Source organism: Malania oleifera, chromosome 12, assembly GCF_029873635.1.
Source record: "Malania oleifera isolate guangnan ecotype guangnan chromosome 12, ASM2987363v1, whole genome shotgun sequence".
Classification (NCBI taxonomy): domain Eukaryota; kingdom Viridiplantae; phylum Streptophyta; class Magnoliopsida; order Santalales; family Ximeniaceae; genus Malania; species Malania oleifera.
The window spans coordinates 66,419,319-66,491,407 of NC_080428.1; the positions used below are offsets into that span (position 1 = coordinate 66,419,319).

The 72,089-nt window shown below is 35.3% G+C and overlaps 1 protein-coding gene across 2 annotated transcripts; it reads left to right on the top strand.

Moving 5' to 3' along the window:
• The first annotated feature begins 404 nt into the window (after positions 1–404).
• LOC131145129 (uncharacterized) lies at positions 405–49,648 on the top strand. 2 transcript variants are annotated; one of them, XM_058094222.1, is made up of 14 exons: positions 405–960; positions 20,091–20,645; positions 20,896–22,077; positions 22,281–22,605; positions 23,379–23,634; positions 23,731–23,947; positions 24,095–24,447; positions 24,558–25,088; positions 33,707–34,904; positions 35,441–35,794; positions 35,956–36,193; positions 37,005–39,808; positions 39,919–40,067; positions 49,144–49,648. In XM_058094222.1, exons 1-14 carry the CDS (start codon positions 772–774, stop codon positions 49,463–49,465), a joined length of 8,673 nt encoding a protein of 2,890 aa, XP_057950205.1. In that variant the 5' UTR covers positions 405–771; the 3' UTR covers positions 49,466–49,648. The 2 variants fall into 2 exon arrangements, with proteins under 2 accessions (XP_057950205.1, XP_057950206.1); XM_058094223.1 differs by lacking the exon at positions 20,896–22,077.
• Positions 49,649–72,089: the final 22,441 nt, after the last annotated feature.

Genomic DNA, 72,089 nt, shown 5'->3' on the forward strand with positions numbered 1-72,089 from the left:
TTTGCAGTTTACTCCATCAGTACCTATCAGTAGTGGTGCTGTAGAAGTAGTACTATATTAATGTAACACATCAAAATAAATGGTGAAATTATCTCTATAATGAGAACGGTACAGTAAGGTATCTTCAATGTATTTATTCATTTAGCTACAGGCAAGTTAATCATGACGTATACAGGGGAAAAATGCATTTTTCTTTCCCTCTGCTGGGTAAGAGAGAAAAGAAATAGAGGACGACGACCTCGGGTCAACCAGTGGAAACGGTAGAAGTAGTACTATATTAATGTAACACATCAAAATATATGGCGAAATTAACTCTATAATGAGAACGGTATAGTAAGATATCGTCAATGAATTTATTCATTTAGCTAACAAGCAAGTTAATCATGACGTATACAGGGGAAACATGCATTTTTCTTTCCCTCTGCTGGGTAGGAGAGGAAAGAAATAGAGGACGGCGACCTCGGGTCAACCGGTGGAAACGACGAGAAGACCCTCGTAAAGTTTGGGCGAGCCATGAAAAACCCCTTGCCGCCTTTATTTTGGAAATGACATTTTCTTTGGGTACATATCATATGCTTTTTTCTTGCGAAAAAGGGCATCATTTATTCTTCTTTAGAGAAAGGATAAAGGGAATTGTACTACTTACTGCACAGCAAATCCCAAGGTGTCTTTTACTCTTCTTCCTTGCTAGCTAAGAAACCCCATTTCTCTCTGCGTGGGTCTCTCTCTAGCTTTGCCTTTTTAATACGATGTCATGCATGGGTTTGCGAAATGCGTTTTTGTTTTGGGTATTTTCGGTGGTGCAGTGAAGAGAAAGGCGAGCGGGAGTACATGATGGAAGGGAAGAAGATTGCAGGGAAGATGAAGAGCAAAGATACTCTCAGCGACAAAGATTTAATTGATATAGTGTTTTCTTGGTCGCTTGAAGACATACTCAATGAGGAGCTCTACAAAGACCAGGTTTACTTCTTCCTTCCACCTCTTCCATTATTAGTTTTCCTTTATTTATTAACCCAATGATAAAGATATTTTTTGCCTTTTGAATATCTTGTATTATTTAATAATTAATAGTTGGGAGGACCCAACTGGGTTGGTGCTTAGCTTAACTAGCCAAAGGTAATTATTTGATTAATTTAAGTTTGCCCATAACCCACATTTTTGTTTTTGGGCTGGACTTTTTGATACAAGCCCAAGACCAAATCCGAGCTTCTTCACTTCTTGATGGAGTTCTGCATTTATGGATTGAGGTTGGCCTTGGCAGTCTTGACTTCCCATTGATTGAGAAATTGTTGCTCCTTGGTTATTCTTCCTTTTGATCATTGGCGGAAGAAGCTGAACAAACTTGGGTAAAATCTGAAGATACCTTTGAGTTTTGTTAATATGACGCTGTTCCTGAGTTTTGGACGATAACTGAAAAAAGCTGCCAAAAATATAGTTGATAGGATAAAAGCATTAAGTTGAGAACATTATTTTTGTCAATAAAATTATAGTAATTGTCAAAAACTTGGAAATTCGTGTAAAGACGCACGGATGCAGTGTCATATTTAGAAAATTTATCCTTGGAATTTACAGAATAAAGTTTCATGAAGTAATTTTTTATTGGTATAAGGCTTGGGCGACGCACTCGTAGATACCCGGCTCTCATCCCTTCTCCCTTTTTACTCGTCAAGGTTCTAATCCAAGGCCCAAAATTTAACACAGTTTCCCTTTGGAACAGTGTCATACAAGTAATTATTTAGATTTATCTGCTGATTTTATATTCAATGCATTAGTCTTTGTGTGCTTTAGATTTTTAAGATTTTTGTCTGCTGAGCTTATATTCAATGCATTAATCTTTGCGTCACCATGCTAGTTTACTGAAAGGAGAAAATTTATCTGCTGTATTTTCTATATCAAACCAAAATACTAGGCAAAAGAATGCAGCCTAAGTACAGCACTGTGTGTATCTGGATCTGAGTATACCCCAATATGCAAAATCATAAAACTATCCTAAAGGACTAAGTTAAACAAATGTAAAATTTATATTTACAATAATGCCATTTCAAATGTTCAAAGGTTTGTCTATATATTTTTAATATGCATTTATTTGTTTTTCTTTGAATTAATGGTAGCTTATTGACCCTCATTTTTATTGGTACATTAACTAGTCAACCAGTTTTTTTTTTTGGGTAAAAGAGGGCGGCACCTCCTTTCTTTATTAGAAAATTTTCTCAATTATGGTGGAGAAATACCGTGGTTCCAACAAAACAAGTTACAAACAGATAAAAACAAAACGTAACAAAATGAAACGAAGAAAAAACGACACATTAGACTCTTAAATTAGGAAGACTTATTTTGTCAAGACATATCATGCCTCTAACTAGGCAGGGTAAAGAAGCAAACTTCAGATATCTCATAGTGGTGCCTTCCTCTTCCTGACGAACCAAGAAGTTCTTGACCTTATTTCCTTCTCTGAATTGGTGAGCAATGGTGAAATTAATCATGAAAAGATATAAACATTCTACTAAGATGAACTGCTTTAATCTCTTCTGCGATTGATTCTTTTAAATTTTAGTGCGTTTGCGAGATGTAGATGTTGCATTCTAGGAGGGTAGCTGCTCTCAAGCTTTTGCACCAATATTTGTTCCTGAAGCGCAGAGTGTACCTTTTATGACAATGCATAATCACACATTAGACAATTCAATATATCCCTCTGCTGCAAAAAAAAAAAAAAAAAAAATCCCTTTGCTGCATCCTCTTGCCTGTTCAACTGGTTTTCCACAACCTATGCATTAACTTCTTCAATGATAAAATGATCATATCTATATGAATTTTGGTTTAATTTGATCTCTTGATATAGTGATGATGTAAATATCTCCACTACAAAGCTTCCTTTTCTTTGTGAAGAATCTGAAGATGATGAAATTACATTTAAACTCATGATCTTCTAGTTGAAGATCAAATGTTTGAAATTGTTAAAAATGACTTCATGAGCATATCAATTTTTTTTTTAATATTTTTTTTTATTTGAAAGCTTCTGTTGTGTGCTCTAAGTGCTCATCATGCATAAATTAATTCTATTATTTTTCAAATGCCATTATTATATTTAAGGGCAGATTCCTTTATTTGTATCTACGAGTCAACCTTTTCTTAGAAATGAAGCAACCTTTTCTTGGAAATGTAGCATAGATATTAACAGCTAATGAATCTAGGTCAAAGACACATGGTAGTTCTAAATTTTTTAAGAAATCTTGACATTTGTATATGAATCTATCTTTCAAAATACATAACTAAGTGTCCTTTAGCTGAATTTTTACGATCCAATAGGATTTTATAAGGGAATTATCACGAAATTCCCTAAAAACTTTTGAGAAACAAAATAGAAAAAAACACATGCCAAAGAAAAATGATCACACGCACAAGAGAGCATTTACATGGTTCGGCAATTTGCCTACATCCATAGAGTTGAAGGGATTTCATTATTATTAGGGAAAAATACAAAGTGCGGTAATACAAATTTTCTTCTCTCTTAAAAATTGTGTAGAAAAAAAACCCTAATCACCAAAACAACGGTTTCTATATATATATATATATATATATATATATCCTGCGCACAGGATTCACAATGTGGCCTATTGGCCCAAGCCTCCGCTCCATGGACTAAGCCTCAGTAAAAAATCTCTCGTTAAAAAAACACGCAACATTATTTTGGTTCGGGTCATCATCCGGATCAAACACAACTAGGCTCCACAAAGCCCAACAATTCTCCCACTTGGAGACTAGTTCAAACACCAACATCAACCATAATCCTCCAAAATAATAATCTCTTATCCCTGCAACTCATCCTCTTGTCCTCAAGTTAGAAGGCTAACTGAAGCTGCACACAGCTTCAGCTTCTTTATAATGACACCTTTAGTCAACATGCCTGTCGGGTTCTTAGATCCACAGATTTTCTTAAGTATTACTAGCTTATCTTCAACAAGGTAACGGACAAAGTGGTATTTTGTGTTGGGTCCAACCCACATTAGAAATTAAAAAAAAAAAAAAAAGAGGAAGCCCATGTGGGCTGAAGCCCATTAGGGCAAATTAAAAGCATGCTGCTGTGTGAGGCGCCGCAGCAGACAGAAAAAAAATAAAAAAAATTTTGAGCGCTGCACAGTGTGTGTGAAACAGTGTGTGAGGCATTGTGCAATCTTCATCAACTCGAAGACCGGAAGGCTTTTTGTAATCCGATTTTGCTGAAATTTGGAGAGCATGTTCGGGATTCGTCGACCTTCGATTTGATGGTGGAGATCTGTCTCAGAACTTTGGAGGACTTTGTTGTGCCGGGCACCCCACTTGTACCAAACACCAATACTACAACTATTGCTATTGAATATATAAGAAAATTAAAGTAATGCAGAAACTAATAATAAAGCAATAAAAAGAACAAGACAAGAAATTTACGAGGTTCGGTATAGAATTACCTACGTCCTCGGGCGCCGATGATCAATTCACTACTTCTTGACAAAGTACAACTTTGAGGTGTGTTTTACAAATGAAGAGTTGAGCTCTTTATATAGCTTCAACCTCAAGTCTGAAAAACACTTCTCTCCAATGTGGGACAAATAATATAAAAAATTCAAAACAACCTTTTATACTAATGTGGAAGCATTCTACCAATGTGGGACAAAAACAACAAATCTCCACCTTGACGATAAATTCAACAAATTTTTCAGTCACCAACATTTTCTGGAGTTCCACATCATCGGCGCCTTCCAAAAATATTCTGATTTACAGGATATTGATCAAGTCCAAACAATGTTTGAACTTGATTGTTGTCACAATCTTGGTCAACATATCTGCGGGATTTTCAGTTGTAGCAATCTTCTGAAGAAGTATCTTGCCTCCATCAATAATATCCCGCATAAAATGAAACCGAACGTCTATGTGCTTCGTTCGTACATGGTAGACTTGGTTCTTTGCCAATTGAATAGCACTCTGGCTATCACAAAATACAATCATGTACTTCTGAACAACTCCCAAATTTTCAAGTAAACCCTGCAACCAAATAGTTTCCTTAACAGCCTCTGAAGCTGCCATATACTCTGCTTTTTTTGTAAACAAAGCAATGGTAGACTGTAAGGTAGACCTCCAACTCACTGGACCATTAGCAAATGTAAAAATATATCCAGTAGTTGATCGACGTTTATCCAAATCACCTGCAAAATCCGAATCCACATATCCAACAACACGTTGATCAATAGTATTATTTTTCTCAAATACTATACTAATATCAATTGTATTCATAATATATCTCAAAATCCATTTCACAGCTTGCCAATGTTCTTTACCCGGATCATGCATATACCTGCTCACCATACTAACAGCTTGTGAAATATCAGGTCTAGTACAAACCATTGCATACATCAGACTACCAACAACATTTGCATAAAGAACCTGTGACATATACTTACGTTCCTCATCTGATTTAGGAGATAAAGCAGCACTAAGTTCGAAATGAGGAGCAAGAGGAGTGCTTACTTGTTTTGACTGCTCAGACATGCCAAAACTCCGTACTACCTTCTTCAAATACTGTTTTTGAGACAAACTAACTCTTCCTCTTATTCTGTCTCTGCGAATCTTCATGCCAAGTATCTTCTTTGCTTCACCAAGATCTTTCATCTCAAACTCTTGATTTAATTGACTTTTCAACTTGTTGATTTCTTCTCTATTCTTTGAAGCTATTAACATATCATCAACATACAAGAGTAAATATATAAAAGATCCATTTTGTAGTCTGCGAAAATAAATATAATGATCATGTTTATTTCTGATATACTTTTGACCCATCATAAACTGATGAAATCGTTTGCACCACTGTCTTGGAGACTGTTTTAAACCATATAACGATTTACCCAGTTTACATATCCAACTTTCTTTTCCAGCAACCTGAAATCCATCTGGCTGAGTCATATAGATTTTCTCTTCCAAATCATCATGTAAAAATGCAGTTTTTACATCGAGTTGAACTAGTTCAAGATCAAATTGTGCTACTAAAGCCAACAAAATTCGAATGGAAGAATGTTTAACAACTGGAGAAAATACCTTATTATAATCAATGCCTTCCTTTTGTGCGTAGCCCTTAGCTACCAATCTAGCTTTGAATCGAACATTATTTACATCTGGAAATCCTTCTTTCTTTTCATAAACCCATTTACAACCAATTGCTTTCTTTCCCTTGGGCAGCTGGGCTAGCTCCCAAGTCTGATTTTGATGAAGAGACTGCATTTTTTCATCCATTGCTTTTTTCCACTTGTCTGATTCAGAGTTCCTCATTGCTTCTTTGAAAGTGTAAGGAACATTATCATCTACAACTGGAAGTGCATAGGCCACCATATCAGTATACCGAGAAAGTTTTCGAATTTCTCGTCTTGGCCTTTGAGAAACAATTGATTGTTGTTGTTGTGAAGATTCTCGAATTGAAATCTTCTCTTTTTGTACACTATTCTCCACCGTAACTGGAGAGTTACCTTGTGCAGTCTCATTTCTCACTGGGTTTCCCAAAATTCTCTAAACCTCCACCTGTTGTTGAGTACCACTGGTCTTCTCTTCAACTCGTGACTCCTTGCATATTGTTTTCTTCATCATCGCAAGTTCATCAAAAGTTACATCTCTACTTAAAATCATTTTTTTGGTCTTTAGACACCAAAGACGGTATCCTTTGACTCCTACGCTTATCCCCAAGAATATTGCTTTCTTGGCTCTTGGATCCAACTTAAATTCTTTAACATGATAATAAACCATAGTACCAAATACATGTAAAGAATCATAATCACTAGCAGGCTTTCCAGACCATACCTCATACGGTGTTTTTCCTCCTATTGCAGATGATGGTAGACGATTGATGAGATGACACGCATATCTAACAGCCTCAGCCCAAAACCTTTTGTCTAACCCAGCATTAGACAACATACATCGAACTTTCTCCAGCAAAGTCCGATTCTTGCGCTCTGTCACCCCATTCTGCTGTGGTGTATTTCGAACTGTGAAGTGTCAAGCAATACCTTTATCCTGACATACCTTCTGATCTGAGCCGTTTAATCTTTTTGCCAGTTTGAGTTTCAACTAATTTTTTCCACTTAAGGAAAATATCACACACTTCATTTTTATGCTTCATAGAATACACCCAAACTCTTCTTGAAAAATCATCAACAAAAGTGACAAAATAATGCATACTACCCAACGAAGCCATTTTTGTGGGCCCCCATACATCTGTATGGATGTAGTCTAAAATACATTCAGTCTGGTGGATTGCTGTGCCAAATTTCACTCTAGTTTGTTTTCCCAGAATGCAATGCTCACAAAATTCAAGTTTGCACACCTTTGCACCCTTTAACAAACCTCGCTTAGCCAATTGTTGCAAAGATTTTTCTCCTGCATGTGCTAATCGCATATGCCATAGTCTGGTTGTATCTGAACCTGCATCTTTCTCAGAAACAACAGTTGTTGAGCCAATAACTGTACTACCTTGTAAATAATATAAGTTATTTTTCCTTAATCCTTTCATCACCACCAGTGCACCTGATTTAATCGTTAAGGTTCCATCTTTCAAAGTGATAGTGAACCCTTTAGATTCTTTGGCACCCAATGAAATCAGATTCTTCTTTAGGCTTGGAACATACCTAACATTAGTCAAGGTCTTAATAGTTCCATCTTGACATTTCAACTGTATTGATCCTATTCTAGTTGTTTTACAAGTATTATCATTTCCCATAAAAACAATCCCATTATCTAATTCTTCAAAATTAGAAAACCATTCCCTATTGGGACACATGTGATAGGAACAAGCAGAATCCAAAATCCACACACCAAGATAATGTGACGAAGATGTTCCAACAAGAGAAAAATCTGACTCACTTCCATCATCATTGGCTATATTAGCATTAGAATGTGCTTTTCCCTTATTCTTCGGCTGTAATTTAGGACAATCTTTCTTCCAATGCCCTCTCTCACGACTAAAGGCGCATTCATCTTTAGCAGGTCTCCTACGAGATTTACTCCTCCCATGAGATTTACTCTTCCTTCTAGGCATACGACTCTGAGAACGTCCCCTTATTGTTAGCGCTTTTGCTGTTTTCTTATGGACCCTCTGATCCTTCTTTTTGCATTCAGTACTAATCAATGCAGTACAAACAACATTATAAGTAACTTTATCTTTCCCATACAATAAAGTGGTGGTCAAATGTTCATACTCATCAGGGAGAGAATTCAGTAACAATATGGCTTTATCCTCATTTTTCACCTTTTCATCCAAATTTAACAATTCGGCCAAAATTTATTGAAAGCATTTATGTGGTCATTAATCGAAATACTTGGTTGATACTGGAAGCGAAACAATTTCTTTTTCAAATAGAGCCGATTTTCTAGATTCTTGGTCATAAATGTATCTTCCAATGTCTTCCACAATTTCTTTGCAGATGTCTCCCTCATAACATAATATTTCTGATTTTTGGCGAGACACAAACGAATCGTACCACATGCTTGACGATTGATCTTTCCCCAATCTCTGTCACCCATATCTATTGGTTTATCATCCAAAGCAATATCTAGTTCTTGTTAATACAAGATGTCCATCACCTCACATTGCCACAGACCAAAATTATTGGTACCATCAAATTTCTCCACCTCAAACCGAGCATTAGCTATCGTCTTCGATGATGATGTCGAAGCTGAAGGGGTTGGAGTTTGTGTGGACAGAGTTTCTTCTACTGCTGCACTAGTTTCTGCCATCTTCTATATATTCAATAGCTACCAACAAAGCAAAAGGCCTAGGATGAATAGTACGTACCAACTGTGTCTACTCTGTTTTATCCTATGAAATTCCACTTTGACCAGGCCGACCTCTAAGGAGCGATTGAGTCGCAATGGTCTCTGAGCACTCACTTAAATAAGGTCTTTCTTAGGCATCAAACGTGGAATTAAGGATCCTAACAGAGGAACACCTCCGTATCAACACTATTCAACCTAGCTCTGATACCAATTGTTGTGCCGGGCACCCCACTTGTACCAAACACCAATACTACAACTATTGCTATTGAATATATAAGAAAATTAAAGCAATGCAGAAACTAATAATAAAGCAATAAAAAGAACAAGACAAGAAATTTACGAGGTTTGGTATAGAATTACCTACGTCCTCGGGCACCGATGATCAATCCACTATTTCTTGATAAAGTACAACTTTGAGGTGTGTTTTACAAATGAAGAGTTGAGCTCTTTATATAGCTTCAACCGCAAGTCTGAAAAATATTTCTCTCCAATGTGGGACAAATAATATAAAAAATTCAAAACAACCTTTTATACTAATGTGGAAGCATTCTACCAATGTGGGACAAAAACAACAGCCTTGATTTTGCAATACTGACCGTAGCTATGTTCGGGTGACTTCTTTCCGCTCATTCTTATTTTATCGCGATTTGTGAGCATTTTTGGTTATTGTACTGTTGTGATTTTTGCCTCTATTATAGTCGAAATTTTATTGAGTCTCATGGGCCCCATGGTTTTTACCCTTCACATTGGAGGGGTTTTCGAAGTTAAAAATCCTGGTGTTCATTTTGTGGTGTGTGATTTATTATTGTTGATTGGTTATTTTTGCTCGTCACAGATTTAATTTTTTGGAAAGATTTATTTGCTGTGCTAGTTGTCTTGTTACTTTCCTAACATTTTGTCTTTGTATGCTTCAACTTTGAATGAAAAGCTGAATTTTTAGAAAAAAAAATGGCACTTTGACTGTCATTGTGTAGAATGCCCAACTCCTCCTCACCTAATTCATCTAAGAAGCCATGTAGCCAAATCATCTCTTTTCCAGATTCAGTTGCTGCAACATACTTAGTTTCTGTAGTAGACAAAGTACAATCTTTTGTAGATTTGAAGCCCAAGATATAACTGTGCCACCCAGAGTAAATACATTCTACTATCATTACCACCAGCAAAATCAACATTTACATAACCTTGCAGTTTCAAACTTGCACCTGTGAAGCAAAGAAATGTATTTGATGATTCTTATACCAAGGGTTTGCTTTGCAGCTCCCAAATCCTTTATTACAAATTGTTTTGACAATTGCCTCTTTAGATTATTAATTTTTTCAATGCTAGACCCTGCAATGAGCATATCATCTACATACAACAGCAAAATCATCTAAGAATTATCAAAGAACTTAACATAGCAACAGTGATCAGTTTCACATCTCTTGAACCCAATTCAATTCATAATATTGTCAAATTTCTTGAACCACTGTCTTGGAGCTTGTTTTAGGCCATACAAGCTCTTTCTTAGTTTGCAGATGTTGGGCCTAACAAGGCTTACAAATCTTATTTTGATGATAACAAATCAAGAAAATTTAACATGTATTGGTTAAAGTGATAATGTTTCAGGATTAGATATTCAAAATGCTCACAAGCCTTATCAAAGGAGAAAGTTTACACCTAAAGTCAATCAAATGAAAGCTTTTGGGATATTAAAGCATTGGAGAGCAATGGATATTGTAGATTGGTTTCAAAGAAAGACATGAAGTCAAGATGGACTTCAAGAAATAGAACAAGCATGAAGACTTAGTGCTTAAAGTGTCTATGTTTAAGAAGTCATATGTAAGTACTTTATTCAATATTAATTTAGATATATGAAGCTTTTTAGGATACAATATATGCTTAGATACCAATTTTTAAAAACCCCGGAAAATAATTTTTAAAGTCACATTTGAGTTTTTAAAAAATCAAGGGTTCAAAGTATTGAAAATATTAAAGTGGTGAAAAATTGATTGTCTAGCCGATGGACCAGAAAGCTCAATCGATTGACAATTATTTCATTTAATTTCTGGACAGACAGACAGAATGGATCCAGTCGACTGACCCCATACAGAACAGGCCCAGTCGACTGACTTGCGGAGAATTTTAATTTTAAACAGCAATGGGAAAATTCTAAAAATAAGTTTTTCAAAACTAAACGTTGTAAAAGCTTGGGGGACACTCGAAGTAACGTGGGAAACAAGGAATCACTTTCTAAAACTCTATAAATACTCCCTAAACCCAAGGAATTCAAGATACCAAGCATTACAATCAGCATTCAAGCATTGAAATTCCAAACTCCTCTAAAGCTCTCTCTTGCTCAAACTCTTACTGAAGAATACTACTGATATTCTGCTAATCAAAAGCCTACGGTTCTTAATTTGCTACTGAGTTTCTCAAATTCTTGAAAGAACCTTCGGTGATATTCATTCTTGAGCTTCATATTGTCTATTTGATATTTGATTTGAAGTATATTAGTGGTCTAACTTGTATTAATCAGCTCTGTTGTGAGAGTGTCTTTGTACACTAATACTTGCTCTTATTTTGTTTTTCTTTGACGATTCAAGGATTGTTTGGATCATTGGACCAAGCGTGGGGTATCGCTTGGAGAGGGATCTCTACCCTTAAATAGGGACATGTAAAGGTTTGCTCCGCCTAGAAAGGAGTGCTTTAGTGGAATCCTTAGGTGGTATTGGCCTAAGGCGAGGAAGTAGGTTAGGTATAAGCCGAACCTCGTAAAAATATTGGTCTCACTCTTACTGTTCTCTTTATTTTCAGCATATGTGTATGATAAGTGCAGGTTGCTGAAAATCATAACCAAGATTTAGAAGACTCTGAACTTAAGATAGTATGTTTGATTAAACTTTTGCTGAAACCCAAAAGGGAGTATGTTATTTAATCATTTTCGGAAATCTTAGTTGAGAGAGCAAGCAAAATTCATTCATATATACAGGGCTGCAAAAAAATATCTTGAGTTCTCGCAAAAGATGAAAATTGCCAAAGAGTTGCATATTATATCTTGATTCGGTATTTTGTGGTTGATTGGTTTAGTTGTGGATTGGTTATTTGATTGATTGAATATTGGTTTGTGGATTGATTATTCAATTAAGTTTTTGTTGTCTGATTGCTAAATTAATAAGAGGTTAAGATTCTTAAAAAGAATTAAAAGAAAATTTTAATAATTCAATTCACCCCCTTCTTGGGACTACACCTTAGTTTTCAATTGATATCAGAGTCAGGTTATAACAAACCTTAAAAAGAAGTTATATAAGATCTAGATGGCACACGCAGGAGTAGCTCCTTTTGGAGAGGGTCAATCCTCAACCAGACCACCAATCTTTTGTGGACTCAACTATACTTTTTGGAAATAACAAATGAGAATTTATCTTTAGACCATGGATTGGAAAACTTGGAAGGTTGTCACACATGGTAACTTAATCCGTACAAAACTAGTAGATGGAAAAGCAGTTCCTAAGGAAGAAAAAGAGATGACCAAAATGATCATAAAATACTGCAAGTCAACTCTAGTGCTATAAACGCCCTATATTGTGCACTTGACATTAATGAATTCAATAGAGTTATGGCTTGTAAAACAGCAAAGGAAATTTGGGATAAACTTAAAGTAACCTACGAAGGTACCGTGGATGTTAGATACAATAGAATTGATATGTTGACTAGTGAATACGAAGCCTTTAGGATGAATCCTGATGAAACTATCACAAACATGTACACTAGGTTTACACATCATAAACTCATTAAACGTCTTGGGGAAAACATATTCCACCTATGAGATGATACACAAAATCCTTAGAGGACTTCCACACGTTTGGGAACCAAAAACCATAGACATAACAGAAGGTAGAAATCTCAAGACCACCTCACTAGATGAACTTATAGGTTCACTTCTCACTTATGAAATGACTATGAAAGAAAAGAACACTGTAAATAAAAATAAGAAATTTATAGCTCTTAAAGCTTCTAAAGAAAGCTCAAGTGAACAAGATGATGAAACTAGTGAATTAGATGATGAAGAACTAGCATTTATCACTAAAAGACTTGGAAAATTCTTTAAAAGAAACAAAAATTTCACTAGAAAATTCAGAGGAACAAAAGCTGAAAAAGGTGAAAATAGTAAAGAGGAAAAGAGAATTTTGAAAAGATGGTTGGACAATAAAGAATAACTAACAATAAAGAAGGAATAGGTTACAATGGAATTACAAACAAAAGAAAGAAGAACTTGTTCATGGGATATTTTGTAAAACAAACAAAACACTATGCAAGTACATCCTCTACAAACATACATGAACACACTACTTGTTACTTGTGTAGGAATAAGGGACACATGATGTTTAATTGTCCACTTAAGGAGAAATATGTCAAAGTTAAGAATGAGTGGAAAATAAACACTAAAACTAGACATGATTTAAAAAGAATTAAGAAGGTTTGGATTCCAAAAGTAACACCATAAATTCTTCCTTGTACGTATGCTTTAGGTCTACTCCATCCAAAGAAAAATGTACTTGGACAGTGGGTGTTGAAGACATATGACGGGAGATAAAACAAAGTTCATCACCCTAGCTCAAAGAGATGGAGGATATGTAACTTTCAGTGACAACGCAAAAGGCAAAATTGTCGGAATTGGTAAGATAGGTAAAGAACCTCACTCACCATTGATGATGTATTGTTAGTTGATGGTCTAAAACACAATCTTTTAAGTATAAGTCAACTTAGTGACAAAGGGTTGACATAATCTTTAAGAAAGACAAATGCCTAGTTCAAAATCCTAAGAAACAAGAAATCCTTTTTACAGCCAATAGAATAAACAATGTTTGTTGTATACATCTTGAAAACTTAGTCTCTCAAGAAGTAACATGCTTAGCTGCCATAAATGAAGCTAGTTGTCTTTGGCATAGATGGCTAGGACATGAAAGAATGAACTTATTATCAAACCTATCTAGAAAGAACTTAGTTAAAGGTTTACCAAACACAAAGTTCATTAAAAATAAAATTTGAGATGTTTGCCAACTTAGAAAACAAATCAAGATAAGCTTTAAAAAGAAGAAACATACATCAACTAGTAGACCCTTAGAACTTATGCTTCTCATAAAAATTTTAAATTATATCAAATGGATGTAAAAAGTGCATTTTTAAATGGTTATATTAATGAAGAAGTTTATGTGGAACAACCTCCTGGTTTTGAGGACATAACGCATCCTAATTATGTATTTAGATTAACTAAAGCATTGTATGGATTAAAACAAGTTCCTAGAGCTTGGTATGAAAGACTAAGCAAATTCTTACTAGAAAATGGCTTCTCAAGCGGAAGTGGAGTTTCGAATTTCTGTGATAAGGAGTCAAAATTGGGATGTAGATTATGTATCTTGTCTTGCTACCTTTTCTTTTTTTTCTTTGACAGATTCAAATGTCACTAGGTTTTGACATATGAGTCTAGGAAATATAAATGAAAAAGGACTAACTGTGTTGGATAGGGAGGTTTTTATATGGCCATACTACATCTAAGGTAGACTTCTCGGAGCATTGTGTATTTTGGAAGCAAAAAATAGTTTTCCTTTAGTAAATTAGTTTATAGGGAGGACTAAAGATACTTTGATTACCTTCATTCAGACCTTTGGTTCAATGCACACCCATGTAAAGGTCGTTGATAAACTTCGAAATGGATCTTAGAGCCACTACATGTTAAGCACGATGCATGATCAAGCAGGTTGCTCCACTCAAGATGGATAGTTGGATATTTTTACTCTATTTTTTCCTTCCATTGATGGTTCCCATTAGTTAACAAGCTAGATACATTCTACTTTGAATTTTTCAAAAGCAGAGTAGATGCAGGTTCTTGAATGTGAATAGGAAGAAATGCTGCATATGAGTAATGGGATGTAGTGGAGATTTCTAGTAGAGGAGAACAAGGCGATCCTTAGAGCCCAAGTGTCAGGTGGTCGTAGGATTACATAGAGATCACTAGGGTTTTTATATAGAAGCTCTAGGTTAGAGAGAGAAAGCCTTTGATCAGAATAAGAGCTAAGAGGCCTCCCTTATGGGATAAGAACAAGATATTTAGTCTTAGCTAGTGATAAGGCTACTAACCAACAAAAGGGGGTCATGATTTTGCATGAAGATTCGACCAATAGGAGAAAAATGAAAATAACTAGGAAATGCCATGTGTTGCAATCGACAGTTAAGCTAGCCTAGGAAGTGTTAACGAGGTTGAGCCACTCTTAAGGACCTTGGTTTAAGCCCATCAAGTCAAATCTCTCTACAACATCCCTGGACTTGAGATTGATTGGCATACCCTCGACATGTCTCGTGAATAGTCTTGAATATGCATGGAGGTTGTAGCCCCTACAAAAATTTGAGATTAAAAATCAATAAAACAAGAAATTAATGTTTGGTTGTGGACCACAGTAAAATTTTATTATGTAACTGGACCAAGATAAAAGGAAAAAAGGTATTTATGCAAACTACATTGCAATTATTAGCAATTACCATGTAACGGTAACAGTAGTGGCGTAATGGTTGTGACTTGTTGGTTTGATCCTCTTAGCTCTCTCTCCTCAATACCTAGGTTTTGAGGATGAGTACTCTAACTTGGTTTCAGAGCTGGGCCTTAGGTTGCTTGGCTCTTCCGTGGGTTGGACTCCTCGCTTCATTTCCCCCCACTGGCTCGAGGAGGGAGTGCTGGTGTGATCCTCTTTGCTCTCTTTCCTTAATACCTAGGTTTTGAGGATGAGTTCTCTAACTTGGTATCAGAGTAAGGTTAGGTTCCTTGTTTAAGGTCTGGGTTCTCAATTGAGTCGTATGCTTCGCACTCGCCATGTATGTTGAGCTTGTGCATCAGAAAGCTTTATTGGTAGTAGGTTGAGTCATATGCTCTGTGCTTGCCACTTTTAGTGGATCTTGTACGTCAAAAAACTGAGTCTACTTTTTTCTCGATACCTTCCAACGGCTTTTCCGGTGACTTTGGCAACTTTTCCAGCGACTCTGGCTACCTTTTTTAGTCGACTTTCGACAACTTTTCGATGACTTTCCTGGAAACTCTGGCGGCTTTTCGTTGACTCCGATTACTTTCTTTGCTTTGTTGTGCTGCGTTGATACTTTTGCATCCTATTCCTCTTCTTTACAATGGCTACCAAGGACGGTGATATGCCTATCAAGGACAGTACATCCACCTCTTCTTCTCTGAACCTTCCATGTCTTGACTTATCTCTAGCTCATACTGCTCCTGCTCAGAAGGTCACTAGCATTCTTCTGAATGGCAGCAACTTTCATGCCTGGGCACAATCCCTCCACTTATATCTTGGGGGCCGTGGCAAGGTTGAGTGGTTGTAATGATTGGAGCTTCGCCTTGCTAATACTAATCTGGCTCACCAACAATGGTCCATTAACAATTGTGTCGTCCTGGGTTGGATATTTGCTTCTATGGAAGACCGCCTCTATAGGATGTTCATGTTTCACGATACTGTTCATAGCCTTTGGTCTGCCTTGACCAAAATGTTCGCCCACACAAGGTTTGAGGCTCAGATTTTTTAGCTTTATTGGGAGCTCCACGAAGCCGCCCGAGCTTCTTTGGGTTTATCTGTGACTTACTTTTTCGGCTATCTCTAGTCTTGGTGGGAGGAGCTCGCCCAATATGAGCGTCTTTTTGAGTTTCCTATTGAGGCAGTAGCTATTGAGGCAAAGCGCTAGGATCGTCGGCATACCTATCAGTTCTTGATGAGTTTAAAACTCGAGTTCCATTGCGGACGTTACATAACGGGCAATGATCACAACATCCATGAATTTATTTTTTGCATTAGCAAACTTCTAAAAAATGTACAAATTCACATATTTTGATCCCAAAATCCTAACACTAAAGCTTTAAATGATTTTAGTAAATATTAATCTATTTAAATGTAACATATACTACAAGTCTACAAGTATTAGACGTCATGTTTGTCGCTTTAGTTGCTATTAGCAGGAACAAGCATGCATTTGCTAATTTTTTCACTATTTTATTGATTATGATTGAAATTCAAACTAAGAACTCACAAATATAAAGAAATATAAAATATAGAATGCCATCTTTTGTACTGTATTTAATGAATTTTTGTTATTCCAAAAAACAAAGTATAGAATGTCATATGTTAATCAAGGACAAAAATGCATAAAATATAACGCATTTTAGTCTCCAAACTAGGTGTAAGAAAAACCAAAAAATATAAAATAAAATAAAACAAAATTGAAAGAACTTAGAATAAAAATATATGTAGTTTAATGTGAGAAAAAATTGGGTTTATTTATGGTAATGTCTTGAATTCTTATGGCTCTCGCTCTCAAGGGTATAAATTTCCACTTGTTTCATTTACAAGCTAAATTTAAGCCATTTGTGCATTAAAGCCTTGAGGTTTGAGTGATGTTCATAGGATATGCACAGTTTTCCTTTCATATGTATGAGGTTTGGTGTTTGTAGGGCTAAGGCTTGAGTGATGCATGATTTCTAATCTTCATTGTTCCTCCATTTGATTCATAATGAAATTTTCTCCTCCCTCACCCATTTATGTATGCTTCAAAGCCACTCTGAATGAACCCTTGATTTTCTTTTGTTTTAATTCTTTGTTTGATTCACCTCTTTTGTAGTTGCGTTGTTTTGGAGTTTGTTCCTGATACCAGAGAATGATCATCAGTTTGTAGGATGTCTCTCTTTGGGGTATGCTACTCCAAGGTCTAAAATTTTGATTTTGACGCAAATTTCGAAGCTCAAAAAATGTGAAAATTTTATCGAAAATTTCGATTTTGATGTAAAATTCAATTTTGATTTGAAAAAATGATGGAAATCAAAAGTAAAGGATGAAATTCTTTTATGAAACTTTACAAGGAAAAAACATCTATTTTATGTATGAGGTGAAAAAGTTGTGAAAACTAAGGTGTAGTCCCAAGAGGGGGGTGAATTGGGTTTTAAAATTTCTTTTAAATTCTTTTTGTTTTTAGTGAAGTCTTAACCTTTTATTGATTTGTTCAATACACAACAAAAGCTTAAGCCTTTTATTCAATCCATAACCACAACACAAATAAACAATCAATCAACCACTCAAACCAATCAACCACAATATAAGTAACCAATCAATATATGCTTTGCAATTCTTTTGTCAATTCTCAGCTTTTCAAGAATTCAAGATATTTAGTTGTATGCAGCCCTGTGTGTATGGTTATTTGATTCAAGCCCTGTAGTGAATGTAATTGGCCTTTCAATTAATCAATATAACATCCACACTCTTTCCAAAATTCAGAATTCAAATAAACCTTTAGTTAATAGGTTTTGGGTTGTTAACCAATCAATGTACTCCCTTATGGTTTCTACAAAGTATTGATCAACCAACGTACTCCCTTTCGGTTTCCGCAAGCCCAAAAACAAATTAAACTTCAGTTTATTTAATTTCCAAACCACGTAGTTTGTATGAATATGAAAATTAAATCATCCACACAGTTTATATGTTTTCTGAAAATTAAAGAGAGTGAGGGAAAGAGAGCGATAGTGGGATTTTTATGAGATTCGGCTTATCCCCAACCTACATCCTCGCCTTTGGCAAACCACCAAAGGATTCCACTAAACTAGTTCCTTTCTGGGTGAAACAAGACCGTTACAAGCGATACCCCACGCTCAAACACTCCTTCACTAGGCTAGAGCAACGCCTCTCCAAGCGATATCCCCTCGCTTGGTGCAACGATCCAAATAACCTTGAACCGTCAATATCTACAAGAAACAAATCAAATAGATGTACAAAGAATGCTCTCAGATAGAGCTAATTAGTACAATTGAAAAACTAATATACTTCAATTGAAAAACATCAAAGGAATGAAGCAAGAAGCTCAATATAAATATCACCGGTTTGAGTGAGAGAGCTTTTGAAAGATTGTTCAATGCTTGTTATTGTTTGTGAAGATCATAAACCATGTATTTATAGACTTGAAATCCTTCTTAAATGTGCTGCCCGCTCAAGTTTACTTGGAGTGCCCCCCAAGTTTCCAAAAAGAATTGGGCTCAAGTTTACTTGGAGTGCCCCCCCAAGTTTCCTTGCTTTCTTTCTTTTGAAAAATATTTTCCAGGGTTTTAAAATAAAGTCTTAAAGTCCATTTAAATCCCCTAATGAGCTTCTTTTAATTCACAATGACATTTTTACCTTTGAAGTACTTACATGAAGATTTCCTAAAAATATAAAAACTTTTTGTTCTTTGAAAACTTCATGGTTATCTTTGAGTTTTGAATTCATTCCATCTTTAGCTGTCTTTGAGCTTTCCTTTTTGATCACTTCATGACACATCATACACCTTTGAGTTGTTGGTGATCTTTTGATAGTTCCTTCGAAGCTTTGTTGGTTTTTTCTTTTTGAGTTTCCTGAAACATCATTACTTGAACACACAATACATTAAACCTTTCCTTCATTTGTTACCATCAATACAAGAGGAGAAAGCCTTGTTAGGCTAACAAGTTGTACTATAATATTTGTATCAAATATATTTGTAAGATAATGTGCATTAAAAATATTTAGTTAATACAAATGAAATTCATAAATAATTTAAATATCATTTATTATACATTCAATGATAATTTACACATGAACGGTTAGATAAAATGTTACTGTCAGTTTATTTTTTCATATAATTTCAAAGGCCCTAATATTTTCTTAAGTTATATGAGAGCAAATGAAGATATCAGGCTAGTAAGAATCTGTTAACAATCACCTTACAAATAAAGTAACCTATATCATACAAATTGTTCTACTGATTTAGAGCATGTCTTAAAATTACAGAATAAAAACAACTCTCCATCAAAGAAGATATCTATTGAGAACATCTGAACAAATTGAACTGGAAATAGTAAAATCCTATAAAAATAAGAGAAAAGGTTGTTCACAAACAAAAATTAACAAAATTGAACTGGAAATAGGGAAATCCTATGAATATAACAGAAAATATTGTTCACAAAAAAAAAAAAAACTTTTGTTCATATCTTAGTCAATCTGTTCCCAAAACTAAACTAATCAATTTACTAGAAGTCACTGCATTATGTGCATCTGCTTCCAGAGTTCTAATTCATAGCTGATGTATTGTAACTATAATGCATTGCAACTCCATTCTTTGTTGTTCCTTTTATTTATTTTTTTGCACAATCTTTTTTTCCGCATAATGAAACGTACATTACTAATGTATTTTAATCTGAAATAGATGTTTAAGATATTTTTAATGATTGATATAATTTACTTTGAAACTAACTCAAATTTAATTATTTTTAGGTGGAAAAGATCCCACGATCTTTTGAATCTTTGGAGCATTATTTTGATTCATATATTTTTCCTTTGTTGGAAGAAACACGCTCAGAGCTGTCATCAAGTATGGAGGTTATATCTAGGGCTCCTTTTGCTGAAGTGGTCTCTTTTGTTGAGTGCAGATCACAAAGAACGCAACTCTATGATGTCAAGGTTGATTCCTGGAAAAACAGGTTCAGTGTTAGTGGCAAGGAGCCCTACAGAACTCTGCCAGGAGATATTTTTGTCTTTGCAGATGTTAGACCTGAAACTATTTCTGACTTATGTCGAGCGGGAAGGACATGGGCTTTTGCTTTGGTCACTAAAATCACAGAGGATGAGGATGAGGATGATGAGAATTTTAGTACATCTACTAATTTTAGAGTCAGGGCATCTAAAGCGACTGAAGTGGGAGATTTAATCCAGAAATCTTTGTTTGTGATATTCTTGATAAATATAACTACCTATAAAAGAATTTGGAATGCATTGCACATGTTTGGAAATTTGAAGATTATCAAGGAAGTGTTATGCACCAAGTCCGTGGTAAGAAATGCAAATAATTTCTTTCATAGCATTTTATTTATTTCTTTTTTTTTTTTCCATTTTTTATGTGGCTAGAATTTCCATTGTTCAATTTTTGTTCAGTAGAAATAATGTTGTATTATTTGTTTATATTTGTGCTGGACGAGAACAGTCTGCTTGTAGATTTGATAGTATTTCATGAATTTGATCATGTTATGTTGGTGTGAACGTAAAGTTTTTCAATTTGGTTAATAATTTCTTTTGGATAAAGGTTAATAGAAAGCGTGATATGTGTTCTACGGAGTGTGATGGTATATGGCCTGGAACTCAGATATCATCTAAGCTGAATGAATCTCAAGTCAAGGCAGTTTTGGCTTCCCTTCATAATATACAATGCAGTCACAAGTCTTCTGTGGACCTCATATGGGGTCCTCCAGGAACAGGGAAAACCAAAACCATCAGTATACTGCTCTTTTACCTTGTAAGAATGAACTGTAGAACCCTCATTTGCACCCCAACCAATGTTGCAATTACAGGAGTGGCTTCTCGTGTTCTGATGCTGGTGAAAGAAACATTTGATGAATACTCTAGAAGAGATGCTTTGTTTTGTTGCATAGGGGACATCCTATTGTTTGGAAATAAGGAGCGTCTCAAAGTCAGTTCAGAGATTGAAGAGATACATTTGGATTACCGTGTTGATAGGCTTGTTGAGTGCTTGGGACCTTTGACGGGTTGGAGACACTGCTTCTCTTCCATGATAGATTTTCTTAAAGATTGCGTTTCTTGCTACCATATTTTCTTAGAAAATGAATCGATCAAGGAGAAAGATAAATGCAATGAAAATGAGTGTCCTGGGGAGGAGGATAGATCCTTTCTCAAATTCACAAGAGATAGATACAAATCTGTTGCCTCACCACTCCAAAAATGTGTTAGGATTTTCTGCACTCACATACCCAGAAGTTACATTCTGGAGCATAATTTCCAAAATATGGTAGAACTTATTCACTTACTTGATGAGCTAGAAAATCTGCTGTTTCAAGACACACTGGTTTCGGAAGAGCTGGAGGAGTTGTTTTCATGCACAGATGTAGTTGAGGACTGTCATCCATCTCTGGTGGGTTTGTCCAACCTACTTTACACAAGAAGCCAATGTATTTCTGTTCTGGAAACTCTTCGTTGTTCTCTTGGAGACCTTTCCTTGCCACGTGCTTTGTGCAAGAGTTCAATAAAGAACTTTTGTTTACAGACAGCTTCCTTAATTTTCTGCACTGCCTCAAGCTCATATAAGTTGCATTCAGTGGATATGGATATGTACCCACTGAAATTGTTAGTCATCGACGAAGCTGCACAGTTGAAAGAATGTGAGTCAACAATACCCCTACAGCTTCCGGGCATAAGTCATGCCATATTAGTTGGTGATGAATGCCAGCTGCCAGCGATGGTTAATAGCAATGTACATTTTTATCTTTGCTGTTCTACTTTTTCCATGATCAAATAATTTCCCTCTTGGTGCCCTTTATCGAATTCCTTTTTTTTCTGATAAAAAAAAAAAAAAAAAAACCTATCTGTGTTTCCCTATTTATTTATTTTTCCTTATTTACAGTTTTGCTGAGAATATGGCATTCCACATTCGATATCTGTTCTTCCTTTTTGTAGGTGTCTATTGAAGCTGGGTTTGGAATAAGTTTGTTTGAAAGGTTGAGTTCATTAGGTCATACAAAGCACCTTCTCAATATGCAGTACAGAATGCACCCATCAATCAGTTCCTTCCCGAATTCAAAGTTCTATCTCAGCCAGATTATGGATGCTGCAAATGTCAAAAGTCGAAGTTACGAGAAACAATACCTTCCAGGATTAATGTTTGGTCCTTATTCTTTCATAAATATTTTTGGTGGAAAGGAAGAATTGGATATTGGACATAGCCTAAAAAATATGGTTGAGGTGGCTGTTGTGGCCAAAATAGTGCGGAACCTGCACAGAGGTATTGTTAAGTTGGGGTTTAGTTTTTGTATTATATATACATATATTTTTTTCTATTGATTCAATCTATTTGTATACCTTATTAGTATATGTTCTTGGTTTATTTTTTGTATGGATAAAAATTGTCTTATTCCTGGTGGTATATTGTATTTATTTTTTGTAAAAGGGACTAATAGTCAGACAACTAAACTAGAACAATATGCTTGTTCTAAAACAGATATAGGCATGCAATATTGTACCTGCAAAGAAACTAATTTACCTAAAGGATTAAGCAGCTTGATTGCATGTGGAGAGAGACTTAAAAAAAAAAAAAACAAGGCAGCCTGGGGCACTATCCATTGTGTTCCGCCCCTTCCCCAGACCCTGCATATGCGGGAGCTTTGTTCACCAGGCTACCTTTTTTTTTTTTTTTCCTTTCCACATGCAATCGGGCTGCCTAATCCTTTAGGTGAAGTAGTTTCTTTGCAGGTAAAATATTGCATGCTTATATCTGTTTTAGAAGAAGCATATTGTGCTAGTTTAGTTGTCTAACTATTAGCCTCTTTTACAGTATCTTTAATTCAAACATGGATGAAGCTTTATTAGTCAAATTAAATCATCTGACTGTTACTCTATTCTTAGGTCTTCCTTATTTGTGGTTATATTATTTAAGTAAACTATATTATTTGTTTTTCTAAAAAATATTGAGGAGAAACATATATTGTTTCCATATGCCATTAGACCACTTTCTTGTGAGATTTAACATCCTACTTTTTTGAATTTATTTTGATCCAGCATGGAGTGGCTTGAAACAGAAGCTCAGCATTGGCGTAGTGTCACCTTATGCAGCTCAGGTTGTAGCAATTCAAGAGAAGTTTGGGCGGAAATATGAGAAACTTGATAACTTCGCAGTAAAAGTAAAGTCTATTGATGGCTTCCAAGGGGGAGAAGAAGATATAATAATAATATCTACTGTTAGATCTAATAGTAATGGATCAATTGGGTTCCTTTCTGATGTTCGAAGAACTAATGTTGCTTTAACAAGAGCAAGGTATTACCTTCAATGGATTTTCTGTTAAACAAAATTGCTTTCCGATCTTGCATTTTGTGCATGGTGAATATCTATTGGTGTTTTCATTCTTTTTAGATACTGTCTTTGGGTTTTGGGAAATGAGCGAACCCTAGTTCCTAATGAATCTATATGGCAAGAGTTAGTTCTTGATGCCAAGAGTCGTCAATGTTACTTCAATGCTGATGAAGATAAGGATATGGCAAAAGCCATATTAGAGGTCAAGAAAGAGTTTGATCAACTTGGTGATTTGCTTAATGGGGAAAGTGTACTTTTTAAAAAGGTTAGGTGGAAGGTATGTAGCTTATATTAGTTGTCTTTCCTTACCATGGATTTTTTCCACTTTGGCATTTTTCATTCTTACATTTTTCTCCGTTTGGACCGCATTTTCTCATATATGTTCTTTCAATGTTCCTTCTTATTTTTCACATTATATTAACAGGTTCTTTTCAGTGATGATTTTAAGAAGTCATTTGGAAAACTACAATCTGTCCGTACTAAGACTTCAGTTATTAATCTTTTGCTAAAGCTTTCTAATGGTTGGCGGCCTAAAAAGAGAAATGTTGACACAGTTTGTGAATGCTCTTCATATATCTTGAAACAATTCAAGGTTGAAGGTTTGTATGTTGTTTGCTCCAATGACATAGCGAAGGAATTAAAATACATTCAAGTTTTGAAGGTCTGGGATATTTTGCCTTTGGATGATATTCCAAAATTGATTAAGCGTCTTGATTGCATATTCATAAAGTATACTGATGATTTCATCAATCGATGCAAAGCCAAATATCTTGAGGGGTATGCCCATTCTTATGCATTCTATTGAATCTTGTACAATTCTCCTCATAGATTGAATACATTTTTCTCTTTAACTTTTATCTTATTTATTTACTTGGTTGTTTTGTTAGGGATTTGGAAGTTCCTAAGATGTGGCCAATCTCATTCGATATTGTCCGGTTCAAGGATCTTAGCAAGATTGAATCAGAGGCAAATTTGGGTGATGATGATTTCGATGGTAGAACTTATGTTGAGAATTCGAAGGTGAATGAAAGCTTGTTGTTGATGAAATTCTATTCCTTATCCCCACCTGTTGTGAGTCACTTGCTCTCTGATCGTGATGTTCGAGAATTGGAGCTCCCATTTGAAGTAACTGACCAAGAAATGAAGATAATTCTTTTCCACAACAGCACCTTTATTCTTGGTCGGTCAGGGACGGGTAAAACTACAGTATTGACCATGAAATTATTTCAAAATGAGCAACGGCACCATATAGCAATGGAAGGTGTTAGTGAAGACGAGAGCAGTAGCCCTTTGGATGCTGGACAAAACAAGATTGAGGGTGTTGGAGAGAATAAAGGATCTGTTTTGCGCCAGCTTTTTGTGACAGTGAGTCCTAAATTATGTTATGCTGTCAAACAGCATGTTTCTGACTTGAAAAGGTGCGTAAATTAGAGAGTTAAATAAGACTGCAAAGTGTATGCCTGCTATTTCTATCTGCACTTCAATGGTCTATTTTCTGGTAAAATATTTTTTCTCAATTTCCTTTTGTAAGTTTCTTTCTGGGGCTGAGATAGGTTGGAAGCTAGTATTTTCTTAATTTCAATGTTTAAAATGCTTGGTAAAGATGATATGCCTGTCTTGGGACAAATAATAAAATGCTCGATATTTTAGCAGAATGTAATTTTTGAAGGATGATATTTATACCATCTCTCTGCAGGCAATTCAATGGCATCAGTTTAGAGGGTTAAACTTTATACATGAATACTGGTGGCTGGATGATATGAAAATTAATAAGTTACATGGTTATAGCAACTCACTAATAACTAATAAGATACATATCATACTCGGAGGAATAGCCATGTATATATATGTATGTATGTACATTCATATGTATGATAGGTCTTAAGCATACATAAGAGAGAATTCTTTCTGCTGTCTAATAAAAAATGTGAAACTGCTTGGATAGTGTACCTAATCTTCCTGTTCTTTGCATACTATGATTTCTAGAGCACTAAACACATGCTTGTTAACAGTGGTCCCCACTAAGCTTATTTTTCAAAATCTATCTAGAATATTCTCTTCTGCAATTTACGAATCATATTGGATTAGGTCATGTAAGGATTAGGTCATGTAAACATGAGCTTAAAATTCTATGAGCATCACTAAGAGAACTTCTACACTGTCACATTTGATGCAGTCGTGCTATCAGGCACGTTTGCAAGGCATTCCATGTACCACTGCTGAAATTGCACAGCTGCGTGACTTGACAACATGATGACAAACAAATATCATATTTAATGGTTACAACAGTAATTCTGACAAGACAAATGCTATTAGATCACTGTAGACACTCTCTGAAGAGCAGTATATTATATCATTCTTTAAAATTAATTACTTGATGTATAAAGTCCATAATTCTTTTGAATAAACAGAACTTGTAATAAAACAAACTTGTAACATCAGTGTAAATTTGAATTATGTTATGTGAACATATGCAGGAATCAAAGAAGCTGGAAATTGTGTGATTCAAATTCTAAAAAAGGTCAAAATATTTTTTCTTGCCAACACCTTTTATTAGAAAGCTAGATTTTCTTCCCAGAGATCATATACTATTTTTAAAAGGTATTGTACAAGATAAACCACAGTTTTCTTATTGCATCAAATGTTAGTCCATTCAGTGTGGACTTCTTGTGGGCGTGTTGGCATTGCCTTTTTGCCTCCCTTGCAAAATGGTGACAGTTGCCAAGCTAGGGAAATTGCTTGAAGATTCACAATGAGAAAAAAATTGCTTGGGTAAGGCCAAGTTGCTTGTCACCATGGTCTTAAAATTTGATTTCTACTCAAATTTTGAAGCTCCAAAAGTACAGAAATTTCAACGAAAATTTCAATTTTGATGTCAATTTCAATCTCGATTTGAAAAAATAACGGAAATTAGTAGTAAAGCATGAAATTCTTTGTGAAACTTTAGAAATGGTTAACAAACATAATAATATAAGTTTTAGGACTAATATTTTAAAAATTAAATACATCTATGTTTTGTATGAGGTGGAAAATGTTGTGCCGGGCACCCCACTTGTGCCAAACACCAATACTATAACTATTGTTATTGAATATTTAAGAAAATTAAAGCAATGCAGAAACTAATAATAAAGCAATAAAAAGAACAAGACAAGAAATTTACGAGATTCGGTATAGAATTACCTATGTCTTCGGGCGTTGATGATCAATCCACTACTTCTTGACAAAGTACAACTTTGAGGTGTGTTTTACAAATGGAGAGTTGAGCTCTTTATATAGCTTCAACCTCAAGTCTAAAAAACACTTCTCTCCAATGTGAGACAAATAATATAAAAAATTCGAAACAACCTTTTTATATTAAGGTGCAAGTATTCTGCCAATGTGGGACAAAAAAACAACAAATCTCCACCTTGACGATATATTCAACAAAATTTTCAGTCACCAACATTTTCTGGAGTTCCACATCATCGGCGCCTTCCAAAAATACTCAAATTTGCAGGATATTGATCAAGTCCAAACAATGTTTGAACTTGATTGTTGTCACAATCTTGGTCAACATATCTGCGGGATTTTCAGTTTTAGCAATCTTCTGAAGAAGTATCTTGCCTCCATCAATAATATCTCGCATAAAATGAAACCGAACGTCGATGTGCTTCGTTCATGCATGGTAGACTTGGTTCTTTGCCAAGTGAATAACACTCTGGCTATCACAGAATACAACCATGTGCTTCTGAACAACTATCAAATTTTCAAGTAAGCCCTGCAACCAAATAGCTTCCTTAACAGCCTCTGAAGCTGCCATGTACTCTGCTTCTGTTGTAGACAAAGTAATGGTAAACTGTAAGGTAGACCTCCAACTCACTTGACCATTAGCAAATGTAAAAATATATCTAGTAGTTGATCGATGTTTATCCAAATCACCTGCAAAATCCGAATCCACATATCCAACAACACGTTGATCAATAGTATTATTTTTCTCAAATACTATACCAATATCAATCGTATTCATAATATCTCTCAAAATCCATTTCACCGCTTGCCAATGTCCTTTATCCGGATCATGCATATACCTGCTCATCATACTAACAGCTTGTGAAATATCAGGTCTAGTACAAACCATTGCATACATCAAACTACCAACAACACTTGCATAAGGAACCTGTGACATATACTTACATTCCTCATCTGATTTAGGAGATAAAGCAGCAGTAAGTTTGAAATGAGGAGCAAGAGGAGTGCTTATTGGTTTTGACTGCTCAGACATGCCAAAACTCTGTACTACCTTTTTCAAATACTGTTTCGGAGACAAACTAACTCTTCCTCTCATTCTGTCTCTGCGAATCTCCATGCCATGTATCTTCTTTGCTTCACCAAGATCTTTCATCTCAAACTCTTGATTTAACTGACTTTTCAACTTGTTGATTTCTTCCCTATTCTTTGAAGCTATCAACATATCATCAACATACAAGAGTAAATATATAAAAGATCCATTTTGTAATCTGCAAAAATAAACACAATGATCATGTTTATTTCTGATGTACTTCTGACCCATCATAAACTGATGAAATCGTTTGTACTACTGTCTTGGAGACTGTTTTAAACCATACAACGATTTACCCAGTTTACATACCCAATTTTCTTTTCCAGCAACCTGAAATCCATCTGGCTGAGTCATATAGATTTCCTCTTCCAAATCACCATGTAAAAATGCAGATTTAAAATCGAGTTGAACTAGTTCAAGATCAAATTGTGCTACCAAAGCCAACAAAATTCGAATGGAAGAATGTTTAACAACTGGAGAAAATACCTCATTATAATCAATGTCTTCCTTTTGTGTGTAACCCTTAGCTACCAATCTAGCTTTGAAGCGAAAATTATTTGCATATGGAAATCCTTCTTTCTTTACATAAACTCATTTACAACCAATTGCTTTCTTACCCTTGGGTAGTTGGGCTAGCTCCCAAGTCTGATTCTGATGAAGAGACTGCATTTCTTCATCCATTGCCTTTTTCTACTTGTCTGATTCAGAGTTCCTCATTGCTTCTTTGAAAGTGTAAAGAACATTATCATCTACAACTGGAAGTGCATGGGCCACCATATCAGTATACCGAGCAGGTTTTCAAATTTCTCGTCTTGGCCTTTGAGAAACAATTGATTGTTGTTGCTGTGAAGATTCTCGAATTGAAATCTCCTCTTCTTGTACACTATTCCCCATCATAACTGGAGAGTTACCTTGTGTAGTCTCATTTCTCACTGGGTTTCCCAAAATTCTCTCAACCTCCACCTGTTGTTGAGTACCATTGGTCTTCTCTTCAACTCGTGACTCCTTGCGTATTGTTTTTTTCATCATCGCAAGTTCATCAAAAGTTACATATCTACTTAAAATTATTTTTTTCGTCTCTAGACACCAAAGACGGTATCCTTTGACTCCTGCGCTTATCCCCAAGAATATTGCTTTCTTGGCTCTTGGATCCAACTTAGATTTTTTAACATGATAATAAGCCATAGTACCAAATACATGTAAAGAATCATAATTACTAGCAGGCTTTCCAGACCATACCTCATAGGGTGTTTTTTTCCCTATTGCAGATGATGGTAGACGATTGATGAGAAGACACGCATATCTAACAGCCTCAGCCCAAAACCTTTTGTCTAACTCAGCATTAGACAACATACATCGAACTTTCTCCAGCAAAGTCCGATTCATGCGCTCTGCCACCCCATTCTGTTGTGGTGTATTTCGAACTGTGAAGTGTTGAGCAATACCTTCATAAACGGGTCACTCGTGTATTCACCACCATTATCTGACCTGAGTCGTTTAATCTTTTTGCCAGTTTGAGTTTCAACTAATTTTTTCCACTTAAGGAAAATATCACACACTTCATTTTTATGCTTAATAGAATACACCCAAACTCTTCTAGAAAAATCATCAACAAAAGTGACAAAATAATGCATACCACCCAATGAAGCCATTTTTGTGGGCCCCCATACATCTGTATGGATGTAGTCTAAAATACCTTCAATCTGGTGGATTGCGGTGCCAAATTTCACTCTAGTTTGTTTTCCCAGAATGCAGTGCTCACAAAATTCAAGTTTGCACATCTTTGCACCCTTTAACAAACCTCGCTTAGCTAACTGTTGCAAAGATTTTTCTCCTGCATGTGCTAATCGCATATGCCATAACCTGGTTGTATTTGAACTTGCATCTTTCTCAGAAACAACAGCTGCTAAGCCAATAATTGTACTACCTTGTAAATAAAACAAGTTATTTTTCCTTATTCCTTTCATCACCACCAGCGCACTTGATTTAATCTTTAAGGTTCCATCTTTCAAAGTGATAGTGAACCCTTTAGATTCTAAGGCGCCCAATGAAATCAGATTCTTCTTTAGGCTTGGAACATACCTAACATCAGTCAAGGTTTTAATAGTTCCATCTTGACATTTCAACTGTATTGATCCTATTCTAGTTGTTTTACAAGTATTATCGTTTCCCATAAAAACAACCCCACCATTTAATTCTTCAAAATTAGAAAACCATTCCCTATTGGGACACATGTGATAGAAACAACTAGAATCCAAAATGCACTCACCAAAATAATGTGACGAAGATGTTCCAACAAGAGAAAAATCTGACTCACTTCCATCATCATTGGCTATATTGGCATTAGAATATGCTTTGCCCTTATTCTTCTGCTGTAATTTAGGGCAATCTTTCTTCTAATGCCCTCTCTCATGACAAAAGGCACATTCATCTTTAGCAGGTCTCCCACGAGATTTACTCCTCCCATGAGATTTACTCTTCCTTCCAGGCATACGACTCTGAGAACGTCCCCTTATTGTTAGCGCTTCTGTTGTTTCCTTATGGACCCTCTGATCCTTCTTTCTGCATTCAGTACTAATCAATGCAGAACAAACAGCATCATAAGTAACTTTATCTTTCCCATACAATAATGTGGTGGTCAAATGTTCATACTCATCAGGGAGAGAATTCAGTAACAATATGGCTTTATCCTCATCTTTCACCTTTTCATCCAAATTTAACAAATCGGCCAAAATTTTATTAAGAGCATTTATGTGGTCATTAATCGAAATACCTTGTTGATACTGGAAACAAAACAATTTCTTTTTCAAATAGAGCTGATTTTCCAGACTCTTGGTCATAAATGTATCTTCCAATGTCTTCCACAATTTCTTTGCAGATGTCTCCCTCATAACACAATATTTCTGATTGTTGGCGAGACATCGACGAATCGTACCACATGCCTGACGATTGATCTTTTCCCAATCTCTGTCACCCATATCTACCGGTTTATCATCCAAAGCAATATTTAGTTCTTGTTGATACAAGATGTTCATCACCTCACATTGCCACATACCAAAATTATTGGTACCATCAAATTTCTCCACCTCAAACCAAGCATTAGCTATCGTCTTCGATGATGATGTTGAAGCTGAAGGGGTTGGAGTTCGTGTGGACAGAGTTTCTTCTACTGCTGCACTAGTTTTTGTCATCTTCTATATATTCAATAGCAACCAACAAAGCAAAAGGTTTAGGATGAATAGTACGTACCAACTGTGTCTACTCTGTTTTATCCTATAAAATTCCACTTTGACCAGGCCGACCTCTAGGGAGCGACTGAGCCGCAATGGTCTCTAAGCGCTCGCTTAGACAAGGTCTTTCTTAGGCATCAAACGTGGAATCAAGGATCCTAACAGAGGAACACCTCCGTATCAACACTATTCAACCTAGCTCTGATACCAATTGTTGTGTCGGGCACCCCACTTGTGCCAAACACCAATATTATAACTATTGCTATTGAATATATAAGAAAATTAAAGTAATGTAGAAACTAATAATAAAGCAATAAAAAGAACAACTTACGAGGTTCGGTATAGAATTACCTGCGTCCTCGGGCGTCGATGATCAATCCACTACTTCTTGACAAAGTACAACTTTGAGGTGTGTTTTACAAATGAAGAGTTGAGCTCTTTATATAGCTTCAACCTCAAGTCTAAAAAACATTTCTCTCCAATGTGGGAGAAATAATATAAAAAATTCAAAACAACCTTTAATACTAAGGTGGAAGTATTCTACCAATGTGGGACAAAAATACAACAGAAAAGTTGTAAAATAGTATGTGTATCAAATATATTTGTAAGATAATGTACATTAAACATATTCAGTTAATACAAATGAAATTTATAAATCATTTAAATATTATTTATTATACAAATAATGATAATTTAGATATGAATAGTTAAATAAAATGTTATTGTAAGTTTATTTTTTCATATAATTTCAAAAGCACCTGTAATAAATTTTTTTTTGATAAAGCAAATAAAATAAATTAAAAGATAAATTTCACTACTATATTAAAAATTAAATACATCTATGTTTTTTATGAGGTGGAAAAGTTGTAAAATAGTTTGTGTGTCAAACATATTTTTAAGATAATGCACATTAAACATATTCAGTTGATAAAAATGATATTTATAATTATTTAAATATTATTTATTATACAAATATTGATAATTTATACATGAATAGTTAAATAAAATGTTATTGTAAGGTTATTATTTTGATATAACTTCAAAAGCACTTGTAATAAAATTTTGTTTCAATAAAATAAGTTAAAAAATAAATTTCACTTCACTCCTAAATCTTTCATTTGAATTTCAACAAAATTTCATTGTATAGTTTAAATTTCGACAAGTTTCACAAAAATTTTGAGATTTTGATAAATTTCAAATGATTCGTTGAGATTTTAATGGAAATCGATTGCCATTTCGATTTCGAGGGTGACGGAAATCGGAAATTTTGACAAAAATTTCAACAATTTCGTTGGAATTTAAGACCATGCTTGTCACCTAGGCGAACTTGGAAGATCAAGTAGTTGCCCAGCCGACAAAGGCCATTAGGCGACGTTGATCGCTTGGTTATTATGGTATATATATAAAATTACAATTTTATTATTATGGTAGTATTTAGCTATACTGCTCCAAAGGTTGAAATTTTACTTCTTTATGCTTCGAAAGACAAATATTTCTTAATTTGTCAATGCATAGAAGTATCTTTCATCAGTATTTTTTTTTTTGTCTGTAGTGTGATTCGTATTTGATGAACCATGAATTTATGGACTGTGGAGCATACATACATTACTGTGGATGTGAAGAATGGGGATATGTTGAAGAGTCAAAAGTTTAGAAGCATCTATATAAGTTATGAATAATACGTGCAAATATATGCAAAACAATAAAATAAAGCCAACGTTTGGAGAAGCACCTATCCTAAAATCCCAAGCCATTAGTTGAGCTCCCAAGAATTGGTTTTATTATCTAGCAGTGGTCCATTGTGCACCAGTTCATTGGGCTTGTACTATAGGTGAAGCACAATTCCATCATTTTTCTCTTGCTGAATTTTAATTATAAGAATTGAGTACTCAAGAGTGAAGATTCAAACCCCGATTTTCAGGTCAAATAAATTCTTGTCCCACATTAGAGAACGATGCAAGCAAAAAAAATAGAATATAGGCCACTATCTAGCTCTCACAGTTAATATTTTTTAAAGGAATGTCAAACTCCAACGCACATTGTGACATAATTACATAAAATACTGTTTAACTTAACAATGCCTAAGAAGTTGCAAAATTACATTGTGACTTCATCTCTATTTGATCCAAAATAATAGAACTCTTTGGCATGTAGCATATATAAGGTATTATGAGGTTTATAATGGTGAGGCTAGATTCTTTTATGATTGTATCAAGGGTCCGCGAAGGTTCTACCGTAAGACTTGCCAAAAATTACTATATTTCTTTTGTTACTAGACTAACAGCTCCTATTGTTTGGTGGTACTTACCAAATTAAAATGGTCCTTACCAAATTGCTATATTTTGATGGAAAAGTCCTCACACAAAATATTTTTTCTATCAAGTAAAACTGCACTTTTATAGTTTTATCAGTTTGTGCATGATAGATACTCAATTTAGCTGTTTGGAGGATGTTCAGTTTCTAATTATATGCCATCTTATAAATATAGGTTTGCTCAGGGCAGAAAATTTGCAGCTGAAAGTAGTTCAAGTAATGTGGAGTATATTGATGATACTGCACAATTCAATGATATTGCTGATTATTTTATTGATATTCCTTCACATTCATTCCCTCTAGTAATAACATTCCATAAATTTTTGATGATGCTTGATGGAACATTGGGTAGTTCATACTTTGAGAGATTTTTTGATGCAAGGGAGCTTTCCTTTGGGAAGATCAACTCCAGATCAGTTGCCTTAGAGACGTTTATAAAAACAAAGGAGGTTAGTTATGACAGGTTTTGCTCATCTTACTGGCCACATTTCAATACTCAGTTGACAAAGAAGTTTGATCCTTCCAGAGTCTTTACGGAGATAATTTCTCATATAAAAGGTGGTTTGCAAGCTGGGGTGGCCTGTGATGGAAAACTCAGTCGGGAGGATTATCTTCAGCTGTCTGAGAGTCGAAATTCAACATTAACAAAGATGAAGAGAGATCAAATTTATAATATTTTTCAACATTATGAAAAAATGAAGTTGGAAAATGGTGATTTTGATTTGGCTGATCTTGTAATTGATCTTCATCGTCGACTTGTAGCTGAAAAATACAAGGGTGACGAAATGGATTTTGTATATGTGGATGAAGTGCAAGATCTCACAATGAGGCAAATTGCACTTTTCAAGTTTATATGCAGAAATGTTGATGATGGTTTTGTCTTTTCAGGTGATACAGCCCAAACGATTGCAAGGGGGATAGATTTTAGGTTTGAAGATATAAGAACTCTGTTTTACAATGAGTTTTTGTTGGAATCAAGAAGCAATGAAAGTGATTGTAAAAAAAAGAAAGGATTATTAGCACCCATTTTCCATTTGAACCAGAACTTTCGCACCCATGATGGTGTTCTCAAGTTATCTCAGAGTGTTATTAATCTCCTTTATCGTTTTTTCCCTTCATTTGTTGATATTTTGGACCCAGAGGGTAGCCTTATATATGGAGAGCCTCCCATCTTGCTTGAATCTGGCAATGATGAAGACGCAATCATGACTATTTTCAGAAATAGTGGAAATGCTGTTGGAAGTATGGTTGGCTTCGGAGCAGAGCAAGTTATCCTGGTGAGAGATGATAGTTCTAGGAATGATATTTCTGTCTATGTTGGGAAGCAAGCTCTCATCCTGACAATAGTGGAATGCAAAGGCCTAGAATTTCAAGTAAGTGATTGCTATTATCCCTTTGTTTGTATATCAATTCATTGTTTATTTGTGAAGAGGTATTAGGTTTGAGAGATTCTCTTTTATTTTCTTTTCTATTCTTTTGATTTCTTTCATAGTGGACATTTTTTTAGCTTTTGTTGAGTAAATTATATTTATTCCCATTAGCCTTGTGGTTTCCTTTTCTCCATATTTTCTGACTTGGTCATGCTCTTCACTTCAAATGTCTTCAATGAGGATTATCTTTCTACTCCGTCTAATACCTACTTGTTGGGGCATTATGGTGCTGCAGTTTCTTGCCATAATGTTCTGAGCCTAACTTGTTGTAAAAGCCCTATTTTTTATTTTTATTTTTTATTGGAGGGAGATGGGGGTGTGTGTTTGGTTTGTTTGGCTGGCTAGCTGTCTTTTCTTGTCAAATACTATTTGCAGCACTATATCCACACCGATTATGGCATTGTCAGAGTTCTTGCATTGTATTGTGCGTTATTGCTCAGTCATCTGCTCTTTCAATTCGTATTTTGTTGTTATTGTAGGACGTGTTGTTGTACAATTTTTTTGGTTCATCACCTTTAAAAAATCATTGGAGAGTGATATATGAATATATGAAGGAACAAGAATTGCTTGACTCTACTTCTCCAAAGTCCTTTCCCAGTTTCAATGAAGCAAAACACAATGTTTTATGCTCGGAATTAAAGCAATTATACGTTGCTATCACACGTACTAGGCAGAGACTGTGGATTTGTGAGAATAAAGAGGAGTTCTCCAGGCCTATGTTTGACTACTGGAAGAAATTATGCCTTGTACAAGTTAGGCAACTGGATTATTCACTTGCACAAGCCATGCAAGCTACAAGTACCAAAGAGGAATGGAAGTCACGGGGCATAAAGGTTTCCTTAATTGTTCCATGTATTTTTAGGATTGTCAATATTCTATCATGAGAAAGGAAATTCAGGATGATCCTTTCATCCTCTGTTTTCTGCTCAACAGCATGATTTGCATTTTTTCACGCTTTCATTTTGTTGGCATTCATTTATTTGCTTTTTTGCAGCTCCTTGAGGAGCATAATTATGTGATGGCGATATTATGTTTTGAAAGAGCGGGGGACCATTATTGGGAGAGATTGGCTAAAGCTGGTGGCCTTAAAGCAGATGCAGACCGTATGCATAGTTCAAGACCTGAAATGGCTCGTAATTTCTGTAAGGAGGCTGCTGAAATATTTGAAGAGATTGGTGAGGCAAAATCTGCTGCAAAATGTTATTATCAGTTAAATGAGTTTGAAAGAGCAGGTATTTCTGTTTATTTTAACATAGTATTTTCATAATTATTATTGTTTTCATGCTGAGTTTTTTGTTATCTACAATTTTTGGCTTTCTTCAGTCTGTAATAGTAGGTGTTTATGTGTTCAAAGCAGGCTCTGACATTCTCTCTTATGTAGAACAAAAATTTTATGTTGGTTGTGGCTGGTGGCGTAGCTAAATATTTGAATGAGAATTTTTTATTTAAATAGAGGTATTAGCTATCTAAAGTGGAAGCTAAAGGAGTGCATGAGATTATAAAGGAGTGCATGAGATTAAATTTCAAGACTTCCTGGTTCTGTACTGTAGATGCATTTTTCTTTTGAAGGATTGATATGATTGTCTTGTCAGCAAACTTACTAAACCTAATTATTGAGTGGCTATGCTGCTTGGATTTATTTATAGAGTTACATGATTGTGTTTAATAATAATCAGGATTTTAAATTTTTTATTCTAAATACATAACATGGTCGCATGTAATGAAAAAGATATTTTTGGCCGGCTTGTTGGAACATGTCTTTGTAATATAACTGTAAACTTGTATTATGCTTTTATTTCCAGAAAGTTCTTGAACCTTGCAACTAGCTTTTTAAATAATAGTTGGTACTTAGAGAATTTCTTTTACTAGGGTATATTTGAATGCAATATTTAAAATGACTAGCATTAATTATTTGATGATTTGTTTTAATTAATCTTTAAAATCTTAAAATCATATCATAGTTTTCTATTCACAATTGTCCAGACTCGTTTCTAGTATTGTGCTCCACATTGACATTCAATTTGTGAATAACTATTGGTGCAGGTAAAATCTATTTAGAAAAATGTGCTGAATCGGAGCTTGAAAAGGCTGGAGAATGTTTTTTTCGGGCAGGATGTTATGAGCTAGCAGCAGATGTGTATGCTAGAGGCAATTTTTTCACTGAGTGCTTATCTGTTTGCACTAAAGGAAAATTTTTTGACATGGGTTTGCAGTACATACAATACTGGAAACAGCATGCTACAACAAATAATGCTATGACCAGAAAAAGTAAAGACATAGAGAAACTTGAACAAAAGTTCCTGGAGAGTTGTGCACTTCATCACCATGAGCTTAAAGATAACAAAGCCATGATGAAATTTGTTAGAGCTTTTCATTCTTTGAACTTGAAGCGCACTTTCTTGAAGACATTAGGTTGCTTTGAGGAGCTTCTCTTGTTGGAAGAAGAGTCCGGGAACCTTTTGGAGGCTGCAAATATTGCAAGGCTAAGAGGAGATTGCCTACTTGAAGCTGACCTGCTGGGGAAGGCTTGTCATTTTAAAGAAGCGTCAATGCTAGTTCTCTGGCATGTGTTGGCTAACTCTCTTTGGTCGCCAGGAAGCAAGGGCTGGCCTTTGAAACATTTTACACAAAAAGAAGAGCTTTTAACGAAGGCCAAGACATTTGCAAAGAGAGAGTCTGACGTCCATTATGAGCTTGTTCTTGCAGAGGCAAAAGTTTTATCAAAAGAATGCAGTAGCTTGTTTGAGATGGGACAGTTTTTAAGTCCTTCCCAGGGCAATAGAAGTCTAAGTAGTGACATTTTATCTGCTAGAAAAGTTCTTGATTTTCATCTTCATTCAAATTGCTCAAAATATGATTGGGAAGATGAAATGGTTACTGATTTGAGCAAGTATTCAGAGTATAAATTGTCCCTGAACAGGATTTCTGTTGGAACAATGGTTTATTCCTGGAACTTTTGGAAGGAGAGGATTGTGAACATAATAAAGTACCTTGGTTGTCTTGAAACCCAAGATATTAGTGAATATGTAGAATATGAGGAGTTCTGTTTGAATTATCTAGGTGTGCAGAAGCGGCACAATAATGTGAATACGGTCTACCTTATTCTCTACCCTGGTGCTGATTGGGTGAAAAAAATTGATGAGAGATTTCTTCGTAGGAGTGAAAATTTTGTTACCATTGATGCTCGTCATTTTGTATTAGCTGCTCAGAATTATTGGTGCTCAGAGATTTCTTCTGTTGGTGTCAAGGTATTGGACAATCTTGAAGCCCTTCATAAATTCTCAATGAATCATTTCATATCATTGTTTGCTCAAAGCATGTTGCTCATTTATATCTTTCATCTTGTGAAATTTCTCATGGATTCCAAATTTCTGGATTTCAAATACCAAGAGACTAGGAGACTGCAGAGTTTCCTTGACCTATCTACTATGCAGTTCTTTGGCTATGCATTCTCTATAGAGTGGCAAAAATCACTGACAGAAAATATGATTTCTTTGAGGGAGAATAAGTTATCCCAGGATTTACTTGAAGAAGTTGTCATTTTAAACATCAGCTCAAAGAATAGGCTGACATGTGGGCAAATTGGACGGGTGGTGATGATTCTCCTTGGATCTGGTAAGTTTAATGATGGATTATATGAGATGGTTGCAAAAAGGGTTAATTCACCTTGGAGGATTTTTATTGAGAAACTAAGGGGAAAAGATTCAGCTCTTGCACAGAGATCTGCATTATGCAATTCTAACGAAGCTTCGAGAGAGATATCTCTAGTTTGCAAGTTCCATGAATCTCTAGAGGAAACTTTCAGAGCTAACTGGAGAAAAGAACATGACTATATTTCACCTTATTGTTTTTTGTATCTCATTGAGCGCCTTCTAATTTTAGTGTCCTGCACCCAAGGATACCTTTTTGCCTCAAAATCTTCGTTTGTTGATTGGATTATATCGCTTGAACAACTAACCATCTCAAATTCCCTTTTAGTAGCTAAGTTGCCATCATCCATGGGACATATCCTAAACTTTGTGGCTAATGTGCTTGAGCAGCTTCTTCATAATAAGAAAGAAATGATGGAGTGGATTAGGAGGTCTAATATCAATGTGAATTACTACCCCTTGCTGTTATTGAGATTGGTTATTATATTGTGTTTGCTTTGTTTGAACTCTGGGAGGTACTATGACTTCCTATTTGACTTGCTGGGCAAGAGTCACGTTATTTCTCAACTTCCACGGAATTTTTTGGATGTCCTTCGGAGAGGACGAAAACGTAATAATGTGGCTATTGAAGTTGTTGCTGAAGCATTTAAGAAGATAGATAATCCCCTTGTGATAGTGAGTTTTGGAAATACTTGTTCTGGATATTTATGTCGTGATGCCATCTTTGTAGATATGAAGGCCAATCAAAGCAAGAAGGACATTTTACAAGTACTTTTTCCAAAGAATAATGAAGCTTTTAAAGACGAAGTTGTTTCTGTAAAATTTAGGACTACAGATTCATGCAGTGGAGGTTCCTCTTTAAGCAGCAGTAATCAAAAAGATAAATCTGAAAACGACATTTCACAAGTAGTTGTTCCAAATAATATTGAAGCTTCACAAGTTGGTTTTAATTTTAGAGCTACAGATTCATGCAGTGAAGGATTATCAATGAGTAGTAATCATCAAGAAGGTAATTCTAAGCTTGCAGACTTGAAGGATGCTTCAGGGGATCATGACTTGAAGACTAAACACAGTATGGGAGAAGGGAACGCACAGAAGATCTGTGAAACCTTATGGGGAACTTTTGATGTTTTAAATTCAGATACTGGAATGGTTAGCAATGTAAACAATTTCGTGTCTGATGCTCCCAGAGTTAAGGTAACATCAAAGGGCTTCATGTTATGTCTATTGCCAGTGCAGCATTATCACTGGTTCCCCATGTTTGTTTTCCACTTTAGGAATCTTAACATGCTATCCCTTTTTTCCAGGTGGAGGTGGAGAAAGTTATTAAAAATATTACATCTGCGTTGACCAAATCTCTTCAGAGCCTTCCTGAAAGTGAAGCTGGAAACCTTGTTCAAGAAGCTAATATCATGCTCAATGAATTTAAGCAAATTTTTTCTGCCTTGGATGTCAGGTCAGTACAGAGAGGCAACTTGCTTAGTTAAAATATGATTGTAGTTAACTGACCAGGATGCAGAACCTCATTTGTGCCTATATGGCATATTGCCCATTTACTATCTATTGGTCATGTTATTGTTACTTTCCCTAGTTTAATGAGGATTCTTGTGTTTTTCCATTTTATCCTTTAACTATATCTCTGCTTCTTCTTTTTTTCCCTTTTTTTTTTTTCTTTTTGTTTTGTTTTTGGTCCATGGGAATGGACACTTGCCTTTGAAAAAGGAAGACTATTAGTTATTGAAGAATTTTTTTCAGTCTTATTGCTAATTTCAAATGAAAATTACTTTTCTCCATTTTTGGCTTTCATAATTGCAAGGAATGCATTCAGATTCTTCAGTTCTTGTCTTTTGCAACTTGGAATATAGGGACACTTATGGGTAAAAGCATGAAAATTATGGACGCAATGATTAGAAGACGAATTAATATAATTTGCCTTCAAGAAACTAAGTGGATGGGGGAGAAAGATAGAGATGGTATTCCTTTGCCATAAGTGAGGGTTATTAATAAAATTAAGAAAGGAGGTGCTGCCCTCTTTTATTGAAAAAAAAAAAAAAAAAGATTTAAACTTTGGTACACTGGAAAAGAAAAAAATAAGGATGAAGTAGGAATTATTATAGGCAAAAACTTAAAAGATAACATTGTTGGTGTAAACAGAGTAGGAGATATAATTATAAAATTCAAGATGGTATTAGGCCAAAGAGATAATAAATATCATTAGTACTTATTCTCCCAAACTAGGAGAGTAGATCATTTATCATGTAAGGATTGTAAAGTTATTCCAGGTGAAAGCCTAACCATAGAGCATAGAGTCTTAATGTTAGATATATGTATTAAAAATATGAAAGAAACATGATAAAATAAATTAGTGTAAGATGCCAAGGTGGTGTAATAATAAGAAAATATAATAAAATTTTAAGATAAAATGAACAAAGATGGGGATTGGACTACAGAGGAGGGGATAGAAACATCTACTCTTTGGAGTAGATTAGCTAGCTCTATTAAAATGATAGCAAAAGAGATTTCAGGTGAATCAAGAGAAAGATTCTCGAATAACAAAGAAAGTTGGTGGTGGGGTAAATATGTCCAAAAAGTCGTAAAGACAAAAAGAATTTTGTTTAAAACGTGCCAAAAATGTAGGAATATGATAACTTTGAAAAGCATAAGGAAGCGAGAAAAAATGCAAAAAAGGCCGTTAGGGAAGCTAAATATAGATCATTCAATAGTTTGTATGATAGATTAGATATAAAAGAAGGGGAAAGAGATATATTTAAACTTGCTAAAGTTAGAGAAAGGAAGAGTAAGGACTTAGGAAATGTAAATTGTTAAAAAGTGAGGATGATATTGTCTTGGTTAAGGATGAAGACATTAAAAAAAGATGGTGAAGTTACTTTAGTAAATTTTTTAATGAAAATCAAATAGAAAGCTTAAACTTAGATTTGACAAATAAGGAAAAAACTAAAAATATGAGATTTATTCGCAAAATTAGAATTAATGAAATTAAGTTTACATTAAAAAAGATGAAAAATGGAAAAACTATAGGACCTGATAACATCCCAATTGAAGTTTGGAAATGCTTAGTTAACAAACAGGATTTTATGGTTAATTAGTTAATTTAATAAAATTATAAAAAGTAAAAAAAATACCAGAGGAATGGAGGAAAAATACTTTAATATCTATATACAAAAATAAAGGAGATATTCAAAATTATAATAAATATTGTGGGATTAAACTTATGAGTCATACGATGAAATTATAGGAAATGGTAGTTGAACAAAGATAGGGTTAGAAACGAAGGTCTTAGAAAATAAATTTGGTTTTATGTCTAGGAGATCTACCACAGAAGCTATATATCTTTTCAGAAAATTAATGTAAAATATTAAAGAAAAGAAGAGAGACTGGCATATGGTATTTATTGACCTAGAAAAAGCATGTGATAGGATACCTAAGGAAGTTCTATGGTGGATTTTAGAAAAAAAAAAATGTGTATGTAGAGGTATATTGATATCATTGAGGACATGTACGATGGACTAATGACTAGTGTAAGGACTATAGATGGAGAAACTAGAGAATTTCCAATCACCATAATTGTACATCAAGGATTTGCTTTGAGCCCTTAACTTTTTGCTTTAGTGATGGACCAACTGACTAAGAGTATTCAAAATGAGGTTCCATGGTGTATGTTGTTTGTAGATGATATTAATTTAATTGATGAAACTAGAGGCGGAGTAGAGGCTAAGTTAGAATTATGGAGAAGCTTTGGAATCTAGAGGTTTTAGGATAAGTTGAAATAAGATGGAATATATGAAATGTAATTTTTGTAATGGTAGGAGGTATGTTGGAGACAAAGTTAAACTTGATGATGAAAAAATAAATAGCACTTGTAGATTTCGATACCTTGGATCTATTATGCAAGCTGAAGGAGAAATTGAAGATGATGTAATGCATAGAGTTAAAGCAGGTTGGGTAAGATGGAGAAGTGCTTCCAGCCTACTTTGTGATTGTAGAATATTGTAGAAATCCCAAGTATCTTTGAATATCTTGGAGTAATTTAGGGAAATATATATATTGTATATTATTGAAAGAGATCTGTTTAGGAGATTAAACCTACCTATTAAAGGCGGAAACTATCGGCCAAAGTGGAGGTTCGATGACCTCTGAATCTCACAAGGTCCTCCAACAGAGTTTCACTAGGTCCTCCAACAGAGTTTCAGTCTGCGATTCGCCCTATCTCTACATCAGAGGGAAGACCTCTCGAGTTAGGGTTTCAAACCTTCATTTTTCGTCAGTGTCGCCGACTACCTCCCATTGCTCGTTGGCAAAGCCTTTTGAGTCTGTGACAACCCTCGCCCCGTCATGTCGTCGTACCTTCTCCTTTCGGTGTCAACGTACCTTCTCCTCGCGGTGTCACCGTACCTTCTCCTATTCGTCAGTTAACTGTTCGCGCATCACTCGCTCGCTCGCTTGAGTCGCCCGCCGTTACATTCTTCACAAACCATGGAACCAGATCATATGGAGGTTACTGATGAAGAACACATTGACTATGATTTGAGCGAGCCAACTATGGGTGAGAAACTTGAAAGCTTAAATTTACTGAATAATGTTTCTGCAAGTTACCGCAGATTTGTTCAGATGAGTGTCTCCGCATCAAATGCTAAACCTCTGTCGGCCGACCCTCAAAATGATGTCGAAAAGGCAGAGACCACTAACGATCTGGTACAGTACATGGTCCTCCAGCGGGACCTGATCGACACTTGGCCGCTCGGTAGCGTCATCACCCATGGCTACCACGCCTCAGTCACCGCCATCTGGATGCATAGGGAAGACTCGCACACATTGGATTACTGCAACTATGAGAAACAAGATTCTTCTCCTCACACAAAGCTTCCAAGTGCCGACTCTATTCATATTCGGCTTAGGCAAGCCCTACATGTTGATGATCGTGCACCTTTGTTAGATTGCCTTCACACAAGATGAAAAGGTTATCTCAAATTCCACAAATATTTCTTCGGGTTCTTTAGCCCAAAGAGGTAATTTTTTGCAAGCCTTGAATATAATTTCTAAATCCAAAACTCCTTGGATTATTGATTCTGATGCTTCTGACTACATGACCGATGCCTATCATCTTTTCTCATCATATTCACCCTGTGCTGGAAATTTGAAAGTTAAAATTGTTGATGGATCACTCGTCTGTCGCAGGCAAAGGGAATATCTGACTCTCTAACTCAATCACGCTAGAGTTGGTTCTTCATGTTCCTAATTTATCCTGCAACTTACTATCCATTAGCCAGTTAACTAAAAATTCCAATTGTTCTGCTAAATTTCTTCCCTCTCAATGTGTTTTTCAGGACCTATCATCGAGGAAGACGATTGGCAGTGCTAAGGAGTATAAGGGACTCTACTACTTTGAGGAGGCTAATGTGAGTGAACAATGTAAAACTACTATTTGTGATTCTGCATCTGTTTCTATTGAATAGTGAAATTCTGTTATGACATTCTAGGATGGGTCATCCAAATTTTCAATATCTAAGACGTTTATTTCCTTCCATTTTTTCAAATAAAACGTCTTCTGAATTTCAATGTGAGATTTGTGAACTTGCAAAACACCAGCGTAATTCCTTTCCAAAATCCACATACAAACCATCCAGACCCTTTATTATGATTCACAGTGATTTATTGGGGGAGGGGGGGGGGGGGGCTCGTGCTCTTTTAATCACACTCACACGAGATGGTTTGTTACTTTTATTGATGATCATACTCGTATTTGTTGGGTTTACTTGTTGAAAGATAAAACTGAAGTTCATTATATTTTCTCTAGTTTCCACTCCATGATTCAAACATAATTACAAACTCACATTCAAAGTTTACGCACTGATAATGGTACGGAATGTTTCAATGATATCTTGGGACATTATCTTCAAGAAAATAGAATTGTTCATCAAAGTTCTTATGTGGATACCCCTAAAAAAAAATGGGGTTGTTGAACGTAAAAATAGGCATATTCTTGAAGTAGCTCGTGCATTGATGTTCACTACAAATATGAAAAAATATTTTTGAGGCGATGCCATTTTAATAGCTACACATCTCATTAATCTAGTCAAGTTCTTTCTTTTGCCACTCCTCTCTAGAAACTCCAGGAAAGGTTTTCCAATACTTGGCTCCACTATAATCTCTCTCTGAAAATCTTTGGATGTACTGCATTTGTTCATGTTCATGCTCACAATCAGGATAAATTGAACCTCGTGCCATTAAGTGCATTTTTATTAGTTACTCTCCTACTCTAAAAGGCTACAAACGTTATGATCCTGTCACAAAAAAGATGTTTGTTAGCCTTGATGTTACATTCTTTTAAACCACTCCTTACTTCCCAAAGCCCTCTCTTTAGGGGAAGAAATGGAGTGAAGATCGGTTCTTTGCTTTCTCTGTTGATGAATCTGTGCCATACATTGAGTCTATCATTGCATCATTCCCTGAGTCTACCATTGCATCATTTCCTGACCTGTCATGTACAAAAGATCACTTAACCTTAGGGGGAGATGTAGAAAAACAAAACAACACAGATATACTTATTTACTCAAGAAAGTCAAACACAAAGAATAGGGAGAATCTCATACCCGAGGCACCAAGAGAGTTAGAACCAGTGATAGCTCCGAGCAACCATGAGTCCACACCCAATCTTGATAAGGTAATAGATGGTCATGAGCTTCCTTCTGATAAGTCTGTACCCGATGACATCAATTTACCCATTGCAGTCAGAAAACAAATCAGGTCTTGTACTCAATATTCCTGACCAAAATACATGTCTTATAAAAGTCTGTCTACAGATTATCGTGCTTTTACTTCTAACCTTGACAGGATAAAATTCCAAAGAATATCTAAGAAGCCTTGGAGATTCCTAAATAGAGGGAAGCTGTCATGGAGGAAATGTTTGCTTTGGAAAAGAATGGAACTTGGGACGTTATAAATTTTCCGACAGGGAAGAATCTAGTTGGTTGTAAATGGGTCTTCACAGTGAAATATAGAGTTCATGGGACAGTTGAACGATATAAAACCAGACTCGTTGCAAAAGAGTTTACACAGACCTATGGCATTGACTACACAGACATTTGCACCAGTGACAAAACTGAATACAATTATGGTCATCCTGTCCTTGGCAGCTAACTTAGATTGGCCACTACAACAACACGACATTAAGAATGCATTTCTAAATGGCGAGTTAGAAAAAGAAGTCTACATGACGATACCACTAGATTTCAGCAAGGTGAAGAAAACAGAGTATGTAAACTCAAGAAGTCCTTGTATGGACTCAAGCAATCTCCCAAAGCATGGTTCGATAGATTTACGAAAGTGATAAAGAATCAAGGATATCAATAAGGGCAATCAGACCACACTATGTTCTTCCAGCAATCTGAAAGTCGGTAAGAAAATAATTCTAAGAGTATGTTGATGATATAATCCTAACTGGAGATGATACAGTGGATATGGAAAGGTTAAAGAAAGTCCTAGCTGCTGAGTTTGAAGTTAAAGATCTGCGACAAATGCGGTACTTCTTGGGAATGGAAGTTGCTAGATCAAAAAAGGGTATCAGTGTCTCTCAATGAAAGTATATCCTTGATTTCCTAATCGAAACTGGCATGCTTGGATGCAAATCTAGTGAAACCCCGATTGAAGCAATAAAGAGGGTCAAGGACTGTGTAATACCAGTTGAAAAGGAGAGGTATCAGAGATTGGTTGGTAAACTAATTTACCTATCGCAGACCAGATCCGACATTGCGTTTACAGTGTGGTAAGTCAATGCATGAATTCACCGAAAAATACTCACCTAGATGCTGTGTATAAATCCTTAGGTACCTCAAGGGTTCTCCGAACAAAGGACTCTTCTTCAAGAAATGCGAAACAAGGAAGTAGAAATTTTCACAGATGCGGATTGGGTAGGATCAGTGGAAGATAGAAGGTCTACCACCGGATATTACATCTTTGTATGTGGAAATTTAATTACTTGGAGGAGCAAAAAATAGAATGTAGTGGCTCGAAGCAGTGCTAAAGCTGAATTCAGGGCAGTTGCACAAAGGATATGTAAAGGACTGTGGTTACGAAAACTCTTGGATGAATTACAAATCCCGATGAAATTTCCTATTAAACTCTATTGTGACAACAAAGCAGCCCTCAATATCTCTCTCAATCTAGTTCAACATGACAGGACTAAGCATGTAGAAGTGGACCAACATTTTATCAAAGAGAAGGTTGAAGAAGGAACCTTCTATCTGACTTATGTACTTACCAAGGAACAAACTACATACATCTTTACTAAAGAGCTAGCCCGCCAAAGCTTTGATGATTTCATTTGCAAGTTGGATATGATCAATATATATGATCCAACTTGAGGGGGAGTGTTGAAATCCCAAGTATCTTCGAATGTCTTGGAGTAATTTAGGGAAGCATATATTGTATATTATTGAAAGAGATTTTAGGAGATTATTTCCATATTTAGATCTTCCGATTGTATTATAAATATTGTAAATTGGTCTAAACAAAATTATTCAAGAAATACAGAAATTATTCATTATGATTTCATGGTATCTCTCTCTCCTTGACACCTAGGTTTTGAGGATGAGTTCTCTAACATGGTATCAGAGTTAGGCCTTGGGCTGCTTGGCTCATCCGTGGGTTGGACTTCTCCTCGCCCCATTTTCCCCCATGGGCTCTCCTCGCCTCATTTCCCCTATGGGTTTGAGGGGGAGTATTTGTGTGCGTTCAGTCTTACATCGTCTTTATGAGCAGTTCCAAAGCTAGTATAAGATCCTCTTAGCTCTCTCTCCTTGACACCTAGATTTTGAGGATGAGTTCTCTAACAAATACCCTTAAAATTAAAAGGAAAGTTTTATCGGACGGTTATAAGACCAACTATGCTATATGGTTCAGAATGTTGTGCAACGAAAAAAAAGAATATCCAAAAAGTAAAATTCTCGAGATGAGAATGTTTAGATGGATGAGTGGTATAACACTGAAAGATAAATTAAGGAATGAACATATTCGCGGTAGTTTAGGTGTAACTCTTATAAAAGATAGGGAAGGGACGAATTAGATGGTATGGACACTTAACATAGGTCACATAGTGCGCCAATGAGGAAGAGTGAGTTAGTTACTGTGGGGGGTAGTAGAAGGGGTACGGGTGGACTAGAAGTAACTTGGAAGAAGATAGTGAGTTAAGATTTAATAGTCCAAAATTTGTCAAAAAAAAAAGGTTCACGATAGCATAAATTGGCGAAAAATGATTCATATAGCTGATCCCACCTAGTGGAACTTAAGGCTTGTTGTTATGTTGTTATAATGATTGATATCCCTTAGATTTGTCCACAAGCTACACCCATCTTCCTACTTTTTGGTTATTATTCCTCAGTTGATTGTTATGTTGTTACCATCATCTGCTTTCCAAAGGACCCAAGCTTTACACCCTATTTCCGATGAATTGTTCCCATAGTAGGAATTGAAATTTTGTGTGGAAATGGTATGAGAACTTAACCTGCCCCTTTCAGAAATGCTGTGCGTTCGCTATGAGTAAGGTGTGCCTTGCAAGATGAGAAAGAAGTGAATTGGAGAATTGTAGAAATATAAAAATTGTAGAGGGAGAGACGGAGGTTATTGGAAATTGGTTAGGAGAGATAAGAAGGGATAGAGTTCTATAGAGAAGGAAAGAGATAGATCAAGAGGGAAGGCGATAGGAAACGGATAAAATGGCATGGGGGGATGTATAATTAAAAGAAGCTACATTTTGATACCATACTCGTCTTGTTGATGTTGATGTTTACAAATGAGGGAACCCCATCCCTATTTATACCAACTTCCCAGGTGTCCTAATCCACTAGAGACAATACAGATGAGAACATATCAAATGAAAGATAAAGAGTACTCCCAACTTACAAATCAAACCACAAGATTTATTCACATTTTTAAATTGTAACAACCCAAGTGGTTTTGAAGCTGAATCTTTGTAGCCATTTCCCATATGATTTTCCTTGAGCAGAACACATGGGCAATAACTTGATTCTGGACGATATCTTGCTTCCCCTATCTGGGTGATCCCTCTTGCCTTGGCCTAGGGCCCTAGTCTGATTGTTTGATCCTCATCATGTGTTCAATTGGTCAATATTTTTACTTATGATGCTCGGCCACTTAGGTCATGTCTATACCACGTGGCTGATTATACCCAATTAGACATCATTTTCTTAGCAGGTGCACATAGATGGGCACATACACACTCCAAACTCATTCAATTTAGAAACAAGTAAAACTGATATTCATAATTTCAAAATAAAAAGATCAATTCAAAATCACTCCTAGTTTCTATTCCTACAAGCTGCCCGTCCTACAACAGTCACAATAGCCAGTCACCCATTATGCAGCACTAGCAAAAATCTGAACCTCGGATCACACATTGACCTTTATGTGAAATATCCTGTATATGGACAGTCCTTGCTACTTTCTTGTGTGATTTATGCTTTATAAGTGATTTTTTTTTTTGGGTGAAACTGCAGTGAGATGGAACTACAGAAGAACATTCCAACAGTTTTAAAACTTATTGGGGGCCTGCAGTCAAGAAGACCAAGGTTGGAGTCTTTCTTTAACCAGCTAAACTTGGGAAATGATTCAAATCCCATGAACCAGGCACTCAATTGCTCCGAGGCTGATGAAAATAGCAACTCTGATGACATTAAGACCAACACTTCTTCAGCTGCAACTACTGCTTCTGGTAGCCAGATCAAGGGCGACGCACAGGAGCAGCTGGAAAGCAAAAGCAGCAAGAGCAAAGGCAAACCCAAGAAGGGAAAAAAGGGTAAAGGAGGTAGGAAGAAATAAGCAGATATTTACACACTGTAGAAATTCTGTTTGGGCTGTGTAAATATGGCGTGATCCCTATTTACCTTTGAATAGATATTATTACTTGTGATGACAATGAAACACTCTTGAAAAGAGCTTTCACAGGGGCATACTCTTATTTACAAAAAGGAAACAGTTATGAATTAAAAGAGTTCTCTTGATAAGCTAGCCTGAGTGGTATGTTTCCAAAATCCATTGAATCAGAGGTAGGACACCGAGCACCAAGGCAATCAAATTCCTGTAGAAAGAAGTGAATATATAGAAATTTAGAATACTTACTCTAAACATGTAATAAATAAATACATGGCAAACATTTTCTGAGCAATTGCAGAATAAAACCCCATTCAATTTTTCGTTCTATTATTTTCCTACTCCATTTCATTTTGATTTTCCATTCTATTCATTTCCTACTCCGTATGCAAAGTAAACATGATATAAGAGAAAGTAAAGATTATCTTTCCAAAATACACAAAAAAAAAAAAAAAAGAACAATAATAGAAACAATAATACTATTATAAAAAAATAATAATAACTCGAACGATTATAGTAATAAAAAAAGCAAATTGTAATATTTTTTGTTTATAAGATAATAATAATAACAAAAATAATAATTATACTAGTAATGCTTACTATTTTAAAAACAAGAGATGAACAATAATAATAGTGATAAAATAACAACAGGAGTAACAGCAACAATAAGTAATTAATGTGGTGCTGTTTGTTTTTGAGAAAAGACGAGAACATTATTTAAAAAAATGTATGATTTTAAAAAATGTTTTAAAAAATTTTGTAAAAAATGTTGACTTAACCTTAAATCCTGATTTATAGTTGTAGAAGGATTACTTTGTATGGGCTCTAGATGCATCTAATCAATCCTACAAACATTAAGGGCAAATCTCACTAAAAGCAAATTTTCTTCATTAATTCACTTCAAGGCACTATATAATTTATGAACTCGGAACTATACTTAGACCATCCAAAATGAACCTCAAAGAAAAGATATGACGGTTTTCTCAAAAAAAAATTATAAATTATAATGGTAGCCACTTAGGAGAAAATAGCAATAGTTCGATAATGTGCGTCAAACCTTAACGATCAAATATTGCATTGCATAATGTTGATTCAAAACCACTCAACAAAAAGGATGCAAAAATCACTCCAAAAGGAATTTTATTGAGGTTTTCGGTAGAATTTGAAAAATAGAGCATAGAATTTCACTTATTCTATATCCAAAAATTTTACTTATAAATGTTATTCATAGCTATTGGATTTTATTGAACCAAAACCTATGCCCATAAATACACATGAAGTTTATCGCAAAACTCTCCAAACTTATGCTTTAGCATAATAAGTTCATAGTAAAGCTATCCAATGCCCACTTTCCACCAAAAAAACTCAGTTAACAAAATAGCCAATCATGCTAGAACATCTAACAAAAAGCTTATCCCACTCCAAGAACTTGTGATCCAAGCTCTATTAAGTTCTAGATTTATAAAAATAGGAGTACTATTGAGGAATGCCGCACTCCATGACAAAAACAAAGGAACCAAAGTACGGCTAAAGTCACGTAAATTTTCCTAAAGAGAAAAGTCAATAGGTCATTTCTATTTGGGAAAGGAGCGTACAAATTGATTTTCTTTTAATTACATGTTCCCTAGTTCTTTGCATAAATAAGAGGTTGTATAGAGATTGAAAACACATCAATAGCAACTAATTCTTTGCTATCATTTATTCTTTATTTTCCTCTCGCTTCCTTTTGCTATATTTTTATCATGGTATCAGAGCAAATTGATCTTTGAGAGGTACAATTCTTGTTTGAGAATAATTCTCCTCAAGTTCTATCCCTCTGTTTTTTAATACCACAAAGCAGAGCTTGTATTTTTTATTTTTTTTTCATCTTCTCTCACATCAACGTGACTGTCGAATGTTGAGTGTGAGTTTTATTTTTCAAAATTTCGTTGCTCTAGATTGTGGGATTATTCTGATGTTATTTATTTTTCACTTGATTTGATCAACCTGTTCAATTTGATTTCTGTTTTCATTGGGCATTTTTTTCGAATAGTTGAGGTGCACAACCAGCATATTTTCTTTCTATTCAAAGGTTGAAGAAGATCAGATTTGGGCTATTTTCTTGGGCTTCACACTATTCTGTTTTCAAGGCAGATAGCATAAGCCCAATCCAAAGCTTTTTTTTTTATTTTTTTTTTGCCGCATTCTCTTTCTCTTCGTAGATTCTGATTCAAAGCCTAAACTCGTGCCCCAAATTAGACACGTGTCAAAGGTCCAAGGCAGATGGCACAAGCCCAATCCAAAGCAGTTTATTTTTTTTGGCTGCATTCTCTCTCTTCACAAATTCTTATTTAAAGCCCAAACTCGCGCCCTCAAATCAGACCTATGTCAAAGGTCTAAGCCAAGCCCCAGATCCAACCTGTGCCTCAGTTCAAACCACACCAAAAAAAAAAAAAGATTCACTTCTCATGACTGAAAAGGCAACCAAGGTGGAAAAATATGATAATTCTAATCATCACTTATGCCTCCAACAATCAAATCACCCTGGACTGATTTTAGTTTCTCTACTGCTCATGGAGGATAATTATTCCACATGGAACTATGCGATGATTCTCACACTTCAAGCGAAGAACAAGATCTACTGCATTGATGGCACGCTACCTCCACCATCTTATGAATCCTCGGAATACTCACAATGGAGACGATGTAATGTTATGTGTTAGCTTTCGTGCAATCCCAAGAGAGGGGTGAAATGGTATTTAAAAATTTTATCCCCTAGATCAATCCACTAACAACAATATTACACAAGCCTAGGATCAATCTATGCAATCAATAAATAAACATCATGTACAGTAATAGAAAAGTACGGAAAGGTAAACAGTACACACAATATATTAACGAGGTTCGGCCAAATTGCCTATGTCCCCACCTTAACTACAGCAGTACAAGGATTCCACTACAACTCACTTAAACGGGTGGAGCGGCACCTAATACAACACGTCTTACCAGGGTGGCGCACCTAACTTTCCTAACCGGGTCTAAGTCAATCCGAGACTATTCCATAAGGCTAGTCTCCCTCTTCAGGCCCACGCCTGGAATATAACAAATGATATGAAATTTTTGTACACGAAAATATGCTTCTTCACAAACAGAAATGTACACTAGTATAGCTCAAGCAATATTACAAGCACGAATGATTACATGTAAATATGCTCAATGCTCTAATATGTGCTAAACACTCAAACAAGTATAAATTATCAGTCCAGATCTAGAGAGTATATCAAAGAAAGATTTGAAACACAGTATATAAATATCACAAAATCATATCAAGGTTTCAAATATGCTAGTTAGTTGATTCAAACAAACTCAACAAGATATTCTCAATGTACTAAGCACAAGGAGTGTTTGAATACAAGTTTTGAAAATGATTTTGCACACAACAAATATAGGCTTAGGTGTCTTGCAATAATAATGCAAGAACCACAACCTTCCAAGTCTTCCCACACAAGATTTATCAAGTTAAATCAGTGGAAGAACTTGATGCTTCTACTCTCAATAAAATCAAACAGTCAATATAATCTAATGAGAGTATGAGCTAGTGAGATTAGGCACAATCACTTTAAAAATATTCACAACACTTAAAAGATTAAGGAAAATGGAGTGTATGAGTGTTTTGGAGTAGTATAGGCTAAAAATAGATTTTTGAATTTGAGAGAATCTTGGCCTTAATCAAATTGCTAATCCTTACTAATTATTGCAAATGAACATGTATATATAGGTAAGGAGGAGTTTTTTACCATTGGGGACTCAATGGGAATAATTATAAAAGTTTAAATAGATTTATAAAAATTAACCCCATTTAGCCCATTTAATTTTCAGTAAAAATTAATTTTACCCAAGAGATTCAGGTAGATGAACTTCAGTTCGGTCGCCCGAGTAAATTCAGCAAAAAAATCAATTTTTGAAAGTTTGGGTGCCCGAAAATAGGGTTAGTTGGTTGAACCAAAGTCAGTAGCATTTTGTCCGAGGTTCGGATGCTCGAAGCTAAGTTTGGTTAATCGAATTGACCAATTCGGTCGCCCGAGGTCCTAATGAACGTGAAGGTTCGGGTGCCCAAACAAAAGTCAACAAGTTGACTTGTCGAGGGTTCGGTCGCTCGAAGTGTTTTAAACACAATGGGTTCGGTCACCCGAACTCTCTCAAGATTTTCAATTTAAGTACATTTTTTTCCTGAATTGATTTCCCTGATTATAATAAGTGATGTTGGGGACTATAAGCACTAAGTGTAGGTACATAAAGTTCGATTAGAGTCAATATGAGCATACCTACCTATCATGCATGATGCAAAATATTAGATGCCATAGGGTGTACAGTCCATAATAAATATTACATCCCAAAATGAAGAAAGTGAAAAAGAATTACAAATACAACACAAAACTTCTTCATTCATTGGCACGAACACCGCACGCCATCATGATATGTCTTTCAGTTCGAGTACGCGCGCAAGGTGAACCTACATACAAGTCTTAGCACAAACCATCAGTACCAAGAGTATTTGTCATGATCAAAACTGGGTGTGACCTATCAGGTCAACAATCTCCCCATTTTTTATGATGACAAATACTTTATACAAAAGTGGGTATAGCCAAGAAAGGCTCCCCCTGTCTTTATGCATAAAGACAGTTAAAGTCCAATGTACGCAATTTAAATTTATTGTTGTACCCAATTTTGCCTCTTCTCCCTCTTTTGGCAACAACAAAAAGGGTTAATAAATATAGCATGAAGGCAAAAGAAGTCATTTTGATACAAAAGATATATTGGGAGGATTTTTGAAAAATTCAGTAGCATGCCTTTTGAAAATAGAGCATTCCCAAAATAACTTTGTACACAAGTGACCTATTTTGAGTTTTAGATTAACAATTTATCCACAACTTCCAACTCAAACAGTATGATCAAAAATTATTACTTTTAGCATCCAAAAAGATAATATAATCATAAAATGCACAATGAATGACAAAGTATGAAGTATAGCAATTTGATCACACAAAATATATAACTGATCATTTAAATGATTTAAATGACATGAAAACAAGGTTAGACCATAAGCAAACACAAACCATTACAATTGAAACATGTCATAAGACCCGTGGAAGATTTGAATTAAAGGCACACAACATATGATACCAAAAAGAAGGTTTGAGCACAAACACAGTCTAACTAATCTGCATGCATTTTTATGTGAAGTTACCAAACCAATTATGCAATTTTATAACATATATATGTATATAATAATAAACATATCCCCCTTTGATATTTGTAAAAAAGTATTGGGGGTGCTTGCTGAAAAAGAAGCTTTAATTTAAAACAAGTAAGCACAAATTTTCTGGTTTGTCAATGAAGCACATACTAAAATATAACTAGAAAACCACAACCATAATGATCCTAAAAATTTAACAATCACATGCAAGATCCTATAGCAAGATCATATAGCAAATCAATTGACTGTGCCAAATTAACATATTTCAACTTAAGATTTTCAATAAAGTATTTCATTCAAACCCATGCCACACTTGATTCAATAACAAATCTAAGTTAAAAGTATTTGAGAGCATAATAAGATGAGCATTTTAATTTAAGATGCACCCCCTACCAATTTGAGTTATAGCTTAGATGTAATAAATAGCATATGCCAAATAGAGAATAATTTCATTATGCCTAATAGTATAAGCCATCATGTTAAACTTTTAACATAACTACACTGGATATTAGCTTATTTATTTCAAACATGGCAACCAGTATAGTCTCCCTAAAGCCTTCAAAATGCATCAAAGAATATATATTAAGGCATAACTATAATGTTCATAACCGAGAACAATCTATATCTGTTTATAGATCTTTAAGAACGGGATATGATGTTCAAGGTTCTCTGAAGAGTCTCAATATTTCAAAAGAAATGAAGATGATGCATATGGGTCCTTTATGCTCTTTTCTTAGGGATGGAGCTGCGCTCCTCTAAGTATGTGATGATTATGCAAGGATGAAAGTGTGATATTTTTATTTAAGTTTTCACTCATCCTTTCAAAAGCATTTTAACATTTTTTATTATTATCATAATCATATTTGTACAAAGTTTTATTTTGGGAAAAATCTACCGAAATTTCGGCAGCATTCCGTCCGCAAATTGGACGTTTTCTCATAAAACTTGTACCTAATAATGGGTTGTTTTCAACAGATAAATCATATAAAGCAAGCAACAACCTAATATCCACAACTAGTATGCAAATTATATCACCGCATCCGCCATGCAGGAGGCTTTCAACACAAGCATGTTTTCCAGTAGTTCAGTCAACAACTCATAAAAGAAATGAACTATCCAATAGATGATATGAACAATAACTAATAATGGATAGTTATGAGATTAGTGCAGAGTTGTTCTCACAAAAGCATACAGACATAAAAGCATAAATAAAAATTGAGAGCATTTTAATATATATAGATATGAAAGATAAATGTTCCCCCTCAATTATGCACTCGACTCATTAATGTCTTTTTCTTATTTTTCAAATCATTTAGCTAAAAAGATCTAGATTTTTAATGATATATGTTAGGCTTTGAGTTCTTAGGCTTAACAGACCAAAAAGTCACAATGAATATTTCTTTAAGAGTTCTAAGCCTATATTTACCTCTTTTCTTATAATTTACAATACGTGAGAGGCTTAAGTTCAAATGGTTTGTCTTTCTTATCGTTCATACATAAGTTTCTCAGTTATTGTATTTTCATATATGTTGAAACCAATAGCAATCATATTAGCCATTTAACTTAATTCACAAAGCTGAAGCTCTAAAGGATTTGATTTAATGTTTGAGAGCTTATGAAAGAAATTTTGGATTAATACTCTTGAAAAATTAAAATTTATGTTCAAAGAGTATTCATTATGAACGGACATGATTCAAGATAATTGCATGGAAGAGGATATGTCCAAACAATTTAAATAAAGAGCAACTCGAAGAGTATGAATTTTAGAACACTGCTCTTTGGTGATTGGAAAGTATCATTTAGGTATGATCATATGGAGGAGCAAGGATACAAACCAAGGAATGGGTGAAACCTTACCGAATATGATCGTGGTTTGGTAAGAATTTCCTGTGGAGGATACGATGAACCAAATTTAGAAGATTTTTATATTTTAAGCACAAAAGGGAATATTTTGGTTAATCAGTGAAACTAGAATCCCTTAGTGGTTGCCTCTAATTTTGATTATGGAATGATGTCTTTAAGTAAGCACTAGTTAGAATAGGAACTTATAATCATTAGTGCTTAAGCCTGGAGTAATGACTAAGCTATGGTTAAGGCTTTTATTTAAAAAAAAAAAAAAAGTTTAGGTTTAAATAATATATATATATATATATATATATATATATATATCCAGATAATTTCCCTAAAGCTCAAATATGTGCAATGGACAAGATATGCTTAACTTAAGATTTGTATATTCAAGTATGAATTAAGCATTTGAGAATAATATGGCAAGCACAATTGTTTTGTCCATTTGGAAGTGGATTTTTATTCAAGAAGTCAATAATTTCATATTTCAACCAATGAATATATGCATTAAGTTCATATTGGTTATAAACTTGGATTTGCAGATTGGCTTGATTTTTCAAAATACTTAGTATGTAAATTTTAAAATAGTGGACATATACTAAAATTTTACATTTTCAGCCCGAACCACTTCCTAAGCCTTAAGTCAACACTACCCCCTATGACTAATCCTAAATGCTAAAGAAGAATTATATGATCATGTAATTCCTGTTTAAGTAAATTCTTCCTTGAATTTCAAGGGGTTTGTTTTCTTAACAACTCATACCATTTTTCTATCTTTTATTCTTGATGGGTTAAGAGTCAGTGATTCTTTGACTTTCCATACTCGTTTGGGTTTCACACCTTTTCGTTTAAACGGACAATCAAATTTTACATGTCCCTTCTTTTTACATAAAACACATGTGGTGTGAGTATATGGACTAGGGGAGGTACTAGCATAATGTTTCGATTCTTTTACAAAGTACCTCATGTATAAGTTCTTCCTTTTCCTATTTTCAATTCCATTAAAACCTATATCTTCCTTATCTAAGGTCATCTTTTGTGAACCTAACAACTTATTAAAATTGTCCTTGCCTCTAGTGAACGTATAGATGATCTTAGTTTGGTCTTCTACTTTCTTTATAGATTTTGCATTTTTGAATCTTTCAATTCTTTGCAAACACTTTGTAATTTAATAAGCTCTTTAGTCATGTTATTTGCTTTGCAGTCAAGTTTTACAATAAGAAGATCTTTATTATTATCATTTGAAGTTTGAGATCTTACTGCATTCAATTCTTTTTTCTATTTTTTCATTTTTATTTACTAACTCTTTGATTTTAAAATCATTTTCCCTTTCAACAAGAACTTTTGATTCACATTCTTTCTCACATGCCTCATACTTGTTCTTCAAAGCAGTATATCTTTTGTTAGCTTTAACAAGTAACTTATGAATTCTAACATATTCAATTTGCAGTTCTTCATAAGTAGGCATGCTCTCACTATCACTACTATCACATGATTCAGAATCAGATGCATAATTCAAATCATCACATGAATCATTGTCAGGATTATCTAATAACATAGAAGGAGACGGGTTTACCTCATCGTCGGTTAGAGCTATGAAGCACAATTTACCTCCTTTAAGATCTTTAGAGCTTGATCACAAGGAGTGATCACCTTTTCCTGCGTAGTTGTTCCATATCTCCTTTCAAGTTCCTCCCATATCTCCTTAGCACTGTTACATGTCACAACCTCACAAAGAACATTAGAATCTAAAGCATGCAGCAAGGTGTTCAAGGCATCAAAATTTATCTGCACTAAGTTCCTATTATGATCATTCAGTTCATACTCAGATTTAGGAACACTAGTACAACCAATGGGTTTAACAGGCACTCTATCACCCTGATCAATGACATTTCAAAATTTCCAATTAAATGCTTTCACATACACAATCATTCTGAATTTCCATACAGCATAGTTATCACCACAGAATACTGGTGGGTGTGTGACCAATCATCCCTCACATGAAGGGGATGCACTAACACAAGCCATCAAGATCTTGTACTAAATGACGTTTAAGTCTAAGTTATAAGTCTTTGATACCAATTGTTAGCTTTGGTGCAATCCCAAGAGGGGGGTGAATTGGTATTTAAAAATTTTATCCCCTAGGTCAATCCAATAACAACAGTATTACACAAACCTAGGATCAATCTATGCAATCAATAAATAAACATACACATGCAGTAATAGAAAAGTGCGGAAAGGTAAACAGTACACACAATATGTTAACGAGGTTCGGCCATATTGCCTACGTCCCTGCCTTGGCTACACCAATACAAGGATTCCACTACGGCTCACTTAAACGGGTGGAGTGGCACCTAATACAACACGCCCTACTAAGGTGGCACACCTAACTTTCCTAATCGAGTCTAAGCCAATCCGGGATTATTCCACAGGGCTAGTCTCCCTCTTCAGACACACGCCTAGAATACAACAAATGATATGAAATTTTTGTACATGAAAATACGCTTCTTCCTAAGCAGATATGTACACCAATATAGCTCAAGCAATATTGCAAGTACGAATGATATGTAAATATGTTCAATGCTCTAATTTGTGTTAAACACTCAAATAAGTATAGATTATCAGTCCAGATCTAGAGTGTATATTAAAGTAAGATTTGAAACACAGTATGTGAATCTCACAAAATCATATCAAGGTTTCAAATATGCTAGCTAGTTGATTCAAACAAACTCAACAAGATATTCTCAATGTATTAAGCACAAGGAGTGTTTGAATATAAGTTTTGAAAATGATTTTACACACAAAAAATATAGGTTTAGGTGTCTTGCAATAACAATGCTAGAACCACAACCTTCCAAGTCTTCCCACACAAGATTTATCAAGTTAAATCAGTGGAAGAACTTGATGCTTCTACTCTCAATAAAATCAAACAATCAATATAATCTAATGAGAGTATGAGCTAGTGAGATTAGGCACAATCACTTTAGAAATACTCACAACACTTAAAAGATCAAAACGAAAATGGAGAGTATGAGTGTTTTGGAGTAGTATAGGCTAAAAATAGATTTTTGAATTTGAGAGAATCTTGGCCTTAAACAAATTGCTAATCCTTACTAATTATTGCAAATAAACATGTATATATAGGCAAGGAGTAATTTTTGACCATTGGGGACTCAATGGGAATAATGAGAAAAGTTTAAAATAGGTTTAGAAAAATTAACCCCATTTACCCTATTTAATTTTCAGTAAAAATTAATTTTACCCGAGAGATTCGAGTGGCTGAACTTTAGTTCGGTCGCCCGAATAGATTCAGCAAAAAAATCAATTTTTAAAGGTTCGAGTGCCCGAAAATAGGCTCGATTGGCTGAACCAAAGTCAGTAGCATTATGTCCGAGGTTCAGGTGCCTGAAGGTAAGTTTGGTTAACCAAACTAACCAATTTAGTCGCCCGAGGTCATAATGAACGTGAAGGTTCAGGTGCCTGAGTAGTTGAAAAGTGTTCTGACACTGGTTTGGGTGCCCGAGGAAGATACGTTCAAAAAGGTTTGGGTGCTCGAACAAAAGTCAACAAGTTGACTTGTCCAGGGTTTGGTCGCTCGAAGTGTTTTAAACGCAATGGGTTTGGTCGCCCAATCTCTCTCAAGATTTTCAATTAAAGTACATTTTTACTTGAATTGATTTCCCTAATTATAATAAGTGATGTTGGGGACTATAAACACTAAGTGTAGGTACCTAAATTTCAACTAGGGTCAATATGAGCATACCTACCTATCATGCATGATGCAAAATATTACAGGCCATAGGGTGTACAATTCATAATAAATATTACATCCCAGAATGAATAAAATGAAAAGAATTACAAATACAACACAAAACTTCTTCATTCATCGACACGAACACCGCACGCCATCATGATATGTCTTTCAGTTCGAGAACGCGCGCAAGGTGAACCCGTATGCAAGCCTTAGTACAAACCATCAGTACCAAGAGTGTTTGTCATGATCAAAACTGGGTGTGACTTATCAGGTCAATATTATGATAATTTCTTAGCTTCTTAATTCCATTTCGAAAGAGATTTCTAGTAGTTCGATCTATCGTGAAACTGTCCATGCCATATGGGACGATTTGAAATGTAATAACCCCAAAAATGGTTATACAAGATTAATTGAGTGATTTCTTAAAAATAATTAATTAATTAATTAATTAATTAAGTTTATAAAAAATAATAATAATTAAAATTTATTTTTATTTTTATTAATAAAATATAGTATTATTAATAATAATTAATTATTATTATTATTATTTTATATTATATATATATATATATATGTGTGTGTGTGTGTGTGTGTGTGTGTGTAACCTCCTGAAGCAAGAAGCTTTAGGAGGATTTGATTGAAGAACAAAGCAGAGACCCCCCCCCCAAATTCTTTCTCTCTCCTCTTGTTCTCTCTCCCTCTCTCCTGAGTTCTGTGATGGATTCTCGCCTGATCGAAAATCGGAAGATACCGTTGGACTCCATTCTCCGCTGCCGTCATTTCTGCTGAAGCGGATTGGTGGTAGAAGAGGCATAGGAGTATCTTCTAGGGTAAGCTAATTTTCCTTTTTTCCTCAATTTCTTGCAAATTATAAACTCAATCGACAATCGGACACCACCACGAGAATCTAGGGATAATTCTCTACAAGTCTAGCAGAGCGGAATTCGCATGGGGTCGTCATAGGCATAACCCCAAATTTGGGATAAAGAGGTTATTAAGGGGCTAATTGTTATTTAAATAATGTTGATTTAGAAATGTTAGAATATTGAGCATCTGAAGTTGAAGTAGGATTTCAGAATTTAGGGTCCGAGTGAGCGCCGTGGGTGTAATTTCGAAACCTGCGAGCTTAGTTCATAAAATTAAGTGAGGGTGTTAAATATTAGTTTAAATGTTGATTTGGGGTATATGGAGCATAGGGAAGGTTAGTTGGGTATTATTTAAGATAAATAAGTTAATTAATCTGGGAAAAATGTAAATTACAAGATTTGAGTTCTGGGCGCCAAGGGCGTAGGATTTGGATCCTAACGAGACTCTTAGTAAGTCAGGTAAGGGGAATAAATTATAACAGTATTTTTAGAACTACTATTTGAATTAATATGTGAAAATGAGCATATGGTATTTTGTCGGGAAATTATTATGATGTAAATATCAGATAAGTTGTGGGGTATTTGAGTAATATTAAATTGCGATATTTTGGTGTGTGAAATTAATATGTTACGAATATTATATGAGAACTGTGTGGCATATGACGTGTATTGAAAAATGTGAAATATAACAGTGAGTAATTTCTGAGAAAATATTGAAATGAGAATTATTGTTGTGATTAGTGGAAAATAATGAAATATGGTATTTATATATGAGTAAAAATTATTTGCATGAAAAATGAGATTTCGCGAATTACTGAAATGGCTATTTTGAGAAATGTTGTAATACGTGAAACACGATATATACTATTATGAGATGATGAAATGTGTACAGAAAACGATGAAAACATTTATATTGAGATGAATTGAAATATACTAATATGATAATAATGATGTATATTGATATGAAAATACTAAAATGTGAAAATGAGAAATATGAATACTACAATATGGAATTGAAATATGATTGATAAAATGTCAATACCACATAATGATTGTGAGTATGTGGTGATGATAACCCTGATGGATGGTTATGGAAACCTTGATGATGGGTTGTGATATTGAGCACGATATTGTTGCTAGGGGTGTAGTGCAATCACACGGACTCTTGAAGCGTGTGGCATGACAGTCGACTGAGCCATTTTGTAGAGTTGTTGTGCCCTCTGAGTCCGGATTAGGGTTATAAGCCAGTCAGTCGTACTACAGACGCGATATGATATTTTGATCTAACCGGGTCGGCCAACCACGGTTAGATCTACCCTTCGGGCTGAACAACCTTGACCATGGGGAGAAGCATGGCGTGGAAAGAAATATCCTCCCGGTGGCCATGAGTTACAGACACGATGTTGGTATTTGATACCAAGGATACTCATGACTTGGATAGAAAAATAGAAACGGAAAGTGAAAGAATGATAAAACGGGCTAAAATGAGAAATGAAAGAAATAATGAAAGTTGGGAAATAGAGAATGGTAAAATTGAGAAATGGAACCATGTGAGTTAATAATATAAATAATTGATACAGAGTGAAACTCTCCGCCTGAGAGCTTACTGAGTAAGGTGAGTGTCCTAATAGGTATCAGATGTGGTCATACCTAGTTGCATTAGGGCAGAGGGAAGCTAGTTGTATGGGCGGATAATTTTCCCTATTCTCAAGAACTTCGCAATTAAATATAGGTTGGGAATGAATAAACTTGAGAAATGGTTTTAAAACTTATAAAAGATTGTGTTGTATATCTATATGATTATGAGAATGTGTATATCAGTGTATTTTTTTAGTTGAAATGATGATTTGAAAAGTAAAGTGTGTTAAAACTAAACTCATATTGTCACACACTGTAAATAATTTATTCCTTCTTACTGAGATGTGTCTTACCCAAATTATCTAAATTTTTCAGGGAACAGGGATTCCGAGACCATAGGGAGCTAAGACCCTAACACACAAAGTGAGTTCTTGGACTAGGGAGGTGTAATTCCCCTGGAGTTGAGTTATTTTTGGGTATATGATGGTAATGTATATATATATGTATGTTGATACTCTGGGTATTGTATTCTGGTGGTTAAGTATGTATTATCTTCTACTGTTAGGTTGTATAAATAAAATGACTTTTTACTCGGTACCCAATGCGGGTCGGGTCATATGAATGGTAATAGGGTTGTTGACGTGGCCGATTTGTGAAGTTGTTAATGACGAGTGAATATTTATTTATTTCTGAAAAAAAAAATTGTACAAAAATCAGGACGTCACATGAAATATCAATACTCCCGAGTCAATGGTCCCCGCCTATACAAGCTTAAACAAGATATTGCTAATCTTGTTTAAGGATCTTTATTAGTTAGTGCATACTTTGCCAAAATTCAAGAATTTATGGGATAAGTTATGTGTAGTTCAAGGAACATCTATTTGCACCTGTAGCACATGCAAGGAGACTCATACAACAAGAGTTAGATCATGTCTTGAAGTTTTAATGGGGATCAATGATTCCTACACTGCAATCCGTGGGCAAATACTTTTGATTGATCCACTTCCCACTCTCAACCGTACCTATGCCTTTGTGCTTCAAGAAGAATGTCATCGCAGCATTTTGTCTCCATTATCCATGGAAGGCATTGCTCTAGCCACCACCAACTATCAACCACAAAAGGAAGGACGCCTCTGTCTATGATATCCCGTGGAAGAAAGGCTTAAAAGGATTAGATGTTACTACTCATATCAACAAGGTGTACCTTTCTTTTCGGGAGTCTTCCCATAAGAACTCCAATGTTAAGCGTGCTTGGTTTGGAGTAATCTTGAGATGGGTGACCTTCTAGGAAGTTTTCTTAAGAAGTGTGTGAGTGAGGACAAAACACACTGAAAAGGAAACGTGTTGGTCTATGGGGCCAGTCATTAGTCTGATAAGGCCTGGCCCCTATTATCTGGTCTAGGGGGAGGAGAAGAGACGCAGTACTCCCTGAAAGACCCTGGTTAGAGCATTGCAAAATGGTATCAGAGCAATTACCCAGTCGGAAGTGTGATGAGATTCACATTGTCTGGGTTTGGAAATGTGGGTTCGCAACGAGGACGTTGTGTTCTGTAAGTGGGGGAGAATGTGATACCCCATGGAAGAAAAGTTTAAAAGGATTAGATGTTACTACCGATATCAACAAGGTGTACCTTTCTTTTCAGGAGTCTTCCCATAAGAACTCCACGGTTAAGCATGCTTGGCTTGGAGTAATCTTGGGATGGGTGACCTTCTGGGAAGTTTTCTCACAAAGTGTGTGAGTGAGGACAAAACATACTGAAAAGGACATGTATTGATCTGTGGGGCTAGTCATTAGTCTGATAAGGCTCGCCCCCTATTGTCTGGTTCAAGTGGAGGAGGAGAGATGCAGTGCTCCTTGATAGACCTAGGTTGGGGCATTACACAGTCAACCCAGGAAGTCTCTCTAATGTACTCACTGTGGCAAAAAGAGTCACACTATAGATCGATGCTACTGCATCCATGGCTTCCCTTCATGGTCTCGTAACTCTAAACCCAATCAGGATTCCAAGCATAGTGTTTATCAAGCTTCTTAAAATCCATCTACCAACAGTCTTCCTCTCACCCTTGAACAGTGTTAGCAGCTTCTGGCCATTCTCAACAAGTCTTTTCCCCCTCAACCCATGACACACCAAGTAGGTAGTGTCAAATCTTCATTGTCAAGTAAATCTCATAATGATCTCTTATGGATTCTTAACAGTGGCACAACCGATCATATGGTTTGCTCACCCACTGCTCTCACCCAATATTTCCCAATCCATGGTCGTACTATTCAATTACCGGATGGATATCATGCCACTATCACTCATCTTGGATCAATTCACTTCTCTTCCAATCTTATTTTAGACAATGTCCTTTATGTCTTGACTTTTCATTTCAACTTAATTTATGTTCGTAAATTATGCAAAATCCATCATTGTCTAATTATTTTTTCTTCTGATTTTTGTTTCATTCATGACCTACACTTGATGAAGATGATTGAGATGGAAACTGAGCTGAATGACTTATACCACTTCACCAACACCAAGAATGCTTGTTACCAAGTGGCTACATCCACATCCACTTCCTAACTTTGGCACCATCTTTTGGGTCATTTATCAAATAAAAATTTATCTTTTCTTTCCAATAAATTCCCAAAAATGTGTACTTCCAATTTAGATTCATGTTTAATTTATCCATTGGCCTAATAGACTCGTGCACCTTTTCCATCTAGTTCCATTTCTTCTCTTAAACCTTCTGACTTGTTGCATGTTGACATTTGGGGAAGTCATCGTGTCCCTTCCACTATTGTTGCACACTATTTTCTCACCATTGTTGATGACTATACCCATTGTACCTGGGTTTACTTAATGCGCCACAAATTTGACACCTACTCTCTCTTGCAATCCTTCATCCACCTTATCGAAAATCAATTTTCCACCACCATAAAAATCACTCAAAGTGATAATGGGTCTGAGTTTGACATGCCCTCATTCTATTCTCCCAAAGGAATTATACATCAAACCAATTGCATCAACACTCCCCAACAAAATGGAGAAATTTAGTGCAAACATTGTCACCTTCTTAATGTTGCACGTGCATTAATTTTTTAAGCCCATGTGCCTAAACATTTGTGGGGGGATGCCATTCGTACTGGCAACTTATTTCATTAACTAAACCCCTTCTCCTAATTTAAGTGGTTTGTCTCCTTGTGAAAGATTGCATAATGTCAAACCCGCATATAGCCATCTGCAAGTCTTTGGATGCTTATGCTTTGCTTCCACTCACTAGCAAAACCCATCTAAGTTCGATCCTAGAGCAACTCGATGTATTTTTATTTTTTTTTTGTCACCCATATGGTCAAAAGGGCTACCGACTTTATAACCTTGCAACACATAAAATCTTTGTGTCTCGAGATGTTCTCTTTCATGAAGATTCCTTCCCCTTTGTATCATCTACTCATGAACCCATGGAACCCGTCCTACCTTGTCATATTCCTTCTCTTGACAACATCATTGAAATTCCACCTTCGTCACCATCTTCACCACCTACCTCTCCTCCATCCTTATCTAATCCCTTACCCTCTTCTCCACCACCCTGACAATCTAGTCATCCTACTCAGCCAACGACATAGTTGCAATATTTTCATGTGGAACTGATTATGTCGTCTCGCCCCGCTTAATCAGCTGACTTTGTAATGGTCTGTTCATCAAGTAACCCTTATTCTCTTATTGATTTTCTATCTTATTCCCTCTTATCTCCTTCTCACTATGCTTTCACCACAACCCTTTCTTTTTTTCCAAAGAATCATCGTCATTTTTTCAGGCTATGACAGATCCTAACTAGCATACCGCCATGCGTGTTGTAATTCATGCTCTCGAGTTCAACAACACCTGGCACCTTACTCATCTTCCTCCTGGTAAGAAACCCATTGGTTGCAAATGGGTATACAAGATCAAATACAATCCTGATGGATCCATCGAACAATAGCAGGTTGGCCTAGTTGCCAAGGGCTATAGTCAACAAGAAGGCATTGACGACACCGAGACATTTGCTCCGGGTTCTAAAATGACCACCATTCGTACCATTTGTGGCTCTTGCTTCTGCTCGCAATTAGCACATCCACTAACTCGATGTCAACAATGTTCTTCTCTATAGCGACCTTGATGAAGAGGTATATATGCAGCTTCCCCCGAGATTTGGACGAAAGGGGGAGACTAGAGTTTGCAAGCTCGTTAAGTCTCTATATGGTCTCAAACAAGCTTCAAGTGGTATGCCAAACTTTCATCCACTCTTATTGATGCAGAATACAAAAATTCCAAGGCAGATTATTCACTATTCATTCGATCCCATGAAGACAATTTTACTATGATTCTAGTCTATGTGGATGACATTATTGTTGCATAAAACAGTTCAGAGTAGGTCAATGAGGTCAAGAAATACCTCAGTGATCATTTCAAACTCAAAGATCTTAGAATTATCAAATACTTTCTAGGAATCAAAGTGGCTAGTTCAGCCAAAGGAATATTTTTATCTCAAAGGAAGTATGCACTCGAGATATTCAAAGATACAGGCTTCCTTGGAGCTAAACTTGGAAACTTTCTTATGGATCAAAATTTTGCACTCAACAAAAGTGATGGCGAACTTATCTTAAATCCTTCGTCATATAAGATGTAACATCCTCAAAATTCTTACCATTTTTTTTAATAATAAATTACTCCAATACCTGCATGTAATGGACACCCCTATGCAGCGGAAAACATAAATCACATATACATATATATACAATACCAGAATCCAGTATATATCGACCATAGCCATACAAAAAAATTCCTCCATCATCATCTACCCCAAAAATACAAAACTCTGTCAAAAACTCATTCTATAACCAGGGTAATCAAAATACTCTCTATCTGCGAACCTGATCTGCTCGCCCAACTGGCTCACCTGAAAAATGTTAAAGTCATGGGGTGGGTCGATGCTCAGTAAGTGGAAATATGCTATTACTAGTGTGTGACAACTAAGTTAGGAATACCGTTTAAATAACAACTGAACTATAATACAATAGTAAATTTGTAGAGCATATCTTTCTTTTCACAATTTAAAATATAACTGTATCATCTGTGTTTTCTACTTTTCATACTGCTAATATTATACTATACTCATCATATATTGTAAAGTTGTACACATATACATAACTTTGTTTTATCCCTGGAACTCTGTATGTCATAATTTGACCCCTCATGACAAGATTGTGCGACCCGTAGGCGGGACTTAATCTGGTCGGCCCTCTAGATAAGTCAATATACTCTACACTACCTCAGCCTGGCCAAACTGCATCCACTCCTAGGTTCGGGACTGGCTACTACCTCATCAAACCAGCCCCCTCCACCCAGTGAACTTGGGAGCTGCATACTCTTCGAGCATGGTCGACGGTACCCACATACTATCTGAGATATGTGGTTGCACTCTATCTGTATATAGCAATGGTACCGTGCTCTGTATTCTTTGTCTGTATCTATCTGTATTCTTTCCTCAGGGATCTGATACTATATATATACTCTTTTACTGTTTTCATCATGTTTCCAAAATTACCATAACGCTATCTTTCTACACTGTAAATACTGTAATCTCTGTATACTGTATCTTGTAGCATCTTGATGCTATCTCTATATATCTGTCTATATTCTCTGCCTATATACTCTATCTGTATACTCTGTATGTTATGGTAATAGGAAACATAGCATACTGTAAACACTATATATACTATTCTGTATAAAGATGTAATATATATACTGATCTGAGTAAAACTGTATATATGTATATGTATATATATATCTGTTTTATGAAACTTTTCGTATAAAAGTTGTATATGCATGCATATCTTTCTGTATAATCTCTGTAAATATATAACTATATCTATATATTCTGTATAACTCCACATACTGAAAAAACTATATAAACTGTATATACTGTCTATATCTGTGTATTCAGTATAGTATGATACACTGTAAAACTATATAAGTTCTTCATCACATAAATATCCACTTAGGCCACACAAGCATTTAAAACTCATATTCTGTAAAACTAGGTAATAAGCTGGTATATACTTATGTGAAAAATCTATGTTAACATTATAACAATTCCTGGCATAGCATATTTCCCTTACCTTAACTCTGAGAAGCCCCTACTAAATTCTGGCCCTATACCCGCAGAGTTCTCCACTCAATACCCTGAAAATCAAATCCCTCAAAACGAAACATTAGTATTTCTTCGTGTATTATATTTCTTGTAACTGAGGGAAATGCAAATACTGAATAAAATATCTTACCTTGAGATTGGGACGAAATTCAAACCAACTTCACCAACGATCAGTTCCAGTAGAGTTGTAAAGAACTTCGCCAGGAGCATCGTGGTGGCTTCAGATCGTCGATCTGACATAAAACGAGCCTGAAATCGAAGAGAGAAGGGGAGGGAGTCGTAAGAGAGAGAAAGAGAGAGAAAGGAGAGTTTTGTGCTGATTTTTCCATCAAAATTTGGGTTTTCACTATTTATAACCCTGGGTTTGTCGACGAGACACGTTATCTCGTCGACGAGTCTTTAAGGAATTTCGTCGACGAACTTCCTCCCTCGTCAACCAATTTTAGGCTACCCCAAAACAACTGTCGATATTTTCTCGTCGACAAAGACGGGACCTCGTCAACGAAGTCGGCTACCTCCTTCTATTACTGATTCCATTTCTCTCCCTCTTTATCATTTAAATACTATTATTTTACGGGTAGTCACATAAGCAACTTGTTGGAAAATTAATTTATCTAACCATCACAAGACCTGACTTAACTTACTCAGTGCATGTATTAAGTCAGTTTATGGACAAGCTAAAAATACCACACTTGGATGCAGCACATAGGGTCTTAGGGTACCTTAAGAAAACCTCAGGTCAAGGAATTTTCTTATATACTTCTAGTGAAATTCAACTCTATGGATATTATGATGAAGATTGGGCACAATGCAGGGATACTAAACGATCGATCAACAGGTATTGCATCCTACTCATAAAATCACCCATTTACTGGAAGACCAAGAAACAAACAACAGTTTCATGCTCCTCAGCCAAAGTAGAATATAGGTGTATAGCCTCCATGTGTTATCAGGTTACTTGGCTAAAATCTCTACTCTCAAACCTTGAAGTAATGCATTCTCAACTAGATAGTTTATACTGTGACATTAAGGTCGCTATGTACACATAACTTCAAATTTAGTGTTCCATGAACGAACCAAGCATACCAAGATAGACTCTCATGTGGTTCGAGAAAAACTCTAGAGTGGCATCGTCCAAACAGTCTACATGCATACAAGCCAACAACCTGCTGATTTTTTACCAAAGCTCTTGGATTCGCATAGTTTAATTATTTACTCAGCAAATTGGGTGTCATAAATATCCACGCCAACTTGAGGGAGAGTGTTGAGGAATGTCGCACTCTACGGCAAAAACCAAGGAACCAAAGCATGACTGAAGTCACATAAATTTTCCTAAAAACAGATCATTTCTATTTTGGAAAGGAGCATACAAATTGATTTTATTTTAATTACATGTTCTCCAGTTCTTTGTATAAATAGGGGGTTATACAAAGATTGAAAGCACGTCAATAGAAACTCATTTTTTGCTATCTTTTATTCTTTGTTTTCCTCTCATTTCCTTTTACTCTAATTTTATCAATTAAGAAATTAAAACAATTCAAATAGAGACTTATATAGTAATTACAAGCAAACACTCCAAGATTCAAAAGAATCCTTTTGCAGATCCTTTAACTCAAAGAATCTTGAATTTTTTGATGTTATATCACAAATATATATTTCTCATCGCAAGAAAATTGTAGCAAATGAGCAAATTGATCAATTCATGATTCAAGAAAGAAAATTTTGAAATAAATTAGGCTTAGCTAATGGCTTAGGTGTGCCTTGTGTGTCATCCAATAAAAGATAACAAATATAAGCCTCAAGGAATAACCTCTGCAAGAAATTTAAAAACAATTATTATTATCAATCATTTGGATTAACTAAATTACGGGGTAAAAATAGTAAACAAAAATTGAAACTAAATCTAAATAAAAAATTTGTCTAAAAAAAGTGTACTGCGTAAATTGGAAGGGTTAGTCATTAATTAAATATTTTGGAAGGCATTGTATAGAAAACAGTTCACTACCCAAGTTGGGCATTTTAACGAACACATCATGAGCGACCTATACTATGAGATAGAGATAGCTGCAAACCAGGTCTCCAAACACTGCAAAACCAAAAAAAATTGTATCTAAATTATCTTTAAAAAGCATACAAGACATCTTAAGAAAAATAGTTATTTTCCTTTCTATTAAAATAAATATCTAATCAAATAGAGTTTTAACTCAAAAACAAAAGTTTAAATGAACCTAGAATCAAGTAGAATAGAAAAACCCTAGTTGGGTTTTTAACAAATATGTCATAAGCGCAGAAAAGACCAACCTATACTAAGACACAATTTGCAAGAGACAAAGATAGACTGCGAACCAGGTTTCCAAACACTACAATACCTAAAAAAATATATGCAGGTTATCTTAAGAAAATAGTTATTTTACTTTTTGTTAAAATAAATTTCCAAGCAAACAGAGTTATAATCAAAAAGCATATCTAACTCAAGCAACAATAACTTAAATGAACTCAGAATCAAATAAAATAGAAAAACTCAGCCTAAGCATTTTAACAAATACGTCATGAGTGTATAAAAGACTAACTTATACCAAGGCACAATTTGCAAAATATAGAGATTGACTGCAATCCGGATTTCATTAAGTAGTGTACAGGGAATGTAGTATTTTCGACTAATAACGTTTCAGATTATTTTAAATTAACCAATCAAATAATTATGTGAAAATTTTAAAACTTCTAAAATCTAAAAAATTCAGAATTGGTGCTTGGAGGATTGTGAGAGCAGAGTTCTCAAGAGAGAAATTATTCATGAGCAAGGGAATTTGACCAAATTCAAGGATCATCACCCTTTCAAAATATTATATTTTTCAAAAATAAAAAACAAGACAAACATTAATTTTTAAGTACTTTTAATGAGTGATTAAGTTATATAATAGCCATGGTTTCATTGACTTGAATTTAGCAGTTAAGCTCAATTTTATCATTTCTTTTCCCTAAATTAGGGTTTAATTAATTGGGTTTTAAATAATTCCAAAATTAATTAATCTACCCTAGCTTAGCTTTTTCTCTCTCTTCTCTCCCTTCCCTGCTCCAAGGTCATGGTCTCCGAAGTACACCTGAGTCCTTCAT

Bases quoted from the DNA above. Each gene is read 5' to 3' on its own strand.
- LOC131145129 (XM_058094222.1), top strand. From the start codon at position 772: ATGCGTTTTTGTTTTGGGTATTTTCGGTGGTGCAGTGAAGAGAAAGGC. The intron at 25,089-33,706 runs GTGCGTAAATTA...TTATAAATATAG, and splicing joins CATGTTTCTGACTTGAAAAG to GTTTGCTCAGGGCAGAAAAT. The intron at 34,905-35,440 runs GTAAGTGATTGC...TTGTTATTGTAG, and splicing joins GCAAAGGCCTAGAATTTCAA to GACGTGTTGTTGTACAATTT.